General features: G+C 43.6%; 1 protein-coding gene across 1 annotated transcript; it reads right to left on the reverse strand.

Annotated features, from left to right (window-relative positions):
* Nucleotides 1–14,170: 14,170 nt before the first annotated feature.
* Nucleotides 14,171–57,427, reverse strand: GPR139 (G protein-coupled receptor 139). Its single transcript, XM_065920310.1, has 2 exons — nt 57,304–57,427; nt 14,171–15,105 (listed from the first exon to the last, which is right to left on the reverse strand). The coding sequence occupies exons 1-2, from the start codon at nt 57,425–57,427 to the stop codon at nt 14,171–14,173; spliced, it is 1,059 nt and encodes a 352-aa protein (XP_065776382.1).
* Nucleotides 57,428–72,089: the final 14,662 nt, after the last annotated feature.

A 72,089-nucleotide genomic window follows, 5' to 3' on the forward strand; every position in this document is an offset into this window, starting at 1 on the left:
AACAGTTTTATGGTTTTCTGCTAAACTCCTTGCTGTTTCTTTTCATGAATATTTTATTTCTATTAGCTTTTTACCACTGTGTAACAAGTTGTTGCAAATCTAGTAGTTTAGTAATTAGGTTTAAAACAACACAGCCTTAAGGTCGCTGTTTCTGTGGGTCAGGGGGGCAGGTACAGCTCTCCTGGGTCCTCTGCTTGGATCCCAGAATGCTGGAATCAAAAGACTGGCTGGGTGTGTTCTCATCTGGAGTCCTGACTGGGAAAAATTCAGACCTGCAGTCAGTCAAGCCACTGCCATTTCCCTGTGACTGTATCACTGAAGGCCCATGCCTCTTGCAGGGTACCAAGGTAGGCAGCTCTCAGGTCCTAGAGGGCCACTCACAGGTCCTTATCATGTGGCTTTCCCACAGCATGGCAGCTTATTTGTGAAAGTCAGCAAGAGCCTCTCACACTCATCTTCTAAGGCAGAGTCTTACATAATGTAAGGAAATCATAACAGTGACATCCTATCACCTTTGCCATAAGACATCATCCAACAATGAGAATGGCAATCCATCCTCTTTACTGTATTCTCTAGGTTATAATTGTCACAGGTTCTGCTTGAACTCATAGCGAGGGTATCAAAAAAGGACTTGACTCACTGAAGTTTACTTTAGGATGTATCTGCCACAATATTATAAAATATGATAAATGCACAGAAAATCAAAGGAAGTAACAGAAAGGATACTCGTCTATATATAGCTTGCCTTGTTTGTTTCAGAGTTTTTTAAAGTAATGAAACAGAGTTTCAGCCCCTGGAAATGTTTGTCCCCTTCTTAATTTCTTTCTCTTATCCAAGTAGTACTCAGTCTCAGAAATTGGTTATTTCCCTTCTCGGTTCATGATTTTTTATACAGTTTCTACAATAGTATGTATGCATGCAGAGAAACTTTATATAAATGAAATCATATGGTACATAGGTGTCAACTTTCAACATTCCCTTTTTGAGGCCTATCCTTATTAACACATGTAGCCTTAGTACATCCATTTGCTTTGTGGTATAGTATTCTGTTTATCTGTTCTCCTCTTCATGGGCATATAGAGTGCTTCTAGTTTGTTGCTAATGCAATAAGGGGAAATAAACATTGCTGTATCCATCTCTTCAAGCTTATATGAGGTTTTTTTCTTTCAGCATACACGTGGAAATAGAATCACTCAGTTGCAAGGTAATGCGTCATTTATTTTTCTAAATGGTGCCCAGTTTCTCTTCAAAGTGGCTGTATCCATTTTCACTCTCACCAAAAGCCCTTGTCTTTTCTATATCCACCCAATACTTAAGGTTGTCTGTTTCTTTTAATTATTATCAATCTGATAGGCGTGAACATTGTTGATGTCTTAACATTCATGTTTCTGATTTTTAGTGAACTAAGGCTTGTTTTTTTTATTAGCCATCTGAGTTTCTCTTTTATTAACTGCTTAGTCATAGTCAGAACTTTCATATATTTTTTTTCCCCAAATATGTGCCTATGTGACTTGACCAGTAAGAGGGACCATGTCCCACCTCTGCTTGGAAGGGGCCCTGTTCCAGCTCCTTGGCGGCCTTTTCACGTGGCCTCTGTCAGCAGTGGTCGCAATGAGGTCCCTGAAGTTCTTTATTATTGGGAGACATCAGTAAGGAGGACCTGAGGCAAGAGAAGAGGAATGGGTGTGTCGGAGGCTGGGTGGCGGTGGGTTGAGAAGTGAGGAGGAGGTGAGGAGCTAGAGAGAATTAGCCAGGACCCCACATGGACCTGATAACTGACAGATTGGGAATATGTGAAGTGACTACAGAGGCTCCCAGAATATTGAAGGAGGCATCTGTGTGAACACAGGCAAGATATAAACATTTTGGAACATTATGATTAATACAGCATCTCAGTAGTTCTCTCTGTGTGTGAAAGATGATGAAGCAGCAAGATATTTGGATTATTAAACATATTAGCCTTTTCTGGACTGTGGATAATATGGCACCCATTAAATCCTTTTATACCCCTAAGAGCATGTGTGTAAACCAAAGGGAGAAGTTAATCTCTCAAAAATACTGCTGCTTCCCCAGGCAGGGCATCTCTTATCATAAAGATCTGACTCTGCTCACTTTCTCTTTGGGAGAGATGGGGGAAGTCTATGGCTGTGTTGGCCTTGTTTGAGAGTGTATTCTTGTTTGACATTTCAGTTCAACTGAGACAAGATGGAATATTTAAACAGGGCTTTGATAAAATCCTGGGATTATAGCAGGAAACTAACCAAGAGAACCACAAGGAGCTGGTCAAGCTTTAAGTAGAGTTGCTGCTCCAAATATACTTTTTTCATCAATGGGGCCTCAGGATAAATGGCCCATCCCAGTCCTTTTCCTTCTGGCTTCACCCCTTATCTTTAACATCTCTGCCCCAGGAAAACTACTGCTGATATCTAAACCGTCCAAGTGAAGACAAAGAGATTCTAAGCTCTTTCTCCTACCTTCCCAGGCACATTTCCTTTCTCCCTGTGTGATGACCTGCTTCTTCCCCAGATGACTGATGCTATGATGACCCTGTCCTTTTCCCTCATGGTTGTGGCCTTTCCCTTGCAGACTTCACTGGCACAGCAATGTCAGAACACAACACCATGCCCCAGCAATCAGATACACTAAGAGGCACACACGTATGGCAGTAGGGAGTCATTTCCTTACAAATTTTTAGAAATCAGATATTTACAAGATTAATTTACAATAACAAGAAGCCCTTGTCTCCAGCTGAGGAATATCTGTATCCTCTCTCAGAGCCCTAGAAACGTACTTGACATAGTGGAGACATACAGGTCATCTGAACCAACATCCACCCACCAAGAGGAAGGACTATTTCCACTTTTCTCATCCTTAGAACCAAATGATAGCAATTCTAATAAGATGGGCAAGTGGCCTTTATGCAACTGCCATCATATTGTCCATAAAGGCTGAAGTTCTGCTCTAGAGATTAGCTGTGGATGCAAACTGTCTGAGAGAAGGAATTAAGGTAAAACTAGAGGCCACATTTCATTGAAAATTGGAACTGAGTATGGAGTGAGTATGGGCTTCCCTACTGGCTGATTTGGTAAAGAATCCGTCTGCAGTGCAGGAGAATGCCTGCAATGGACCCGGGTTCAATCCCTGGGTCGGGAAGTTCCCCTGGAGAAGGAAATAGTAACCCATTCTAGTATTCTTGCCTGGAAAATCCCATGGACAGAGGAACTTGGCAGGCGAAAGTCCATAGGGTCACAAAGAATCAGACATGATTCTAAACCACCATGGAATGACTGGGGGTTTCCCTGGTGGCTCAGTGGTAAAGAATCCACCTGCGATGCAGAAGACACAGGAGATGCAGGTTCAATCGCTGAGTCAGGAAGATCCCCTGGAGGAGGGCATGGCAACCCACTCCAGGATTCTTGCCTGAAGAATCCCTTGGACAGAGGAGCCTGGTGGGCTGCGGTCCACAGGGTCACAAAGAGTCGGACATGACTGAGTGAGGATGAGCGTGCATGGAGTGATTGATGGCCTGTCTCTAGTCTTCCATGTCTTTGATGATGTATCTTTTTCAGGAACTGTCACTGGATGACTGCAATGAATGATATGCTTTTTCTACATTGGAAAGGAGAGAGAGCTGGAAAATAACACAGTTAAACCCTTTTTTCCGGGGAGAATCCTCATCATTGTAAAGGTAACCAAGCTTCCCAGAGAAGTCCTGGAATATGCCATATTCTTCTTGTCCTTTTCAAAGGGAACTAAATAATAATGATAATGATACAGTTTAATAATAATACAAATATGTTCTAGACACTTAATAATATTATAAGTATTTCAATATTTCTCACTATTGTTATTTCATTTGACACACTGTCCAACAGTAGCTCAGAGACTGGGAGTAACTTGTCCGATGTCACTCATCTAGAAAGTGATGGAATCAGGATTTGAATCCAGATCTGCACAATCCATATCCTTGCAAACCAGAAATCTGGCTGTTTGGGGGTTGCAATGTTATGAAGATGTCTGGTATTGACACCATTTTTTCACTCCTAAAAGTGCTATTTGGCATCTTTATTTTAATTAAAGTCAATTAAAATTATTTTTTATTTCAGAGCTTTTAGGTACCTGTGTGCCAGCTCTGAAAGATGGATATACCAGGGTCTGGAATCTCAGACCCTGAAGATTGAATCATGCCTTTGGAAGCACCCAATAGCCCTAATTTGAAGACAGTGAAGCCCTAGGTAGATCAGAAGAATCTTTTCTTGCCTTTTCTCAAAGTATTTTAACAGTACAGCACACCTGATTGTCTGTCTCCTTGAGGGTTGTGAAATTCCCTGAGTCACAATTGTAAAATTCCCTAGGTCATGAGGAAGTGAGTATAGGGGGAACTGTTTTTTCTAATAGTTCTATTTTAGCCCATAATTTAGGAATTCTTAATCTTACAGTCAGAAGTATTTGGAATATAACTTCACTCAACCCTTCTCTTTCCTTCCATCCTTGATGGGGAAGGAAAGCATTGAGTGATTTGTAGGACTGGAAGAAGGAACACAACATACATGAGAAAACCTCCTTCCTTCTATTTCTCAGGTCTCTAGAATGGTGAAATTCTTTCTATGCCATCTCCCATATTGGAACCCTAACTGCATTGTGATCTAGGCTTGGCTTCTAGAGGAGGGTATGGATGTCCATCTCGAATTGTCCCCACTAGTAGGGTTCTACTTGGGGAACAGAAACTCTGCCTGCAATCATCTGGGTAACTGTCTTTTACACAATTCCAGATTCCTTCAGGGATGTTTGAACCAAGATCTAAACTGGTTGGGTAGGAAATTCATTGACCCTAAATTCAACTGAGGTTTTCCAACCTATGCTTCCAGTAATAGAGCCGATAATTGATCTTCACTAGTATATTTCTTAAGTCAGTTTCTCAGTTGGTTCCACAATGAGAGTGAGGAGGATAGATGGATATGACTTGTCAGTCCCCTCATTCTTCAACAGTAAGAAGTGCAAATGCCATGAAACCTCAACAAACTGTGGAGAGTTTGAATGAGGAACTGGCCTGATGACAGATTATTTGGGAATGCTATGCTGTAATTTCTCAGTTCTTATAGTTCTTCAAATGTTACCAAGTAGACAAGCAGGTTCTCAATTCTGGATGTACATCAGAAGCACTTGGAAGTGTTTTAGAACATTTTGATGCCTTGGGCCCATTCCCAGAGGTTCTGATTTAATGCATCTGGGAGTAGAGTCAGGACATAGGCATAAAAAACTCTAGGTGAGTCTAAAGTTCACCTGATATTGGGAATCACTAAAATAAAGAAGCTGCTGCAGACTCCTGTGTTTCTCAAAGTTTAGTGTTCATAACACAAAGGGTGTGTGAGTGGACTGAGATGGCCATCACACTGAAGCACACTGTGAGAAAAAATCTACCTTTTTATTTCGCTATTAATTCTTCTGCTTAGGTTAAAGAAAATTTTCAATATGGTGGTTGTAGGCCCTTAACATCTACCTTTTTTTTTTTTTTTTAAAGAGAGAGTAGATATAAGTTTCTGATAATTATGTAAGATAAGAATTACTGACAGTCTTTGATCTTTTTATTTAATGGTGGCTATCTATTTATGGCAGGTGATACTAGTTTTAATTTATGATAGTGGCATAAAGTTTTCTTTGGAAAGAATCTTCCACTGAGAAAAGGAAACCCTCATACACTGTTGGTGGGAATGTAAATTTGTGCAGCATCTGTTGAAAACAGCATAGAAATTTCTCAAAAAAAAAAAAAAAAAAAACCACCTAAAAATATAATGACCATATGATCCAGCAATTCTACTCCTGGGGATATATCAAAAAAACTAACTTAAAAAGATACACACACATTAATTTTCACAGCAGCATTATTTACAACTGCCAAGATATGGAAGTGTTCATGATGAATGGATAAAGAAGATGTGCCATATATGTATATGCACATACATACACATACTGGAACATTACTCAGTATTAAAAAGAATGAAAACATACCATTTGCAGCAATATGGATGACCTTGGAGGATATTGCGCTAAGTGAAATATGTCAGACAGAGAAAGACAAATAATTATGATATCACTCATATGAAAAATCTAAAATATAAAACAAACTAATAAATGTAACAAAAAAGAAATAGACTCACAGGTATAGAGAATAAACTAGTGGCTACCAGTGGAGAGAGGGAAGAGGGTAGGGGTAAGATAGGGGTAGGAGAATAAGAGGTATAAACTATTATGTATAAAATAAACTGCAAGAACACAATACCATATGAGTACAACACAGGGAATATAGCCGATACCTTATAAGTGGAGTGTAAACTCAAAAAATTGTGAATCACTATATTGTTTACCTGTAACTTACATAATAATTGTACATAAAATATACTTCAGTAAAAAAAAACAACAACTCTTTCTTGGCTGAACACTAGAATCATCTGAAGAACTTTAAAAAATACTGCTCTCTGGATTTCATGTTGGGATTGGGATTTTCAAAAGCTTCCCAATAGTGTGAAACCACTGTTTGAAAGTGCAACAGTACAGTGCTCCCCAAACTTTAATATGTGTGTGAATCACCTGGGGGTTGTATTGAAATTCAGATTCTGGCTCAGCAGGTCTGTTGAGGTCTGAGATTCTACATTTTTTTACATACTCTGCCCATGCAATGCTACTGTGAAGTAGAAGAGCAAGACCACAGTGGGTTTTGTTTCTATAAGAAATCTGATTTAAAATTGTTTCATAAAGTAAATAATGCTGTCCCAATACCTTTTTTATGAAGGGGGGGGGGACAAAATCTGAATCTTCATACATAAAATCCTCTTAACATATATTACCTTTAATGCTTAAAGCAAATTTGTGGCCCAATAGTGTCAGCACCTTGGACAGAAGCATCGGCTTTTTTTTTTTTTTTTGAAAGACCAGTACTTAAACTGAAGAAAGATTAAGAGTTGAAATCTGCACACAAAACCACTTACAAAACAATGACATCAAAAATATTACTGAGGGTGGTGCAAGAAAATTTTAAAAAGTATATACTTAATGCCTTGCCCGCTGGTAGTCTGTATCATTTTATCCATAATCTTGTTTGGCTGATACTCTGTCAGATTTCATGAGGCAAATGATTTGGATCATAAAATAGAACCACATGATAATATGTGGTTTCTGAATCCTCATTACTGGAATTAGAGGATGACTTTAGCTGAAATAGCAACCTTGGATGGTGAAAAGGCTAATGGGAACAAACTGCTAATTCAGGAGAGTGTTGGGATATCAAGAAAAATGTGTCACAGTGGCCTGATGAAGTGTTTCATGGAACCAGACAGGACTGGGCTTAAATAACAATTCATAAGTTGCTCACTGTGACCTTGTATTAAAACAAGCTTAATTTAATCTCCATGAGATTTAGCTTTCTCATCTGAAAAATGGAGGTAACAACATTTTCAGAGTTATACTGATTAAATGAAATAAGATCACATCAACTTCTTGATAAAAATTCTCCCTTGTCTTCCCACAAATTCCTCACCGGGGCCCACAAAGCTCTATGTGATTTTGCTCCTGCCCACCCCTCCTTGTCTTGTCCAATACCATTCTCTACTGGATCACTATGCTTCAGCAATACTAGTCTTCTGCTTATTCCTTGGGTATTCAAAGTTATTCCCATTTTAAGGACTCTGTCCTTTCCCCCTTAGCCTGGAATGCTCTTTATATGGCTGTTTCCTTTTAATTTGGATTCCAGTTCTGTTACCTTCTCAAAAAGATCTGCCCTGATTAACTTGTCTGCTGTTCTTTCTGTGTGACCCATCACTTACTTTTATTTATTTCTTAGACTATATCTCTATCTGAAATTACTTTATTGGCTTCATTGTGTATTGTCTCCCATGCTAGGGCAGGGACCCTATCTGTCTTGTTCACTGAATCTGTCTTGAATCACTATGCCTAGAATAGATCTTGGCGCACAGTGTATTTCAATAAATATTAGTCAAATAAATCAATGACCATGGGAGTGCCTGGGACACATGGATATTGAATAAATGCTCACTCTCTTGATACTCTTCATTTGCATTCCTAGACATATTCAAGTTGATAGTCTAGTCATTGGAGATGCTGAAGATTAATGAAAGAAATTTCTAATGATGAAGTTTAGAAAGCAAGCTTGTAAAGGTCTATAACATATGTTTCTGGGAATGTGCTAGGAAATCATTGGATACTGGGCCTGCCAAACATCTAGGTCATGTAATCTTGAACAAAGGGATATCTTAGCTTTTTTTGTTTTTGATATCTGAGTGAAGTAATCTCTAAGATCTCATCCAGCATCCAATGATAGTAAAATAAGAATTTAACCTTTGCTGGTTATTCTGTAATTGTTTCCTATCTCACTTTACCTTTGATTGTTCGCTGCCTTGTGCCTTGGGATCTGGCCACTATGGACCCTATCACCTGCACTTTTCCTGGATGACTTATCTTTGAGATCAGCCAGTGGAGTCATCTGTATGATATCAGTGGGAAGGAAGAAAGAGGTGGGGGTGTCACTTCCTCTCTGGCATTATATCTCTGGCAGGAGCATGGTACCTGCTTGCTGGAGGTGCCCCTTCTACAAAGCACAGCCTACTTTGAGCTGCAGTAACAACTATTTCCTCTCGTTACCCCATCAGACCTAGGAAGGTAAGGCTTCCTATTATCTCTAGTTCCTGGGTTCCACAATAGCTCTTTTTAGAATTCCCATGATCTTGCTCAGACCATTATTTAATAGTCTCTTTGTTAAAGTCTTTTTATTGAAATCATCTGAGTGAGATTTGCTTCTCTCCAAGACTCTAATTATTATACAATTCATTTGGAAATACATCCAGAGAAGCAGATTCTAAGAATCCCCATGGAAAATCATTTGTGGAGTTAATAGACATCACTGCAAAAATTTCTTCTTTGGTTTGATCTGGATCCCTTGTACTGCAGTTTAGGTCTCATTCCCTCTTGTTCTATCTCCAGTGGAGAAAAATATTACGTTTCTGCCATTCACTGGGTAAAAAAGCCCCATAGACATGGTAACGTCTCATGCAGAGTTCGTCAGGTGGCATCTTTCTTTCCTGTAGACTTGTTGTGCTCCTTTTGAATCAGAAAAGTTTTCTTTCTCTTTTTCTGGCATGATGGTGACATGTTCTCTCAATAAACCCAGGAAATTCACACTGTCTATTCATCCCATAGACATGAAACTCTTATCCCCCTTGTTGTGTCTGGCAAGTACTCAGATTAATTGCACACCCTCACAGAGGTTGAGCCATCACAGTTAGCCAAGTGTACCACTAAAAGGATTATTATTTAGCAGTTCAACCTCCTTCATCTCACTTTTATCCTGCTTCCCTGAGTTGGTGAACAAAGTTAATGAGAATAATGTGGCCATGCCTACCAGCTTCTGTTTGCAGCCTTCTTGGCCAAATCTTTGCTTTTCTGTACTTCCCTCTCAATTTGTAAGTTGCTTTCATTCTCCAAGTTGATGCAAAGGTAGGTTATGACAATAGTTTGTTGGTGGCTGTCAGAATTGATGGTGGTATGTGTGGGACATGCATAGCTAGTTTGAGAGCTGTGGTTAGGATTCCTGATAGAGTCAATGAAAAAAATCCTACCTCACAGGGAAAGGTCAAGTCAAGTGTTTTAATTATGATGCTGTTATAATATATCTCATGCTTGGATGACCTGTATCTGAAGAGTTGGAAAACTAGGCAATATACTCAACTCTAAAAAGGGTACAAAAATAATGTGAACTTTGGAAGGGATGAGTCAGAATCTTGCAGAGATGCAGTTAGGTAGAGTGGAAAGGATGAAGTGCTGGGTGACCGGGGTTCTACTCTGGACAAATCATTAACGTCTTTGGGCCTAGCATCCTCACCTGTAAGAGAATGTATAATGGAGGCTCTTTTTAACTGTACTATTAATAATCACCGCCCCATGAAGTATATACTAGAATTACTATTAGCCCTGTTTTATGGAGAGGAAACTGAGACTCCAAAAGATTGAAAACATTGCCCAAGGCTACACAGCTAGAAAGTGGTAGAGCCTGCAAAGTTATAGCCAACCATAACTCACTCCAAACCTTGGTTTCCTGACCTTGAGAGTGTTTGCTTACCTTGCAGTTACCTAGGAAAAGTTAACTTTTACACCACTTTCTACATGAGGATGATATTTCCGAGATCTTCAAGGACTTGTTCAAGGCCACCCAACTAGTACGTGGTGAAACTAGGACTTGAACTTGTGACCATCTGACTTCAAAGCCTAAATTCTTAGCTGTTATACTAGATTTACACTATGGTTACAGCCCTCACTATCTCAAAGATGCCTAGAGAATGTAGTCAGAGAGAATTCGGATTTATTCCCTGTAAGCTACGTAATTTAGAATTTTAAAAAAGCTTATTTATTTATTTGGCTGCATCTGGGCTTAGTTGCGACATGGAGAATCTTTCGTTGGGTCACACACTGGGTCAGTAGTTGCAGCTCAGTAGTTGCAGGGCTCAGGTTCTGGAGTGTGCAGGCTCAGTATTTGCAGCTTGTGGGCTTATTTGCTTCACGGCATGTGGGGTCTTAGTTCTCTGAACCTGTGTTCCCTGCATTACAGGTGGATTCTCAACTACCAGGGAAATCCCTAATTTAGGATTCGCGAAAGCAAAGTTCAATAGTCTTCAATTCTGGAATGTACCTGGATAACCAGGGGCAGGTGGGATGCAGGTTTCATTCTAGCACCAGCGCAAAGTAGAAGAAAGATACTTATTTAAAAATTTTAATTGGAGTTCTGCCATTTCTTGAGCATATATGCATATATGAAACCCCAATTGTGCACCATGTTAGAATTTATTATAATACAAACAAGTCCAAACACAATATAATATCTAATTAAGAAAATATGAACATTTACTATTTTTTTAAGGTAACATTTTCCCCATTCTTTGAACTGAAATAACCAACATTAGAGTCTCTCATTCACTTCAGATAGGCCCCTCAGGTGGGACCAGTAGGCACCAACTGTGCAAAGTGACATTTTCCACTTGCAGAGTGTTTGCAAAATGAAACTTCATGCCTTCTCATGGAATGTCTTTTATGGTTTGTTTGTCATCCTCTTTATTTCCTTCCCATTAGGCAGTTCAGTCCTTGAGTTGTTCAATAGAAAGACACAGTGTGTACGTGTGTAGCATCACTGCACATCCAACCAAGGACACAGATGATACAGGAGGGACGCTAGCTAACAGTCTTTGAAAGGGCATCACAAAAACCTGATATAAGGCAATTGCTAATGTGCCATCAACAGCAGCTGTTTATGTGACAGGCTTCAAAATTCAAAGCTATATTTCCAAAACTGGCCTGAAAGAAAAGGCTTAAAAGTTTGTTTTCTCTTTAAAAAGCTTTTAAATTTTGTCCACAATTATTACTATAAATAAGAATAAATTAAAAGTCCTTATATTATTTGACATAAATTTTAGGAGATATGTATCAACCTAAGCCAACAGGCATTTGTATGCATTATAACCAGAAGACAACACCTCATGGACTGCCTTCAAAAATCAGAACTCTTTTAAACTTTATTGTATCAAAATATAAAATACAGTCAGAAGGACGAGAGAACAAATACTAATTGGTATAGCCTCTATTATTAACAGAAGTAATAAACAAGTGTATGAGGAAAACATTCCAAATACACACTCAGCTTTTACTTTTTAAACATCAATAAGTAATTTTTACACACACCTAAAAATGTGGAGCAGAGAGCATTGAGATCCACATACATATTTTTCATCTTACATTCATTCTCAAATAGGAATTGCTTAACTGTTCTAGATATTGCACGGTGACTCATTCATGTATAGCTCAAACTAGCATTTTTCAGACCTATTGTTTAAAAATAAATAATCAAATAAATATTTATATATATTAGGTGTAGGTAGCCTTTGGTTCATTCACAAAGGGGTGTGATGGAGTCATATCATACACACAGTTAATGAACAGGTACCCGACTGCACATGCTTGACAAAAAAGAAACAGAAATGCAACTTAAGGGGAAATCTGCCCATCCTCCCACACAATGCACATTGCCCTGGGAAGAGTGTGACCTGGGAGATACGAATCTGCTCTTCTCTCATTCATACTCCCATGAACATCTTTTAGTGGGAGCACCTTGCTGCACCAGTGTGATCCTGATGTTCTAGACTACAATGGAGTCACACAATACAGTCTCTAAATGTAAGTCAATTCTGTCTTGTCTTCAGTGGAAGAAACAGCAAACTGTTCCAATGCTGGGAAAAAAACTTATCTGAGTTAGGAATTTTAAGGGATAGAATATGGTCTCCAACATGGATCCTTCCTGAGAACTTTGCAGAGGTAACTTTGGCTCTGCCAGATTTTTTCCATTTGCACTGACTTCAGAACTAATCTTTGGATGAGACGAGACTCTTCTGCAATCATTTAAACAGAGTAGGAATTAGGATCTTTAGGGTGAATGTAACCTAAAGTTGTACTGATTTAATGCTGAGGGCATTGACTGAAGTTTTGGGATTATGTGGCATTGGAGCCTTTTCTACCCTGCTCGTTTATTGCAAGTTCCCTTTAAAAGGGTAGATGCGTCTTCCAACTTAGGGACAAAAGTGCAGTAAAAATCCAGCCCGAGGAGCCAAGTGTTTCAACTGGACTCTGCTTTTTGTTGGGTCACCAAATATATCAAACAATTCCAAAATCATGTTGTAATACTTCTTTCAGAACAGGGATAACTTCAAATACTGGGAATCTGGGAGAAGGTTAAAAAAAAAAAACTGAGAAAAATTCCAGCATAGATTTTTCTTTCAATACACATCATGGGGTACACAGGAGCCTAATGTATTCAAGTCTGTGTGTATGCACACATGAGTGGTAATTCCCAGGGAAACCTCCATTAATTGTACCCTAGAACTGTTCTTGCCTTGTCCAGGCAAGGGCAGAATAAATAAATTCATATTTTATTATTTTGCAAAGGATCTGGGTTAGATAGCATCATTGAAAACTGGAAGCACCCTTTGAGCCATATGCATCAAAGGGCAGACATGCAGACAACATGGGCACCTTCCCATCACCATTTGTGGCCAAATGGCAAAGTCAGCTGGACTGTGGGGTGGAGCTGAGACTGCCTCCCTTCACACCTGGAGAGCTATAGTTCCTGACCCTCGAAAATTAAATCCAGTTCAAAAGTCACTTCAAATAAAACAGTTTGGTGAGGGCTTCAGCAAGCAGGGTGGCAGGGTTGGCAACTCTACACATAAAGGCTTCTCCAGGAAGCTTGAGTGCCACGGCAACAAGAAGCTATTTCAGTAAAGAGATCATACACATCATACACAGCTGACTCAAGGGTGGATTGAAACAATGGCAAGAGTGGGCTTATTTTTTGTTTTCTGGGCTCAAGAATTCCTCCTATGGCCCTGCACGCCAGGGTTGTTTTGGAGGTGTTAGATAAAACCTATACATCATGGCAAATAGAAAGACTGCATCTTAGACCCTTGAAGGTCTGAGGGTCATGGTTATGTTGGTTTGGAGCATTTTCACAGAAACTCTGGCCAGAGTTTGTGCAAGATTCAATCCTCCCCTGCCCCCTCAGTGTCATTCTGCAGATAGGTATGTCAGGGCCACTTCAAGACCAAAACCCTCCCTAGGACAAAGGGAGCCCTTGGAAAATTCCCAAATTGGTCTGCATTGTTAGCTGCTGGTAACAACACAGGGAAATGATGGATGACCTCAGTTCTTGGAAGAAGAGTGTGGGCTCAGCTATGTGCTACTGTGGCTTGATGTGTCACATAAATGAGCAGTTCCCAATGACTGTGGATGATACCAAGCATAAGTCCATAGACTATGTCTCTCTGGTGTGTCCTTACAGGCCACAGGAGAATGACACAACCTCCAATGACATCTTCAAACTGGTAGAGATTTTTGCCGTCTACATGACTTGGTGGAAACAAATGCATAAATGAAAACAAGATTCAAGCTTTTGTTGTTTTTCTCCTCCATCTTTTCTCATCTACCAGTCTGAAAGTTGCTCAGTCTGTGGAGATAGGAAATCAGGTTAGCACTCTTAAGGAGAGCTCTTCAGCCACAGGATGGGCCACATTCCCATCTGGAAATGGATTATGCAGAGGCACTAGGCGCCAAACCTATGGGGTCATGGGGATACTTTTATAGGTTTTCCATTTTTGTCATATTGGTACACCAGCATCTTGATACAGTGTGAGTTGGCCGGTGAGATCCAGGGGCTACTTGTTATGGAAAAGTTATGGTTGGTGTAGAACTGGACGGGTTGCTTCTGGCACTTGAAGAAGGCCTTGAGAGTAGCGGCCGCCATGGTGCGGAACCGCTTGCTGATGAAGCAGTAGAGGAAGAAGTTGATGGCCGTGTTCAGAAGGGCCAGCATGTTGGCCACATCGGACATGATGTGCACCAGCCAGGGGTTCTGGATGGGCGCCCCATAAAGGTGGTAGAGGATCATGATGATGCGTGGAGCCCAGAGCGTGGCAAAGATGGAGGTGATGGTAAACAAGATGGCCGTGGTCTTCCCCGTGGAGTAGCCGCGGAGGCGAAAATTGCTCTTCCTCCTGAGCTTGTACACAATGATTGAGTTCAGGATGAAGAAGATGGAACAGGGTACCAAGTACACAGTGAAGCAGTGAATCCAGATAAGGACGTGATGAACGGAGGTGCTGACGTAATCTTCAGTCCAGAGGTTGGGCCACCAGTAGTAGGGGATGCTGGTCAGGAAGCAGGTGACGTAAACACTCACGATGACTTTCCGGGTGCGGGCTGGGTAGGAGACCGTGTGGTACTTGAGCGGGTGGCATACTGCGATATACCGGTCAATAGTTAATGGAACAGTAATCCAAATGGAAGTGTGGATGGATGAGAATTCCAGCACTTCTATGATCTTGTCGGGTACCTGAGGCATCTGCATGTTCAGGATGAAATCTTCCAATAGGAAGTCCACGAACACAATGAAAAAGAGGACCAAGATGTCAGCAGCAGCAAGTGCCAAAAGATAGTTGTACGAAGACTTCTGTCTCCTAGCCACCAGCTGAGACAGGATGATCACGGTTAGGATATTTGCTGTGGAGAGAAGAGAATCTGGTTTACATCTGAAGCAAGATGACTTCATTGGTTACTAGGGGCCCCTTAGGAATAGGGTATTGGGCACTCCCATGGAAATCAAGGGGACTGAACCCATGTTCTTGAGGGAAACCTCTGTACTGCAGTTGCATCTCATACAAACATCTTGATACTATTTTGACCAAATTTCAAGTTCACATTGTGCTTTATCTGTCCTCACATAGTCATGACAGTGGTGCTGCTGTTGTCCTCACTTCAGAAATGAAACTGAGGCTCAGAGAACTTAAGGAACTTGCTTCGAGTCAAAAGTTAGTAATTCACGGTGACAGGAACCAAACTCAGATCCCCTAATCCTTAATTCTGTGCTCTTTCTTTTGTCTGACTGCAAGGAGGATATGGGGCTGGAATGGCGTTTTCTGTGCTCAGGCAGGAGATTGGACTATATGTCCTCTTAAGAATCTTTAGAACTTAGATTTTAAGACCTTTCCTTTGTAAGTGGGTTTAGAATGGAGAAGGTTATGACCTTTAGATTATTTTTAAAATAAATTATATATATTTTAGAATAAGTAGTCTACACACAGGGCACATAATTAAAGTTAAAAGCAGAGAAATGTAAAATTTCCTTCCACTCTTATTCTCCAACCCAATTACCCTTCCCTCAGGGTAATCATAGTTAAATAATTAGTGCTTTACATGTCTGTGTAATACATATGTATATAGTTTTGCAAAAAGAGTAGCAATATATTTTTCTGGGGATCAGAATTGTTTTGAAATGCATCCACATAATTTCTGATCAATTTTAAGAAGCAAATGTCTCTCTGAATAAGATACATCTGGCAAGTCATTACAGACTCATTCTAAAAGGATATCCCAATGGATAACATCTGAAAGTCATTCTACACTTTCATTAACTCATAACCAACTCTGAAATTTGAACATGGTTAATCATATTTTGCAAACAAGGGTCTCAGAGAATTTATGTCCCTTGTTTGAAGTGCAGTGGCAAGGCTGGTATCCAGGGCTGTCTTTCTTGCATGCATCTTTAAAGTTATTTCACAATAGTTCACAAGTGAAAATGTCTTTGATATACATAACCTGGTGTATTCATCACTCAGATTAAACAAATGTTAACATCCTGCCACATATGCTTTAGTTTTTTTTTTAAAAGAAGAAATGATGCTATAGATGTAGTTGAAGTCTTTGAAATTGTTCCAGCTCATCTTTTCCTTCTCCTATTCCCTCCCTAGAGACAGCCACAGTGCTGTCGTCTCTAGGGCCACGTTTGCATAATCTTAACTTTCTTTTATGCAGAACCTGCCACTCTACATGGGGATGTTTTTCACTCAACAAGATGCTTTTGAGATCTATTTTTATTGATACATGGAGATCTGTTTCACTCATCTTAATGACTATAGAGCAATTCCATTAATAAATTTGCCACAATTTATTCATTCACTTATACATAGACATATTTATGCATATACAAACTTATGTCTATACATGTCTCTATGTACATATACACATACTACATAGACATATACATCTACCTGTCTATAGTGTATATGTATACTGCCATATTATATAGACATTTATATATGTGTATATATATATACACACACACACATTTAAACTGGTTTCAGGATTTTGCTCTTTCAATCTGCTATAGTTAATACCTTGACACGACTCTCTGTGAGAGGTAGCTACGTGTGAGAGTTTCTCTCAGGTAGTATACACATATTAGAAGTGTGTTTACTATGTTTCAGAGTACTTGCACCATCGTCTTTACCAGATATTTCTACACTGCTCTGTAGAGTGGTTTTACTAATCTGCACTCCCAGCAGTAGCGTATGAGAGTTCCGGTGGCTCCATAACCTCTGTACTTGGAACTTTTGTCAGGCTTTTGATTGTTTGTTTAAGTCTGTGCTGTCCTTGTTCTTGTTCAAAACACCTTGAAATAACATTTGGAAGTGGTGGAGAGTTAAGGTGCCAGTTATATTAATTATCCGATATTCAAACCCAGGACTAATACCCAAGCTCGAAACCATGTGATAATATCGATACTTCTAAGCAGGGGTGGGAGTACCATGCAGGTATGCTACACCCTGTATAATAAAGAAAAATTATAAGTAAACTTTAAGTCAACACCTAAGAAAAGAAGCCCATTAAAGCAAAATCTTTGTACTGTTAATCCTGAAATTTCAAATATTTACTTATCCAGCTTTGTCTGACTTTATGGCGTATCAAGTTCCACTTTGTTTCCAGCCAGAGAAAAGTGATTCCTGTTCTCTAGGTTGCCTCTGACTTAGAAAAGTGCCATTGTTTCTCAGAACCTCTTTTTTCCATTCATTAAATAATGCCCACACTCTCTCTCATATCTCTGCTCTGCTCCCGACTTATAAGGGGAGACAGAATGAATAAATGCTGAGGTCTCCCCAGAAAAAAATGTTATACAGTCATCCTTTAGTATCCACAGGGTATTGGTTCCAGGACCCTCCTGTGACTCCAAAATCTGCCAGTGCTCAAGTCCTGTATATAAAATTGTAGAGTACAGATGGCTCTCTGACTCTGTGGGTTCCCATTTATAAATACAGAGAGCTGATTGTATATATTCTGCAGAGAGTGACTCTTCACCACCATCTCTTACTTCTTCATTGAAACCTATTTGTTGTGTAGTGCTAAAAATTTTCCATAACCAAACTCTTTAAAATTATTCAAGCTCCATCTAATTAATGCTTTAAGCCAGGCAAGTCATCAGCTCCAAATGAAATTGCCAGCTATTCATATTTGACATTTCCTTAAGTTCATAGCAACTGCGTCTCTCAAGAAACTAACCCACAGCCATTGAGTTTCCCATTTCTTTCATGCAGGTAGATTTGCCCCCAAGGCAACATCAAGAACACTTAAGACATCCTTGGGATGAGAGAGATGTGTGAGCCACAGAGACCCAGAGGGGAATGGAACAGTGCCTGTGTATTGATTTTCTGAAAAAGAAATGAGAAGGTAGAATTTTCAGCTCTTAAGGTTTGACATTTACTATAATTCCTCACATTGAAAAATCCTTTCATTTCCACTGTGACAGTTTTTTTTCCCCAAAGAAAAGGAGTGGTGTTGACAGGGCCTGTGTGTATTTATAAAGGTTGAATAAGCGAAGGAACCCGAGTCATCACCGCCTGAAATTCCATTTCTTAGTTTTTTTCTCAAACTAACTGGCCCAAGAATCTGTTGTGTGGAAACCCAACCAAATCCCACCCAAGCAAGTCCCCATGGACTTCATGATCAAAATGTCAATGCTTCTAAAAAACAAATCCTTTCTGTCAATGTTGTCTTTGGACAGGTTTAAACTCCTGCGTAATACAAAGCCCACGTCTTGTGATTGCAAAGCTTCTTGGTTATATTATTGGGGGAATTCATTTCCTATACTTCGCAGCTTACCATACTCAAATTTGAGAAGATTTGGGGAACAGCTAAAAGAACAACACAGGTCGGACTGTCAGATCCCACACTGGATGGTTGACTGGAGCAGAGGGGAAGGGTCAAGGTCTTCCTGAGGTATTTTCTATGTCTACGAGGACCAAGAGTACCTTCAGATTCCTCAGAAGAGCCCTGACTGGGAGTTCTGAGTTTACATCTCTTAATTCTGCTACATGTCTCTTTTTTTTTGGTCTTTGAAAATTATTTTTTTTTTCAGTTATAAAAGCAAAATATACTTGTAAAATTAAACAAATCAGTGTATAATAATATTATTATCTCACTTTTATTGAGCATTTATTTTTAAGCATCTTATACACAATACTTCAATTTAATCTTTACAACCACGCTATGAGGTCATAACAGTTATCTGAAAGCTTTGAGGCTCAGAGAGGCTATAAGTAACTTGTTTGAGGTCACAGAGAAAGTGAGTGGTGAGCCAGGACAGCCAGGCTTTTTGTCTCCTGTGTTTGTACATTTAACTATTACATCAGACACTGGAAAGTGAAAGTCTGTCCAAATCCCATTTTTTAGAAACATTACGATATCTAATTGCTTCGATGACCCTCAGTGAATCACCTCCTGGTATTCATGCCTTTATGTAGTCTCTTCCTTTTGATTCAGAGTTGGTCCCGTAACTCACTTTTAACCAGTAGACGATTGTGGGAGTGACACTGCACAACCAGACTGTAAGTTTTTCAAAAGAAAACTGGTTTGGGGACGCTCTATCTTGGAGTCCAACTGTGAGAAGTCCATGTCACTTGCAGAGGCTGTGTGTTGGGACTCTGAAAACCGCAGGTGAGTTCATAGCTGACATCCAACATCAGTTGTCATGTGAGTGAGCACTCTTGGATGTCCAGCTCAATGGAACCCCCGAAAACTGCAGTCCCAGCTGCCCCTCTGCTGCAACTGCTAGAGACCCCAAGCAAGAGCCATCCAGCTGAGCCCAGTCAGCCTAAGAACCAGGACAAATAATCCTAAACTGTTGTGTTAAGGATCTAAGTACTGGTTTACAATAGTTTACGATGCTGCAACCAGAACAGAGGTTAACCATTTGGCATTTGTTTCTCCAGGATATTTATATGCCTATAACTATAAATATAATTAGTAATATGATCATCACCACAAAATGAGATCATACACCAATACTGTTGTGCAAGCTGGTGTTTTTTTTTTTTTTTAAATTAGAAATTAGAATTTTCCTATGTCAACAATATTCATGAAATACTCACCTATGGCTGGACAGTCCTTATGTTATTATTTTGGCCACTACAGAGCTTCATTAAACATCTTTGCATATTTCTGTAGAATATGTTCTCCAAAGTAGAAATGCTGGTTTAAAGGATGACACATTTTTTTTTTCTTCCCCTCTCTCTCCTTCCCTTCCATTCTCCCTTTTCCCTTCCTTCCACCCTCCTTCCCTCCCTGTCTGTCTCCTCTTTTCCTAAAGACAGCTAATAGAATTTGTAAGAAGGAAAGGAGCTCAAGTTGAAGCTACAAAAACATTTAGGTTAGACATCAAAGAGCATTCTCTGACTGCAGTGGCAGTTATGTGAATGAGAGCAGGCCACTGATACCAAAGCTGTTTGGTCCATGCAGGTCTTCCAAAAAGAATAGAGAGTTGTGTATTTGGGCTGATTAAATTCCTGGGATTACCTTCTACAAATCCTCTCTCTCTCTGCATCCTAAATCATGTTCTTGTGAATTTCCAAAAAGAGAACCATTCAACCCTTTCAGCCACCATTCCCTGTGACTTAAATGAATCCCCCCCACTTCAGATGCCCATCTTTTGCACTAGAAGAGGCAGTCCTCATGTCTTCCAGATACAGCAGGACCTCCTGACATTCTGTGCAATTCCAGTGGTGTTATTTATGTGGCTGCTGGAAGGTACCTCAAGGACAGATTTTTAGGAAAAGCAATTTCCAAGTCCCGCAAGCAAGAAATCAGCACCGTTCTTGTTTAGATCAGCTGTGGGGGCTGAATTGTGTGAATGGACATCACCTCTTTTGGGCTGTCACTTCCCTTGCTGTTATCTTTTCAATTACATATCTTGGAGTGGAGAAAGGGGAAACAAAATGATGCTAGCTCTGGAAGCCTGAACCAAGTTGCTGCTACTGCCCCGGTTCCCCTGTGGTGGGGAGGGCACCAGCTTGCTGCGTCTAGAGGAGCCAGAAGTGGAAGGAGGCATTGTTTCCATTGCATCTGCCCCACCCACGGTGCAGAGCATCCGGTGTGTAGTGGTGGGTGATGGGGCTCAGAGCTACACAACTGATGCCTTCTCCAAGGAGTACAGCTCCGCAGTGTTTGATGATTACAGTGCTCTGAGGGCATGGTGGGCCCAAACCTGTGGGATGCAGGGCCAGGAGGAGTACGACCCTCTTGCACACTCTCCCACCCTTAGACCAATGTCTTTGTCATCTGTGCCCCCACTGCAGAGAATGTGTGGCATCAGTGGCATCCAGAAGTGTGTTACCACTACCCGGAGGTGCCCAGCCTCCTGGTGGATATCAGGGAAGACCCGAGAGCCCAGCCTGTTACCTGTGGCTCCTCAAGGAGCAGAGCAGACCCACACTGTGTGCTATGAGGACGGCTCAACTTGGTGGCAGGACAGCACTCAGTTTGGGACACCCCCCACCTCTAATGAGTTGTGCCTTGAGTGCCCCAGCTGAGCCTAAAGGGCAATTCTGAAACCCCTGGGGGGTGTTTCCTGAATGCCTTTAAAAGAGGCCCACAGGGCTTTGGGCTCTGCCCCACTCTGCTTGGGAACACCAGGTATTCTTGAGAGCTCAAGCCCAAGCAGAAGCAGCCCATGCCTCTCCCCATTTTCCTACACAGACATTGCTTCCTAGGTGCTGTGTCCTCTCAGATTAAGAGCTCTCAGCTGTCTCGTCCTTAACTGCTCCCTCAGTGCTCTTCAAACTCTTCCCTGCTCAAGATGCTCTCTCCTTTCCCCAAAGAAGGGGCCACAAAACCCAAGGAAAACAAATGCACCCTAACCTACCCCCACATGCCCAGGCTGCTTCTGCATATGCTGACTGACTCTGCCCCCACCCCTTCTGGACCTTTCCTACCCCATCAGCATCAAGAGAATCTCCTGTCTCCAGTGGAGGTGGGGTGGTGGGGAAGATGATGCTGACAAGACTTGGTATTCAGTTTTTTTGACCTCTGTGGATGGTGTCAGGAGGTCTTCAGGAGGTTGTGCCCTCCTGAGGGTTCCTAGGAGAGGAGCAGGGGAGGGTTTCCCAACCCCAGGCACTGCCTGCTGGCCAGTGGCCATCCTTGTTTCCTGTTGTTCCACTTGCTCCAGGGCAGAAGCCAGGGAATGTGGAATGTCCTTCCTGAAGTTGGTTGTTAGAGGCATGAACCTGACTGTGGCTGGTGGAGTGGAGATCAGGCAGTGGGGCCCCACCTCAGAGGAAGGTAATCCTTGAGAGATGCCTTCAAGGTTCCTGGAAGGGCCGTTTGTTCCTTTCGCTCTTTGCAGGCTAAACATTGCAAATCATAGTGGAAGAAGTTATGAAGTAGAGTGATTAATCTCCCTGAGCCTCAGTTCCTACATCTGTGAATTTGGCATCAATATAAATGGTACCATCATAGACTTGTTAGGTAGTTAGAATAGGAAACAGGAATTCAGAATGGCAGTGGCTAAAAGACAAGGAAGGGAAAAGCCCACAAAAATAGAACAAAGGAAGGTCTGAGGACTGGAGTGAGGACCTCAGGTAAAACAAAAAACACTCCTGGCTAGCCCAGTTTACGTAGATCAGGCCCGGGGCAGGGCAGGGGGAAAACATATAAAAAAAGAAGCCAAAGGGCTGGGGGGGTCTCTCCCTCTCTCTTCCTCTCTTTCCTGCACAATGGGGCACTCTTCTCTTGGCGTCTTTGGGTCAACATGCCCTCACGTGCCGAGGATGGATTTTCCTGCTATTATCTAAATAAAATAGAGCTGTAACATGGAGCTGTAACACTGATTTGTCTAAGAGCTGTAACACGGTCCGTTCGAGACCTGAGAGCTATAACATGGTCTGTCCAAGACCCGAGAGCTGTGACACGCTGAGGGCTTTAAGGCCCATCACTCCAAATCTTGGTTGTGATGAGACAGAACCGAGGAGCATACACTCGCCTGACAGACTGATAGAAAGATAGAGGAAATAAAGTGTGTAAAATGCTCCCAGAACATGGTGAGCACTCTGTAAATGTTAGTTGTTACTTTTCATACCTGGCCTGAACACACAGTTCAGTTCAGCAGACAATATTGAACTGGAGGCCAGACCTCGTGCTGGAAGTGGAGCTGAATAGGAGAGAGTCTGAGCTCTCAGCGAATCCATAGCAGAGTCCCATTTACCTCTATGGATCATTCCAGGCATTACAATCCTGTCACCTTATCTGAAAATTCTTCATTCCTAATCCCTCTAGCTGCATCTGTATTTCACCTTCAACCTCCTCTTTGTTTCTCTGTTTGGTGGAGAAAAAACATTGTGCTTTACTACTTGATGATTCAGTTGTCTCTTACATTCTCTGAAACAGCCTTTGTTCTTTTTAAATTCTTGTTATTATTTTGATAGCCCTTTAATTTTCTTTGTAACTTTACTATCATGCCCTTCACTGTTATACTATTTGTCGCCACATTTAGCATTTGGATATTCTTTTCAAAGTTGAATCAGTGTTTCCTGCTTTCTTTGAATCACTCTAGGATCTCATGCCTAGAGTGAGAGCACAGCTTGAGGCATGGATGACAGAAATATTAAATCTTCAATTGATTGGTCGGGGCTGCTGGGCACCATATTGAAATTTTTCCCAAAGCCACACCTGTTTTTGGTAGTGCTGTGATGGATTGGTGATGTCTGCCATCATGGGGGGAAGAAAAAAACCTGTTGTGGAGATTTGCCATGAGGAAGTCTTAGGACCTGGATCCATGGTGCAGCTTTCCTTTCCCTCAGAACTTAAGGAAATAGTCATTTCCGGTGTTGACCAGGACTAGTTGGGACCTAGCAAGACAACCCACTCCAATATTCTTGCCTGGAGAATCTCATGGACAGAGGAGCCTGGCGGGCTATAGTCCATGGGGTCACAAGAGTCGGACACGACTTAGCGACTAAGCCACCACCAACCAAGTCTGCCTTTGCAGTTGCCTAGCCAGCAAGAGCTAAGATGGCTGCCACCCCAGGCCAGTCTGATTCAGGGCAGTGGGGAGAAGGGAGTCAGCATCTAGGCCAAGGGCCAATCAGTTGGCCTTCTCTTGACAATAAAATTGATTCTGGCTTTTTGACCAGGGGCAGCTTCTTTGGATAGCCACGACAACTACTAGATTCTTAACTGGGAAACCACATTCAAGTTGGCAATCGACTCAAATGTTTTCAAGCCACACTTCTCAGTGCCAAGCTTCATTTTCTTATGACTGCCATATATTGAGCATCTACTATGTGCTGGGTGGCTTTGTATAGATGAGATGATTTTATGAGATATGCTGATGAACATTTTTACTTTCAAAGTTATGCATTTAATTTAAATGGTATTATAGGACTTCACTTTCACTTTTCACTTTTATGCATTAGAGAAGGAAATGGCAACCCACTCCAGTGTTCTTGCCTGGAGAATCCCAGGGATGGGATCGCACAGAGTCAGACACGACTGAAGTGACTTAGCAGGAGCAGCAGCAGAGGAATGTTATTTTTCCATTTAGGGCAGTGATAAAAGCCTGTGCATAAAATAACTTTATTTAAAAATTGAGTTGATTTAGAGAAGTATATAAAATGGCAGTGCGAGCATTCTCTGATCTCCATTTTACAAATGAGGAGAAACTAATATAAAGAAAGGGTGAGCCACCTGCCCAAGATGGCACAGCTGGGAAGTCTAAGAATCATTTCGAGAGCACTTGATGGTGCCATTCTGGGTCAAGTTTTGTACCAAGGGAAGGATGCAGCTGTGTTTTCTCAGCTTTGGGGCTTTTGTCACAGAGACACACGTGGGCAGGGCTTGAGGTGACTGGCCAGAAAACACAGAGCAGAAGAGTTATCAGAAAGGATGGGCTTGGGTTAAAGTGAGAGGCATGAATTTTGGAGTCTGGAGGAGCTGGGTTAGTGCTCCAGATCCTCACATTTCTCACTGGCACTCTTGGGCAAGTAAATTCAGGGGGAAATTGATAAATGAGGGTAACAGTGGTGTCTGGTTCAGAAGGCTATTTTGAGGATTGGAGGGAATCACACACAGATAAAGCTCTTGGCATGGTGCCTGGAACAGGGAGAGCGTGTGGTAAGTGGTCTCCGTTAGTGTCTTTGAGTGTGATGACCAGTCCTGTGATGGCGACAAACTGAACCAAGCAAAAGCCTGATGCAGAGGCAACCGCACAAACCTAGGTGGGGCTTCTCCCGGTAAAATTCTTGAAGTTTGGAGAACTGGCTCTGGAAGAGACCTCTGACTCACTTTTCACATTCGGTCACTGAAACTGTCCTTCAGGTTGCTGTATGTTACATATGAAAGTTAAGAGAGTAAACCCTAAGAGTTCTCATCACAAGGAAAACTATTTTTGTTTCTTTTTCTGCTTTCTTTTCTTCATGTATTGCATCTGTATGAGATGACGGATGTCAACTAAACTTATTGGAGTAATCATTTCATAATATATGTCAGTCAGTCATCATACTGTACACCTTATGCTTATGCAGTGATGTATGCCAATGATATCTTGATAAAACTGAAAAAAGAAAGCATCCTTAGCCTTTCCAATTTTGTTAGGAGCCCCCTTGGGATTAGACTGAGTTCTCACATAGACACTTGTGTGCTCCTGGACAAGTCACTTCCCTTCTCAGAGCCTCAATTTCCAGATCTGCAAAGTGAGCCAATTAGTAAAGCAATAATTTAAAAAATAGTATCATAGCTCTCATTTGGTAAAGATGGGCAGAGGTTTAATAGGTACACAGGGAAGGGCTGCCAGAGAGTGTGAACAGTATGTGCCAAGGCAAAGAGAAGGAAAAAGAAAGATCCCTCACCATCCTCTCAGGGCAGCTAACAGTTATTGAGTGTTTACTGTGTGTCAGGCCCCGAGCTCAGCTCTTCATATACATGAAGGATATTTCATGTCTATAATATCAAACATTATCTAATATTAAATATCCAAGAGGGCTTCCCGAGTGGGCTCAGATAGTAAAGAATCTGGCCACAATGTAGGAAACCTGGGTTCAATTCCTGAGTTGGGAAGATCCCCTGGAGAACAGAATGTCAACCCACTCCAGAATTCTTGCCTGGAAAATTATATGGACAGAGGATCCTGGCAGGCTACAGTCCATGGGATTGCAAAGAGTCAGACATGACTGAGTGACTAACACTTTCACTTTCAAATATCCAATATACAATATTTGCTAATAAAGTAGGTACTCTTTTCATCCCTTTTTATGGATGAGAGAGACTGAGGCTCAGAGGGTGAAGAAGTTGACTGAAGTTGGATGCAAAAGTGTCAAATGCCTCTTCCAGTTCTTCCACTCACACAGATCTGTAATACAAGGGCTGAGCATATGCAGTAATAATTGGGACATTTATTAATAAAGATTCCCTTTATCAGGCACTTGCTATTGTGGCTCACTTGTTAGAGTTTTTACTGGAATCAAATTTAATCCTCACACAACATTAGGAGATAGATACTATTTATTGATAGGCCCATTATAGAGTTGAGAACACGGAGGCTCAGTGGGTTAAGAGACTGGCCCAGATTAGATATCAAATGTGTGCTGGATCTAAGGCTCAAAAACAATTTATTAGACTTTAGAGTCCATTTAATGGACCTGCTCATTCAGTTTCTTCCATCATTAGCTCGAGGGAACTGACCATTAAGTAGAAATGGGTCAATTCTTTCTTCGTTTCTTTATGTTTTTTTTAACAGTGAGTATCAGCTGGCATGTATATGGCATGAGGTAGCTGAGGGAAAAATTCCCTACAGAGGATTTGTAAGTCCTTCAAGAATACTCACCAATTGGTATAGCCACTATGGGGAATGGTATGGAGGTTCCTTAAAAAACTAAAAATTGAGTAGTGCCACTTCTGGGCATATATCCAGAGAAAAACATGATCCAAAAGGGTACATGCACCCTAATGTTCATTGCAACACTGTTTACAGTAGCCAAGACATGGACGCAACCTAAATGTCCATCAACAGAGGGATGGATAAAGAAGATGTAGCACATATATACAATGAGATATTACTCTGCCATTAGAAAGAATGAAATAGAGTCAACATGAATGACCTAGAGATTAGAGATGGTCATACTAAGTGCTGAGTCACTTCAATCATGTCTGACTCTTTGTGACCCCATGGACTGTGGCCCATGAGGCTCCTCTGCCCATGGGATTTTTCAGGCAACAATACTGGAGTGAGTTGCCATTTCCTCCTCCAGAAGATCTTCCCAACCCAGAGATTGAACCCAGGTCTCTTACATCTCCTGCATTGGCAGGTGGATTCTTTACACTTAGCACACCTGGGAAGCCCTGAGATTGTCATACTGAGTGAAGTAAATCAGTCAGAGAAGGCAAAATATCATATGACATTCCTTATATGTGGAATCTAAAAAGGAATGATATTGGAAGAGTCAATATTGTCAAAATGGCTATTCTACCCAAAGCAATCTATAGATTCAATGCAATCCCTATCAAGCTACCAATGGTATTTTTCACAGAACTAGAACAAATAATTTCACAATTTGTATGGAAATACAAAAAACCTCAAATAGCCAAAGTAATCTTGAGAAAGAAGAATGGAACTGGAGGAATCAACCCGCCTGACTTCAGACTCTACTACAAAGCCACAGTCATCAAGACAGTGTGGTACTGGCACAAAGACAGAAATATAGACCAATGGAACAGAATAGAAAGCCCAGAGATAAATCCATGAACCTATGGACACCTTATCTTTGACAAAGGAGGCAAGGATATACAATGGAAAAAAGACAACCTCTTCAACAAGTGGTGCTGGGAAAACTGGTCAACCACTTGTAAAAGAATGAAACTAGAACACTTTCTAACACCATACACAAAAATAAACTCAAAATGGATTAAAGATCTAAATGTAAGACCAGAAACTATAAAACTCCTAGAGGAGAACATAGGCAAAACACTCTCCGACATGAATCACAGCAGGATCCTCTATGATCCACCTCCCAGAATATTGGAAATAAAAGCAGAAATAAACAAATGGGACTTAATGAAACTTAAAAGCTTTTTCACAACAAAAGAAACTATAAGTAAGGTGAAAAGACAGCCTTCAGATTGGGAGAAAATAATAGCAAATGAAGCAACAGACAAAGGATTAATCTCAAAAATATACAAGCAACTCCTGCAGCTCAATTCCAGAAAAATAAATGACCCAATCAAAAAATGGGCCAAAGAACTAAACAGACATTTATCCAAAGAGGACATACAGATGGCTGGCAAACACATGAAAAGATGCTCAACATCACTCATTATCAGAGAAATGCAAATCAAAACTACAACGAGGTACCATTACACGCCAGTCAGGATGGCTGCTATCCAAAAGTCTACAAGCAATAAATGCTGGAGAGGATGTGGAGAAAAGGGAACCTTCTTACACTGTTTGTGGGAATGCAAGCTAGTACAGCCACTATGGAGAACAGTGTGGAGATTTCTTAAAAAACTGGAAATAGAACTGCCATATGACCCAGCAATCCCACTCTTGGGCATACATACTGAGGAAACCAGATCTGAAAGAGACACGTGCACCCCAATGTTCATTGCAACACTATTTATAATAGCCAGGACATGGAAGCAACCTAGATGCCCATCAGCAGACGAATGGATAAGGAAGCTGTGGTACATATACACCATGGAATATTACTCAGCCATTAAAAAGAATTCATTTGAATCAGTTCTAATGAGATGGATGAAACTGGAGCCCATTATACGGAGTGAAGTAAGCCAGAAAGATAAAGATCATTACAGCATACTAACACAAATATATATGGAATTTAGAAAGATGGTAATGATAACCCTATATGCAAAACAGAAAAAGAGACACAGATGTACAGAACAGACTTTTGGACTCTGTGGGAGAAGGCGAGGGTGGGATATTTCGAGAGAAGAGCATGTATATTATCTATGGTGAAACAGATCACCAGCCCAGGTGGGATGCATGAGATAGGTGCTTGGGTCAGGTGCACTGGGAGGACCCAGGGGAATCGGGTGGGGAGGGGAGGTGGGAGGGGGGATCGGGATGGGGAATACATGTAACTCCATGGCTGATTCATGTCAATGTATGACAAAACCCACTGCAATGTTGCGAAGTAATTAGCCTCCAACTAATAAAAAAATCAATAAATTAAAAAAATGTAAAAAAAAAAAAAAAAAAAAGGAATGATACAAATGAACTTACAAAATAGAAAGGGACTCATAGACTTAAGGAAGAAACACGGTTGCCAGGGGGAAAGATGGGGAGGGAGGGATAGGGAGTTTGGGATGGACATGTACACACTGCTGTATTGAAAATGGATAACCAACGAGGACATACTGCATAGCACATGGAACTCTGCTCAATGATATGTAGTAGCCTGGATGGGAAGGGAGTTTGGGGGAGAATGGAAACAGGTATACATATAGCTGAATCCTTTCACTGTTCACTGAAACTATCACAACATTGTTAACTGGCTATACCCCAATACAAAGTAAGAAGTTTTTTTTTTTTTTTTTAAAGAACACCTACCACTCCCAACCCCTGGGAATAAGCAAGGATAAAGAGACAGGGGTTTCATCTCTGCCTCTGAGAGTTTAATTTGTTCCTTTAAGTATAAGGCATATGACTGGGGCCCTCTCCATGACTCCTCCAGATATGGAATGGTGCTCACATCAGCTAATCCTCCCTGGGATTCACCCTAGGTACTTGCCGCTGGTGGCTGCTGTGTGCACAGGATGCTCATTTAACTTGACAGTTTTGTGGACCCAGAGTGATGGTCACTGGGTGTCAGGGGACCAACAGGAAATCAGAGGCTTCTGGGCTCTTCATCTGGAGTTCACTCGGGTGTCAGAGGCTAATTGTGGCTCCGCTCAGGTTGTCACTGTTTGATTAAACATCTTGCACTAAGCACCATCCATCTGTCTCCCAGTGGCTGCTGGGGGTAGGTATTTGCAGCTATGGGCAAATTTCTTATCAATCATGCATATAAAACAGCCAGTATGAAAGCTTCATTCCTGTTGCCTGTCTTCTTCCATGCAGTCAAGGACAATGGGACAATTAAAGCAGGCTGGCACACATTTACTCATTTCACAAACACTTACCCTGTGCCAGGCAGTGGGCCACGCACTGCACATGCAGTGCTGTGCAAACACAGAGGTGGAATGAGTCCACAAGGGGCTTATGATCTATTTTAACCAAGTAGAGGTCTGTTCTGCTACCTACTAGCTCTGAGGCCTTAAGTGAATCACACGTTTCTCTGAACCTTTTCTCATTCAAAAAGCATGTGCTGGGCAGGTGTTATGTGGCATTCTGAGGCTGCTGGAATGGGGAGGCAAGTCTCTCTCCACTGGCAAGTGAGGCAGAAGGGGAATGAGGTTGCATGACTGAGAAGCGAGTGTGACCCAGGGAGCCCAGGCATTTTCTTGGGCCCACAGGGAGAAAATGGGAATGAATTCTGACTTTGGGGCCTGGGAAAGCTGCATGAACGTGTGAAGAGCACTGCCTGAGCAAAGGAAATGGGGCCACAGGTGACCCAGTCAAGAACGAGGAACATAATAGATAAATTAAACAAATAATTCTTCAGCTAATAACCCAAGCTGTCTTTCTAGCCTGAAGGCTCTCTTCCCAGGGGCCATTTCCTAGGGACAGCCGGTTGCCTTGCAGCCAAAGCCAAGTATAACCTGCAGCAATCAGCTGTCTACTTCGCACCTCCAGCTGCTTTCTAGTATAAGGTCTGCATCAAATGTCTCCAAGTTATGAGAAGGAAAAGCAATACCATACGATGCCAAGAAACAAATCCCACTCACTAGGATAACAAAAGTCCCAGGACATGGTGTAAAGGTTAATCTACTTACCCAGGGTTCCATTGCTATAGATACCACCAACACTGACCACAACTCCTACGACCACTTTGATGATTTGGGAGGCACTTCAGGGACTCTCAGTGTCATCCCAGAATGAAAAGAGGCAAAGAGTAAAGATTCTGGAGACTTGCTGCTAGGGTGCAAACCTGCTTCTACCACATTCTAGCTGTGTGACCTTGGACAATTTACTTAACCTCTCTGAGCTTCAGCTGGTACATCTATGTAAAAGATAATGATACAGTACAGGCTTTTGTGAGCATTAAATGAATTAATACATGGAGAGTGCATGGTACCATATAGGCCATATAATTTTAACACCGTAACTATTAGGTTAGAAGTCCAGAAGGGCAGGAAGTGTATTTGCTTATTACCATTAACACATTGCCAACCTCTTACACAGTCCCAGGTATATGGTTGTTGTTTAGTCACTAAGTTGTGTCTGGCTCTTTTGACCCCATGTACTGTAACTCGGGCTTCCCAGGTGGCTTAGTGGGTAAAGAACCTGCCTGCCAATGCAGGAGACACAAGAGACCTGGGTTCAGCCCCTCAGTAGGGAAGATCCCCTTGAGGAGGGCATGGCAACCCACTCCAGTATTCTTGCCTAGAGAATCCCCATGAACAGAGGAGCCTGGTGGGCTACAGGCCATTGGGTCACATAGAGTTGGACTCAACGGCAGTGACTTAGCATGCATGTACTGTAACCCACCAGGCTCCTCTGTCCATGGGATTTCCCAGGCAAGAATATGAGTGGGTTGCCATTTCCTTTTCCAGGGGATCTTCCCGACCCAGAGATCCAACCTGCATCTCCTGCATTGGCAGGTGGATTCTTTACCACTGACCCATGAAAGAAGCCCTAGGCATATGGTAGGTGCTCTAACCATCTGTTGAATGAATGCAGGAATGAATGATTATGAATGTAGATTAATATGGCATTGAAGACATGCAGGAAAGGGCTTTGTCATAGTTTTGAACAGATTGGAATGTTGCTAAGTGTTTACTGTGGAAAATAAGTCAGGTGATGTGATCAAGGGTAATTGGAAATTAATTTAGTGTTCAGTGGGAGAGAGATTTTTTTTTTTTTTTTGAGAGGGGTCTTTTAAAGACTATCAGCTTCTCCACGTTTTGTGCCAGAATCTTCCATGTGAATCCAATTTCAGTTCAATATAAATTTAGTGATGCCTAACCATGTGCCAAGCCTGGATTAGTCTCTAAGGAGTACAAGACCCTGGGCTCAGGGTGCTGAGATCTTACTGAATAAGTCATCCCAAGGCAGCATGAGGAGTCATTCAAACTCCTTGCTCCCTTCAATGACTATGCCATGGTGCATAAACTCAGATGGCACAAGACACCAGGCAGATGACATCAATGTGTGAGGTGAGCCTGCAGGGGCCTTTAGTCAGCTCCCTGGCTTATATCCCCTTTCAAGAAAGCAGCCGTTGTTCAGTTTCACCTAGTGGTTTTCCTGATGCTGGGAAAGATTGCAGGCAGGAGAGTGGGGAGACAGAAGACGAGAGGGTTGGATGGCATCATTGACTCAATGGACATTAGTTTGAATAAACTCCAGGAGATAGTAAAGGACAGGGAAGCATGGTGTGCTGCAGTCCATGGGGTTGCAAAGAGTCAGACATGACTGAGAAACTGAACACCAGCAAGTGGTTTCCCGAAGGGAATGCCAGCCAACTGTGGCTGTGCCAGTTGCTCAGTCATGTCCGACTCTTTGCAACCCCATGGACTGCAGCATGCCAGGCTCCTCTGTCCATGGGATTTTCTAGGCAAGAATACTGTAGTGGGCTGCCATTTCTGTTTCCAGGGGATCCTTCTGACCCAGGGGTCAAACTGCCGGTGGATTCTTTACCATTCCTTACCACAGGGAAGCCAACTGTGGCTGGGTCATCCAATATTTCAAGATAGACTTGCAAGCAATACACATATACACAAACACACAGAGTGACCCATGGGTCTCAGATTTGAGGCCTCTGCTCTATAGCAAAATCCCGTGTCTTTGCACAAACAACCAGATACCTTCTATATCATTAGCACCCTTCTGCATCCCATGCAAATGCTCTTCACTTTATGAGCTGTTGCCCCAGTGTGCAGTGCTTTTTCCTAGCTTTGTAGCACACGATGGGCTAATTCTTCTGCCTGGAATCCTTTCCCTGCCTATACCACTTTTGCCTGGCAGACTTTTTATTTTTAAAGCCTTTCTTGTCCTCAATGCACTGAGGTAAGCACCTTATTGGATAGAGTATTTAGAACCTTTTTATCATGATCTCCTTCAAAGTCTTTATCATCCATTAACCGGGAGTCTCTGGGAGGCAGAGACTATATTTTTTTTCTGTGAATCTCGGGGGTCTATCACTGGGCAGACAAAGAGTATGCACTCTGTCAATGTTAGAGAAATAAAAGGGTGACAGATGGATGGATGGATGGGTGGATGAATGGGTTCCCCAAGGCACTCTCTGTGGAGCATTCATCAGCTGGCTGTCACTCCTCAGGTACTCCATTCTGTCCATGATGACACGATCTTATCCCAGTCCTCTGTCTTCTCTCTAAACCCAGTCTCTCTAGGTAGCCTCTTGGCAAAGTTTTCCTGTTTCCTCCTAAGATGGTTGATGGATCTGGGTTCAAATTACCCATTTACTTGTCCAGGCATGATCTTAACTCAGTTTCTTCATCTGTGTGATGGGCACAATACTGTTTCCCAAAGGGCTTATTAAGAAGACTGAGTGGGACTTCCCTGGTGATCCAGTGGATAGGAATCTGGCTGCCAATGCATGCAACATGGATTTGATTTCTGTTCCAGGAAGATTTCACATGCCATGGGGCAACTGAGCCCATGAGCCACAATTACTAAGCCTGCACTCTAGAGCCCGTGCTCCTAACAAGAGAAGCTACCACAATGAGAAGCCTGTGCACTGCAACTAGAGAGTAGTCCCCACTTGCTGCAACTAGACAAAGCCCATGCGCAGCAACAAAGGCCCAATGCAACCAAAAATAAATAAATAAAATTAAAAAAAGAAGACTGAGTAACCTCATACAGTAGAGCATTGCTATTATGCCTAGTATTTAGTAGGTGCTGAAAAGTATTCATCCCAGGTGGCTCAGTGGTAAAGAATCTGCCTGTCAAGGCAGGAGATGCAACAGACGTAGGTTCGATCCCTGGGTGGTAAAGATACCCGGGAGGAGGAATGGCAACCCACAGCAGTATTCTTGCCTAGAAAATTCTGTGGACATAGTGGGATATAGTCTATGAGTCACAAAGAATTTACACGACTGAGCATGCACACACATTTGTACACTGGATGTGATAGCTTCTTTCTTAGATTATCAATTCTTTCCCTTGTTGGAAAGCGGGGAGCACCAACTCGGAAACCAGACTTTGTGGACTTAAATCCCAAGTTTGTCAATTCCTAGCTTTGTGGTCTTGGCTAAGTTATTTAAATACTCTGTGCTTTAAAGTTCCTCATTTGTAAAATGGGGATAATAATTCCTGTCTCCTGGGGTTCTTGTGGGGATTAAATCAAGGGCTGAGAAGTGTGTTTGGCACAGAGTGAGTGCTCAGTAAGGGGTCATTTTGTGGCTCGCCAGCTCAACCCAAGAGACTCAGGGGTGAAGAGGACTTTGTGTGTTCACCAGGACTCCTTACTCAGTCCAGCTTCCTGCCCCTTCCTACCTCCGGGTTGACCAAAAAGTTCCTGTAGTTTTTTATGTAAAAATAAAAGACATATTTTCCATTTTCACCAAGAACTTTACTAAACAATATATTTACCATTTTGTTCCACTACTTTCTGCCATTTTTCAGGCAACTTCATAATTCCATCTTCCCAATACTTTTATTTTTTTGAGCAAAGAACTGTTCTAAGTGCCTTTTACAGTCTTCTAGGGAATTGAAATTTTTTCCATTAAGAGAATTTTGTAAAGGCCAAAATAAATGAAAAGCTGAAGATGTAATGTCTGGTGAATACAGCAGATGAATCAGAACTTCCCAGCCAAGCTGTAACAGTTTTTGCCTGGTCATCAAAGAAACATGTGGTCTTGTGTTCTCCTGTTGGAAGATTATGTATTTTCTGTTGATTAATTCTGAATGGTGTTCATCAAGTGCTGCCTACAGTTGGCCTAATTGGGAGCAGTACTGTTGAAAGTAATTGTTTGGTTTTCAAGAAGGAGTCCATAATAGAGCACTCACTTCCAATCCCACCATATACACAACATCACCTTCTTTGAATAAAGACTAGTCTTTGGTGTGGTTGGTGGTGGTTCATTTCACTTGCCCCGTGTTCCATTCCACATTTTGCACAGTACAGTATCCACTTCTCATTGCCCATTACAATTTGTTTTAAAAATAGAACATTTTTGTTATGTTTAAGTAGAGAATTACATGTGGAAATACAGTCAAGGAGGTTTTTTTTTTTGTTTTTTTTTTTTGTTTTTTTTTTCATTTAACTTATGTGGAACCCAAACATCAAAGTGATTAATATAACCAAACTGGTGCAAATGGTTTTCAACACTTGAATTTCATATTTTGAGTATATAAGCTATCTCCTGTGTAGTATAATGCTGATCGTTCTCAATTAATATCTCAATTTGATCACTATCAACTTCAACTTTTCTATCAAGGTCTTCAGCAAGAAAATTCATATACCATTTTTGACACATTCAATCAGTCATAACCCCTTCTTCATACACTGCACAATTTTTTTTGTATTTCAGTTGTGTTTTTACCTTTCTTGAAATAATAAAGCATACTATGCCAAAAATGTTGCTTTTTTCCCTTCCATCTTCAGTATTAAAATGGCTACATAAAAATTCACCAATTTTGATACTTTTTAAAAAAAAATACATGCTGATATGACAGCCGTCATGATACTATCTAAGAAAATTGTTCTGAATGAAGTTGAAGACAACTAAGGAAATGGCAACCCACTCCAGTATTCTTGCCTGGAGAATCCCATGGATGGTGGAGCCTGCTGGGCTACAGTCCACGGGGTTGCAAAGAGTCGGACACAACTGAGCGACTTATTCTATTCTTCTATTCTAAGTTCTATTAGAGCTATCTTACAGAAGAAAGTGGGCTTTCATGGTGGCTCAGTGGAAAGAATCCGTCTGGAATGCAGGAGCCACAGGAGATGTGGGTTTGATTCCTGGGTGGGGAAGATCCCCTGGAGAAGGAAACAGCAACCCACTCCAGTATTCTTGCCTGGAGAATCCCACGAACAGAGGAGCCTGGTGGGCTACAGTCCATAACGTCGCAAAGAGTCGGACACGACTGAAGTGACTTTGCATGCGGGCACACATGGGAAAAAACCGAACGAACCTTTTGGACAACCCTTAGAGATGTTGACTTCCTGCTGGATACAGGCACCTTGCTACAGCCATGGACGTCCTAGTAAATCAGAGGAAATGGCTTCTTCCTTCCTGGAGCTCCTAGCCTGGCAGAAGCCAGATCGACCCCCAGGGACAAGGTCCACAACAGCGGGAGGAAGCATGCTTTGGCTGTGCTTAGGAAGGGGTGATGAGTCTGACCTAGAGAATCACAGATGGGGGCCCCGAGGGGCCGATTTCAGGCTGCAGGTATGTCTTTGATGTTTTTGAATCAGTTGCCATGTTTACAAACTGGAGTTTTTCATGTCCAATCAAGGATTCGAGCTCTTTTTGAAAACTGGAAGAGGAGGCCACACTGGGCCCACAATTCCGCTTGGGGCTAGCCTCCAGCTCAGCAAGTCCCCATGGGCCTCACTCATGTCTGCCATCTGCCTGCCCCAGCCCAGAGCTGGAGTGGGAGCTGGAGGGAGCCCTGGTGGGAGAAGAGGTGGAGAAGTAACAGCACTTGATTCTAATGATTTAAACTGGGTTTGAGTTGAATTTGAGGCAATGGAGATGCACTGAAGGGCTTTAAGCACTAAAGGGTTTTACTAAGGAAGATACCTGTTGTTTCTATACCTAACCACAGACATCCCTGAAGGTAGATGAGGGGGTGGTGGAGAACAGAGTTTCCTTTACATACCTTGTTGAAACTTTCAAACACGGGTTGGCACTGTAGCTTCCTCTTCTATACAAGTTCTTTTTTCTTCCCATGTCCCCCTCCCTCCTAAACCTCTCTTCCATCTCCCTCCCCACTCCACCCCTCTAGACTGTCACAGAGCCCCCGTTTGAGTTCCCTGAGTCATATAGCAAATTTCCACTGGCTATCCATTTTACATATGGTATTGTAAGTTTCCATGTTACTCTCTTCATATACGCAATAACTCTCCTCCTATGTACAATTTGACAGCAGCAGCAGAAATGCTTAGAGCTACCATCTTTCTGCATAACATGTCCCCTTCTACTCTTAGGCTGGCAGGGGAAACTTCCACAGGATCTGGATGTTCAAGAACATCGGAAATTCTCTGATGCACACCCCCCGCGCACTGCACGCTCTTCAAGGCCACCGTCCTGGTGGATGTTCTGTTCCATGATGGGACCTGCATCCCCCCAGCAGATGCGGGGTGGAAGCGGCAGCACCTGTGCCAGGGGACGTGGACGGACAGGGAACAGGCCATGCCCGGAAGACAATGTCTAATTACCCGGGGGCCTCAGGAAGCAATTTTCTCTGCTTGGAGAAATTGGTTTTTGTGCCTCCAGCCCATGCACACAGCTGAATGACATGTAGGTCAAGGAGCTATAATTATATGGAAATGGATTTATGTTTGGGAACTTCTAAAGACCCACCTCTGCACACTGGGAGGTGGCAGAGAGAGATTAGCTACCATTCTGCCCAAGCTGGGTTCAGCAGGTGAAGGACAGTTTGCTTCTTTGTGATTTTGAGGAGGCCTGTATCTTTTTTGGTTTGGGGACACCTGCCTGAACATCACAGGAGAAGAGAAACCAGCAGTGCCCTTACTAGTGCTGTGATGATGAGCATGGGCACAGGATCCAGATCTGACTCCTACTTGCTGTGTGACCCTGGGCAAGTTACTTAACTTCTCTGTGTCTCCATGTGCGCATCTTGAAATGGAGACAATTGTGAGGACTAAATAAGTTAATGCATCGAAAGTGCTTAGAAAATTTAGGATTGCATAGTAGACATCACTGGAATTATGACCTCAGCTCTCTTGTCCATCCCATTTCACTCACCACTCCTTCCATCCCGGTTTCTCAGTTTAGAGGAAACTTGGCACCTGCAGCAACCCAAACAAGCCCACTGTCTCCAGCTTTGAGCCTTGGCCTGTGGAGTTCTCCCATCCATTTCAATAGGATGACCCTTGTCCTTGACCCTTCGGAGCCAGCTGGTCTAGTCCACCCCTCCCCCCATTGATGCCCCTATGGTCTCCCTATGACAAAATAATCTGCCTCTGCCTCTCTTTCTTTTCTTAGCAGAAATACCATTACCAAGAGAGGATAGGGAAAATGTCAGTAAAAAAAAAAAGCAAGTGTTTTTTTCCCCTTTTAGAAATAAGAGAAAATGTAAGTAATAATAGCAGTAGTAGTAGTAATAGTGATGATGATGATGATGACGACAATGAGTGATTCTATACATTTTTCTGTCATGAAGGAAGTGGTCTTTTAAAAAAATAATATTACTTTATTTCTCCAGGTTTCCACACTGTTTCCATTTTCTTTTCTTTTTTTTGTGGGCCACATCACATGGCTTGTGGGATCTTAGTTCTCTGACCAGGGATTGAACCCAGGTCCTTGGTGGTGAAAGTGCAGAGTCTTAACCACTGGACTGCCAGGGAATGCCTGGAAGTGGTCTTAATAATAAAAAGGATAACTTCTACTTAGCAATCTTATGATAAGTGTTTTACACTCAATTTTCATTGCTGGTTCCCTCACTTTATAGGTGGGTGTTATCAGATCTATCCTATAGAGGAGGGTATTTGGACTGGATTTAGAGACTTGCCCAAGTTTACACAGCTAGTAAGTCACAAAGCGAGGATTTGAACTCAGGTCTGTCCAACTGCAAAGTGTTAACTGCTATACTTTTTAAGAAGTCAGAGGGCCTTGGGACCATAGCTTCTACTGACACCAAATTAGCTGCAGGACTGACTCTGTGCTCACTAGTCTGCTGGTCTGCCACTGACATGGGCACCATCCTGGGGTGCTCCCAACACCAAGGTACTGGACCTTCCTTGCTGCCGCAGGGTAAAAGGGCTTTCCCTACCTGCCCAGGGTTTCCCAGAGTGTAGAGAGCCCTCCTTGGTTGGACAGAGAAGGGATGGGCTTCTTTCTTGGCAGAGGGAACCACAAGTACAAAATCAAGCAAGTGTGAAACCATGCTGTGTTTGCAGAACTGTAAAATGACAGGCTTGGCTAGCATATGGACCATGGGGAAATGAGGTTTGAGAATTCAAGACTGCAGAGTGATAACCTCAGTGAAATTGCTTTGCAAACTCCCAAGGTTGTTGTGGGGATTGAAGGAGACAATGCATGGGAAGCGGCTTTGCAAACTGGGAAAGCACTAGGCAAATGTTAATTATCACAAGATATTTCAGAGGAGCCTCATTGGTATCAGGAATGAGATAGCAGAAAATTAAAATGCCTGTTAATTTCTTTTGAATCCACATTTTCAAAAGCATTCATAAATGAAAAATTCCCATTTCCTTGTTCTCTTCTTTTTTTTCAGATGAGTAGATTGTAATAGATTTTGGAAGCTAATAAAAATATCAGTTGATTTCCTAGTGATTATCAATTACACTACCAGGTTTTGAGACTTGAAATAATTTTTGTTGCTCACCCATAAGACCACATCCAGCTACTACTGTATCTAAATATTTCCTAGAAGCACCCTGTCTTTTCTCTTTCCTCAGGCAGCCTGACACTGGGAGCTCTGGGGTAGGGGACAAGTGTGTGTCTGCCTCATTTTGTGTCTCTAGCACAGTTTCTGGCAGGTAGTAGACACTTGACAAATATTTGTTTAGTGCAGCATCCACGTCTAGATGGCATCATATTATACCTGAGTTACTGCAGGACTTCTCAGTTCCACCCTGGCTCCTGCCCCTCTGTTCCTGAAGCCATTTGTCTACATTTGCTCAAAACCTCAATCCATTTTCCTCCGTCTAATGAAATTGGTAAAACTAACTTAACTAATGTTACATACTAATACTACTACTAATAGAATCCAAATCTACAGTTTAAACAAAATGCTAAGGTAGGAAACTAAACAAAGAGGTGAAACTAGTCAAGAAAGCATAACTGTTCTTATTCTTATTTGCAGATGATATAATAGTATACTTAGAGAACTCAACAAAGTAGTCAGAACATTATTGGAACCAGCAGCTGAGACCTCAAGAGGACCAAAGTCAAATGTAATAACAATAGTTGATTAGAAAATGGAATGGAAAGAAGATTCTATCCACAGCATTCTAAGTTCCCAAAGGTAGGGAGAATGGTCTCCTTTCCACCTCTGGTTTGTACTTTGTCTCCCGGGTCCCCAAGCAGCCCTGCTTGTGTTTGAATTCTCCTTAAATCTCTCACAAAATTGATGGAAAATACCATGGAAATCTCCATTCTTGCTGCAACTGGCAGATGGGCAAACAGGCTCTGGCTCGTGGTGTCTGGGTCAGAGGTCTGTCTTTGCAGTAGCAGTAACTGCGTGACCCTGAGCCACTTAATCACTTACCTTGGGCCTCAGTTTCCTTATCTGTACAATGAAGGGTAATAACAGTGCCTACTTTACTAGGATTAAATTAATTTATTCATGGAAAGTGCTGGAAACAGTGTACAAAGTTCATTATGATTCTACCATCAAGGTTTCAGCGGTCCTGCTTTCCAAGCTGTAGCTGTGGATTCTGCCACAGGGGGATGGTGGAGGAAGAAGTGTGCTGAGGGTTTGGGATATTCACATCACCCTGAGCTTTTCTTTAGTACAGCAGGTTATTACATTATTGGGTAATCGATTGAACCATACAGAATGGACTTTTTAAAAAGCAAGAAGTTGCCAAATATTGACAATTTCACATGATACAACCTAATCATTTTCAATTTACTTGTTTTGTGTACTGGACAGTGTAGTGTACATCTTGAAAGCATGGGAAAAGGGATGTCATTCTCCTTTCTTATCCCCAGTCCTTGGCAGTGGTTCTGATGCTGAAGGAGACGCTCAGTGTGTTTGTGATGAAGAAACAGACTTGTGATCAGAACACACATAGCGTGTCAGGTCCCAGAGGGAAAGAGGGGGTTTCCAGATAGTAGTGGTAAATTTCTGCCCTAACAGCCCCACCCCATCCCCACCATTGCCATCGCCCATCCCAGGACTGCAGTTGATACCTTCCTCTGTGTCCCGTGGTATACCACACCCCACAGATGTATACCACAGAGATGTACCGGCTTTTTCATCTCTTCAACTAGACTGTGCTCTCCCCAAGGACAGGAGCCCAGATCTATTTGTGGCACCAGCAGGGAGCACTCTGTTTTCAAATGAATGAATACTGGACAGTCCTAGCAAGATTCAGAGGGGTGGCTCCACCTTGGGTAGGTGTCATTCCTGTCTTTCATAGCTTTGTGCATTTAGTGGAACATGGAGCCCTGGGTTTGAGGTCCAGGATGTAGTTTTATTTTTTCAAATCTGCCTATTGGGAGTAACTTGGGAAAGCTGTTTGACTCCTCCTAACTCCAGTTTCATAATGGATGAGCAAGCCCTTTGTAAATTTTAATTCACTTTGTATATTGGCCAACACTATATTAACATTAATGGCTATTACTGATGACTTTTTTTAAGGATTAGGAACAGAGCCTGGCACATAATAGGTGGTCAATAAACATTCACCACATGAACTGGGTTTGGAATTCTGAGCACTTGACTGAAGTGAGTTTGCTTCTGGCTGATAAAGGACACCTTGGAAGTCTCTGGAAGGTGGCAGAATTTTTCAGGGAGTCGTTTCATCACAATATGCTACTTAAAAAAAAGCAGCTCAATTTCCATTTTGTAGGTTAGGTGTGGGGTGGAGAGGGAATTCACCTTCCCGTCCTTGCTTAAAAATAATTTCAAGTAATTAAAGCATCTGCTTGGGGAAAGGGCAATAGGGACACCAGGAAGTGTCCTCAATCAGAAAGGAAGACTTAGTCCCTCAAAATGCCTGCAAAGACCAGGCTGGGAGGGTGAACCAAGGCAGAGGTCTGTAGACACAGCATTTTTCCTCTTATTCTCTGAATACCAATATCCACGGCAGGCCCAGTGGCGGCTCAGGCACAAGCAGGGGTGCACAGGATTGTCACAGCTCAGATCTGCTGCTCAGTGGCTGAATTCTCTTGGGTGGCTCACTGTATTTCTCAGAGCCTCAGTTTCCCCACCTGCCACAGAAGTTCCAACCTCACAGCCATTGCTGTGAGGATTAAATGAGGCATTGTGGAGCAAAACGTTTGATCTGGTGTTTGTCTCAGAGTAAGTGCTCAGTAATGGTAGTGGTGGCGATGACGATGTTACGGTCAAGATGTATTTTCAGTCTCTTCAAGATTGTTAAGGAAGTTACACTTATGGAATTGAGAAGGCAGTCATCTGTTTATTCATCCATCCATCTGTCTATCCATCCACCCATCCAATACTTACCAAACCCATTGGCATGTGCCAATACCAGAGGGCACTGGAATCAATGAGAGGATTCAGACTCTATGCCTACTGTCAAGGGCACATTGCCTAACTCAGTATCTTTTTGCTGCTTCCAGGCAGAGGTAAGTTTGAGTTCCTACATGAATTTCAATGCCTCGCCCTCACTTCTGTTAAAGAATGTGTCATATTGTATTATGATTGTTGATTTGCTTTTTTACCTAACTAGAGGGTGAGTGCTTTAAGGGACCATTTCACTGTATCTTTTTCTTTCCCTCCATCATTATCCCCTATAACCTTCAGCTCAAATTAGGGCCTCATGAAATGGAGCAGGATACTTTATGTAGCCTAAGAGCCCAAGTGGGGATCAGATAGGAAATCCTTGTCAGCCTTATTTATTAAGCACCCACTACACCCTTGATGTACATGATGTCATGTATTCTCAGCAAGGTGGGTACTCTTAATCTTATGTAGTAGATCTGGAAATAGAGGCTCAGAGAAGTTAACTGCATACACCTAGAAAGTCCAGTGGGTCTCAAATCCAGGTCTTAGCAACTTCTTTTCTTGCAATAAAGCATTTAGAATGGTTGGAAAGTGGCTATGAGATAAAAAGTGTGAGGGCGTAAATGGACATGGAGTGTGTGTGTAGCATATACATAGCTACATTTGAGGAAAGGCATTGACACAGAAAATTCAAAATCCTAGAGGGGCCAGGCAGAGGACAGAAGTGAGGGACGCAGGCCAGGTAGAAGAAAAAAATCTTTGTATTGGGCGTGAGTAAGGAGAGGTGGGGCTGAGGTAAACTGACAGCACCAGCTCCCTGCAAAGGTGGTCGCGGCTTCCTGGTTCTGGCCGCTTGACGACAGTCAGCGAGAGCTCAGTTTGGGCAGACTTTAAAATTTCTCAAGAGTCCTGAGAAATGTGAATTGTTATGAGCTTCTCTCTGAAAGTTACTAGGGAAGGTGCTGCTTTTTAAGAAAACCTTGAATAGGCTTCTCTCATATTCTGAAAAGTCTGAGTTTCCAGTCGGCCGCCGGAAGCTGTGACCCCCGGTCTAGACCTCTTCCGGAAGTGAAACGAGGGCTTTGAGAAAGGTGGAGTTAATCAGCAAGCATCTGACCAGCATTCAGTGCCGGCAGTGATTAAGAAAAAAAAGTCATTTCATTTCTCAGAGTCCGCCTCTTCTGGCCAGAAGCTCTCCCCTGAGAAGATCCAAGAGCCCTTTCTTCCCTCATCCACACACCTCTCCATCCATGGTCAAGATGTCTTCAGCGTCTCCACCACAGTCTTGGGGACACTATTCCCTTCCTCCTACTGGACCCTAGTCCTCAGAGCTGAGTGCAGCCACGGTGACGACGTCCTGCTGCAGCGCCGGCCACAACTCGCTCCCGTTCCTTTTTGTCAAGTGACAGAGCTGAAGGTGACTTACTGCTCTCGCCCAGGCACTCGCCTCCTCTGATCAGAACTCTCCGCAACTGACAGCTGGGTCATCAGCGGGACTTGCCCGGGGCCACGACCCCGATCAGGGCTCTTCCAGCGCAGGGTCCCCCACCGCCCCGGAGCAGGCACATGTCCGAGGACATCCTCAGTTGGCTCACTTCTCTTGGCTGCCTGTTTTACTTGGAGACGGAGGACATGGTGGATGGGGCAGGAGTGGGAAGTGGGGTGGGCTGTACACGTGACCTTCGACCCACACTCCCACCGCGTGCCCTGCCCTGTGCCAGCCCCCGGAGGCCCTTCACACCCCTTTCCACGGCAGCCACCTCCTCAGCCTCTCCCCTCCCACCACCTTCCCTCGATTCTTCTCACGGCAGCCAGACAGGTCTTTGAAAAACTCAAATTAGGTCGTGTCACCTGCTTAATGTGTCTTGTAACACTTAAGAGTAAAACCCAAGCTCCTCATGGGCCCCAAACGCCCACACCTTCCAGCCTGCGACTCCCTGGTCCCCACCTCTCGGCGTCACATCCCAGCCCCCAGCCCTGCCTTCCTGCTACAGCAGCGCACCCCCTCCCCCGCTTTCACACTCTGCCCGCCCCTTCCTTCCCCGCCGCCATGCCCCTCCTTCTTGTCATTCCAGCCTCCGCCCAGACATCACACCGCTTCTCCAGGGAACCCTGTCCTGCACCCCTCCCTCCCCCACGTCTTCTTATCCTCTCAGACTGTATCAGCATCGAATGTGACTTTGCGGCTGCACTGTTTCCTCGCTCACTGCTGTCTGCCTCCTGGAGGGCCTGCTGCCTCCCTCAGTGCCCACAGGGGTGCCCCCGCACCTGATAGGGTGTTCACAGACATATGCGCAGTGGGAGACTGAGGCTTGAAGATGGGGAGAGATCTCATGGCTGGCAAAATGGCACTGAATTCCTAAACCGTTGTTACTTCTGTGATCCCTCCGGCCATGAGCAGTGCAGTTCTGGAAGGATCCTGGGTGTGGAGGGCGGACATGTGTGGGAACCGTGCTCTGTGAAGGTCAAGAGCTCGTGGGGCCTGTGATTCCTTTAAGGCACATCCATCCCGTCCTCGGAGAAGGCAATGGCAGCCCACTCCAGTACTCTTGCCTGGGAAATCCCATGAATGGAGGAGCCTGGTAGGCTGCAGTCCATGGGGTTGCGAAGAGTCAGACACGACTGAGCTTTCACTTTTCACTTTCATGCATTGGAGAAAGAAATGGCAACCCACTACAGTGTTCTTGCCTGGGGAATCCCGGTGACAGAGGAACCTGGTGGGCTGCCGTCTATGGGGTTGCACAGAGTCGGACACTACTGGAGCGACTTAGCAGCAGCAGCACCACCCCCTCCTCACAGCACTGGCCCCTGCAATCACCGCTCTGTTCTATCACCTTCCAGGGACGCCACTGCTTTTCTTCCAAGAGGCAGATGATGGCCCTTGTCAGCAGGTTCTGTGGAGCTGAACCGTGGGGTGAGGCCAGGAATGCTAACAGCAAGGGTTGCAGTCAGAAGAGAATCACAGGCCATTCTCTTCCTTTGACTATGGAGTATGTGTCTGTGTGGGGGTGTGTGTATGTGTGCATGTCTGTATGTGTGTGTCTGTGTGTCTGTTTGTGAGTGTCTGTGTGTGTGTGTAGAGGCCCTCAGTTGAAGAGATATGGCTGATAGCTTGCTCTGCATGTAGCTGAAAATGATAAGAAATGTCTGTGGCAGAAAAGCAACTCTCTGGGCTCTAGCAAGAGCAAATGATGGGGAAGGATAGAAGTTGCTGGTGGACACATTAGTCCTCACACTGCAGAGTGTGTTGTCCCAGCTCAGGATCAGTGTGCATGGTTTTAATGAAACTCTGGCTTTCCCTTCTGCTTGCATCTCATACTGTGCTCTCCCCCTGCCTCAGCCACCTTACTCCCAGACTTGGGTGTGTTTTCTGTTCAGCTGTGCAGGCACCGGGTTCCCTCCTGAAGGGTGGCTTCACAGCCTGCTCCTGTTGCCCTCATCCTTCCATCCTTTCTTTCCTCAGCATCAGGTTTCGGCTGTTCCCCTTGAGGCTCCCTATATGTGCAGGTCCCCACGTGCCCTTCTCTGCTTCATGATCTTTTCACAGGTGACTGCTTACATTTATTAGGGTTTCTGATCATGCTGGTTTCCCCCATCTCTCTGTGTGTGTGTGTGTGTGTGTGTGTGTGTGTGTGTGTGTGTGTGTGTGTGTGTGGTTGTGTGCACATGTGCACAAAGGCAAGGTGGGGAATCTCTTTTGGTTTACTGCATGCCAGTACAGTGCCTGGCACTTGGCACTGCCAGTTACATGGACAGGTGGATGGATGGAGGGATGGGTGGATTAGTGAATCAATGAATGCAGAATGCGGAACTGTACTCTCTGGTTTCTCATCTCATCCTTCTTTGTCATGGGGCAAAATGAATACATATCTATGGGATAAAAGCCTACCTTCCCCTAAATGTAGTTCAGCTGGTCATGCCTTTCCTCAAGAGAAGTCCCAGTTATTCTGCTTTCACTTGGTAGGAAGGCCAAATTCCTAAGTCATCCATACAGAGAGGTTCCTTCCCTTTGAATTCCACTGGGACCCAGGGTAGCCACCTCCTCCCCACATGGTGCTCCTAGTTTCCTTACATTTCCTTTGGTGGAGGTGGACATGGCAGGGTTATTCCCCTTGCTGTGACCAGAGCTTACTTAATTTGGAATCTGGAAGGTTTGGGGTCAAGTTCACCCCTAATTAGCTATGAAACTTTGGGGGAACTTGCCCTCTCTGGGTCTCAGTTTCTTCATCAAGAGCATTCTATTAGATCAGTGTTCCCCAGATTTTAGTAACTGACCCATTAATGTTGTGACTTTTGCCATATTCTGTGTCCTGTGTACTATTATTTATTTAACACCTTGTTTTAAAGTGATATGCCTTTTTTCTTGAATTTATACTTTATACAATACTACTCTCCAATATAAATGTAATGTGAACCACATGTGCACTCTCGTTTCTAGAAGTCACATTAGAAAAAAATAAGAAACAGGTGACATTAATTTTAACAATATATTTTATTTAACCTTGTTCATCCAAAATGTAATCAATAGAAATTATCCAGATATTTAACTTTTTTTCATATTAAATGTCCAAAGTCTGCTATATTTTTTTATACTTCCTGCACATGGAATGCTATGCATGCTAAATTTTCACTGAAAAACCTTGATCTGTTTAGATGTCATGAAATGTACAGTTGAAAGAACAGACTCACATACTCATGTTGTTCCAAACAAACAGTTATTTTCTAATAACTGAGTCGAGTATCAGATTTTAATTGTAAATTAATTGAAATGAAATGAAATAAAAAACTCAGTTCTGAAAGTTGTACTAGCTAAATGTCAAGTGCTCCATAGCCACATGTGGCTGGCGGTGACTATACTGGAGAGCATGGACATGTGACAATCATACATGTCACAAACAAACCCACCTCCCTGTTGTAAACAGAAGGTAGCCTTAAAAATAAATACAATGACAATACAAGAGTGACATTAAATTCTCACTAGATACCGCTTCCTGCCGAGGTGCTGAGCTCTAGATCTGCTGTGTGTCTGCTAGAAAGGGAGATTTTTAGCACATGTGAAAAGGTGTTAAAGACACACTGGCACCTAGCTGACACTCTCCACTCTCCCTTTGATGGAATTAGAAGGATTAAGAAAACTGAAAAGGGATTTTGATGCTGCAGCCTTGTATCACCTAAAATAATCCTACATAAAACAACAACAAGACCTCTCCCCCTCCCCCCCACCGCATCTAGATGATCACTCTTAGCTCTAAAAGTAGCCTTTTGCTCCTTTATTTTTACCACTTTGTTTCCTCTTCAGAGACCACTAGCATGCGATCTTGTAAAAAGTGAACTAAGCAAGACTTGGAAAAACTAAGTTCTGGTTCAGACTTGGCCATTTCCAGCTCTGTGATTTTGGGTGAGGTCTCAGCTTCCTCATTTTGGGAAATGGGAGTGTTTAAATTCACCAAAACCCAGCAACCGTGGAGTGGCAGGCTCTGGGCCCTGGCTAATCTCCAATTATCTCATTTTGTCCATACCATCAACCCTATGAGAAAGGAACTGTTCCCCTCTCTCTGCAGAGAGGAATGTGGAGGTTCAGAGGGCTTTGAGCAACCTGTTAGAGCCCCACCAATAGAAGCCACAGATTTAGAACCTGAATCCATGTCTGGGGACCACTGAATGATCACTGTCAGATTCGCAGGGCAATTCCCTTCCCCCTAAATGGTAGGCTTTCAAGACACTGTCAGCATAAAGTTTGTGGATTTCTTGGAACATTTCCTTCCAGTTTATGCCAAGTCCCTGGTTTTCTGAGTTGGTTTGCTTTTCTGTGGGTATGATTTACCCACACTTTCTTTTGGTCTCCTTCTCTATTATTTTTTGCTCCTCCCTTCAGCTTGTTTTTATTCTTGACTCACTGCAACCTGCTTGATGTTTCTTAGTCCTTCTTGAAGTTCTGCCCACTTTGGAGTTTGTGAATTGGCAGCCTGGTGGGCTGAATCAAACTTGCAGACATGTTTGATTTGGCTCAGGTGGGGCTGGCTCACATAGTGATTTTAAAATTTTTGAATTTCGGTGCCAACATTGAAACACTGGGCATTTCATGTAAATATCTGGATTTCTAGAGTTTTTAGAACAATTTATAACACTGGGCAATTGGCTGGAAAGCTGAGTGGTGGTAGCACTTTCTAATCCCCTAGATCCTCCTCCTCCCTATCGTCTATCAGCCCCACCTCTCAGTCCAGACTGAGTGTCAGTTGTCAGCTGTCATTGCACATGTGCTTCCATTTTCTGATAATAAAGCTGGACAGCAGTGCCAAATACTGCTCTGTCATTTTCTACTTGTGTGACCTTGGGTAAGTTACTCATTGTTCTTATCTGAAAATGGGCATAATAATTGTCCATGCCTCAAAAGGTTGTCATGAGAATTAAATAAGCTAGACTGGCTCCAAATCGGGAAAGGAGTACGTCAAGGCTGTATATCGTCACCCTGCTTATTTAACTTCTATGCAGAGTACATCATGAGAGATGCTGGACTGGATGAAGCACAGGCTGGAATCAAGATTGCCAGGAGAAATATCAATAACCTCAGATATGCAGATGACACCACCCTTATGGGAGAAAGTGAAGAAGAACTAAAGAGTCCCTTGATGAAAGTGAAAAAGGAGAGTGAAAAAATTGGCTTAAAACTCAACATTCAGAAAACTAAGATCATGGCATGTGGTCCCATCACTTCATGGCAAATAGATGGGGAAACAATGGAAACAGTGACAGACTTTATTTCTGGGGGGCTCCAAAATCACTGCAGATGGTGACTGCACCCATGAAATTAAAAGACGCTTGCTCCTTGGAAAAAAATTAAGACCAACCTAGACAGCATATTAAAAAGCAGAGACATTACTTTGACAACAAAGGTCCATCTAGTCAAAGCTTTAGTTTTTCCAGTAGTCATGTGTGAATGTGAGAGTTGGACTATAAAGAAAGCTGAGCACCAAAGAATTGATGCTTTTGAACTGTGTGTTGGAGAAGACTCTTGAAAGTCCCTTGGACAGCAAGGAGATCCAACTAGTCCATCCTAAAGGAAGTCAGTCCTGAATATTCATTGGAAGGACTGATGCTTAAGCTGAAACTCCAATACTTGGCCACCTGATGTGAAGAACTGACTCATTTGAAAAGATTCTGATGCTGGGAAAGATTTAAGGCAGGAAGAGAAGGGGATGACAGAGGATGAGATGGTTGGATGGCATCACCGACTCAATGGGCATGAGTTTGAGTAAGCTCTGGGAGCTGGTGATGAACAGGGAGGCCGGGCGTGCTGCAGTCCATGGAGTTGCAAAGAGTCGGATACGACTGAGCAACTGAACTGAACTGAATGTATGTAAAGTGCTTTGAAGAATCTCCAGCACATAGTAAGTGCTACATAAGTGTGAGCAATCATTAAGAGGAAAGGGCAATGTTTTTGGTACATGTGTCTCTATCATTGAGGAAAAATGAAATAGACTGAAAGAGTCACATGCTTTCAGCAAAACAGCAGGAAAGCACAATTCTTTGGATAAGTGAAACAGTTCTTAAAATGGGCCCATTTTGTTTATTTACACTGTCGGGCTGCCCCATGCAGGTATCTGAATTCAAGACTGCCCCACTCCTAGCACTGCAGAGCCGCATCTCCTATAAACATCATCCACGTATTTCAGATCCACATAGAGGCTCAGTGGCAGGATCTGTGTTCACCTCCCTTCCCTCTTCTGTTCACCATCCTAGCTGCAGCACGCAGTGTGAACTTGCTGGTGGCGCTTGTCATTCTCTTCACTAGTTTTAGCTGAAGACCATTTCATGACCTGGACTGATATTATTTCTGGAGGCTTCACTGAGCTACAGGCAACTCTCTTAGGGGTACAAATTCCCTATGCTTATGATGGCACTGATTGCTTAATCCATTGGATCATTCTCTCCTAGTTTGCCAGGACACGGAGCTTCATGTTTGGTGGGTACACTTGGAGTGGAATTGTGCATTTATGGAAAAGACCTATGTACAAAGCAGTCTGTGGCTTAGGGGATTTACAATGCCAAACACACTGACATGTTTGGCAATAAAAACAATGGGAGCTACTATTTATTGAGCTTCTACAATGTGTGAGGGACCATGCAAAGCCTTTTCATGTTTTACTTCAAATTGCTACAAAACATGCAGGGAATAGAAGGTTAATACCATTTATTGAACTCTTAGTCAGAGGCAAGGATCACAAAGCTACTGTTCTGGACTCCAGCCCAAGGCCAGTCCAGACAGCCTTCGGCATAGCTACCTCATTGGCCTGTACTAAAATCCCATCAATGGGCCGTGTCTCCAACTGGCAACACAAGTTGAGTTCAGCTCTCTTGGGCCTTTAACAAACTCATTAAGAATGACTTGTCCAAGGTCACACAGTGGGTTATTACCAGAACCAAGCCTGGAATTCAGGACTCCTCATGCAATGCTCTTTCTCCCACTGTTATAACAAGGATCCTAAGACCAAATGAGAATTAAGAGGGCCCAGACAGGTTACCGAGAATTAGGTGCACCACATAGGGACTCTCTCGAACTGGGGTGCATGTGTTCTTTTGAAGGGGTAACCATTAAATAGATTGGACAAATATACAATGGAATTGTATATACAAATATACAATCACTTCATTAAAGAAGGAAAAAGCATTATATATACTATTTTGGGTTATTGATATATGAAGTGAGAAAACAGCAAGATATAGGATGGTGTGTATTATGTGCTCAAGAGAATAAAAAAAAAGGGAGACTTGAAATCCCTGATTCATATTTTCTTGTATATATATATACACTAAAAAACCCTGAAATAAATTGGAAATTAGACACTTTTTAAAATTAAAAAAGCAGACACATCACTTTGCTGACAAAGATCCATATAGTCAAAGCTATGGTTTTTCCAGCAGTCATGTACAGATATAAGAGTTGGACCATAAAGTAGGCTGAGCACTGCAGAATTGATGCTTTTGAATCATGGTGCTAGAGAAGACTCTTGAGAGCTCCTTGGACAGCAAGATCAAACCAGTCACTCCTAAAGGAAATCAATCCTGAATATTCATTGGAAGGACTGAGGCTGAAGCTGAAGCTCCAATATTTTGGCCACCTGATGTGAAGAGCCGACTCACTGAAAAAAGACCCTGAGGCTGGAAAAGATTGAGGGCAGGAGGAGAAGGGACTGACAGAGGATGAGATGGTTGGATGGCATCGCGGACTCGGTGGACATGAGTTTGAGAAAGCCCTGGGAGACAGCAGAACACAGGGAGGCCTGGCGTGCTGCAGTTCATGGGGTCGCAGAGAGTCAGGACTTAGTGACTGAACGACAACAAAGAGACTAATACAGAGATTACTTTGTGTGGCGGTGATGATGGGATGGTTTTGGGTATTGATCAGCAGGGGAAAGGAAATGGGAGGGAGACTTTGCAATGTGTGCCTTTTCTATACTACTAGGTTTTCAAGTACTATGAATGTTATTACCTGTTAATGTGCGTATATACACACACACACACATACACACACACACACACACACAGTTACATAGGAAAGGCAAAGCAGCCTATTCCTCAGCTCTAGCTGACTGCTACTTTCTGGGAACGTGAGTCTAATATTTTCAGTTTTGTTTTTTTAAGATAAACTGGAAAATATATTTTTTTAATCCACCCTCCCCACTGCTTTTTTTTTTTTTACAACGTGAGAGTTGAAATTGAGTGGGCTTTTTTTTTTTTTTTCCAGTTTTATTTATTTATTTATTTTTGGCTGTACTAGGTCTCCGCTGCTGTGAGAGAGCTTTCCCCAGATGCGGTGAGCCGGGGCTCCTCTCTAGTTGTGGTGCTTGGGCTTCTCACTGCGGTGGCTTCTCTTGTTGCAGCGCACAGGCTCTAGGCGTGTGGGCTTCAGCAGTTGCAGCGGGGCTCAGTAGCTGCAGCTCCTACATTCCACAGCACAGGCTCCATAGTTGTGGTGCGCAGGCTGAGTTGCTCTGCCAGATGTGGAATTTTCCTGGACCAGGGATTGAACCTGTGTCTCCTGCACTGACCTGTGGATTCTTTACCACTGAGCCACCAAGGAATTCCGATTTTTAATTTAAAATTGTCCATTGCTAATATGTAGAAATGCAGTTGGGTTTTTGCATATTAACAGTGTGCAAACATTTTGAACTCATTAATTTTTGTCCTTAGGAGCTTCTATTGTGGAGTCTTTGTAATTTTCTATGAAGGCAATTATATCATCTGTGAATAGAAACAATTTAATTTCTTTCTCCATGTATATCTTTTTCTCCCTTTTTCTTGCCTTATTGCACTGGCTAGAATGTCCAGTATTATGCTGAATAGGAGTGATGAGAACATCCTTTCCTTGTTCTAGATCTTAAGGGGAAGGCATTTCATCTTTCATCATTAAATGTGATGCTAGTTGTAGGTAATAGATGCTCTTTATCAGATTAAAGAAGTTTTCTCTCTGTTCCTAGTTTGATAAGTTTTTTATCAAATGGATGGATACTGAATTTTGTCAAATATTTTCTGCATCTATTAAAATGATAATATAGAATTTCTTTTTTAGTTTGTCAGTATGGTGAATCACATTGTTAACATGGTGAATGGTTTTCAATTATTGAACCATATTATAACTATATTATATTCCTGGGATAAGTCCAATTTAGTCTTGTGTATTATGTTGGCTAATATGTTCATTTGGGTTTTCTATAAGGCATTATGGAAAAACTTGGACAAACTTTTTGGCCAGCTCAATATTATATTATATATGTAATAATATATATTACATTATTATATATTTCTGGATTAGAGTTGCTAATATTTTGTTAAGGATTTTTACGTCTATGTTCATGAGGACTATTGCTTGCTAGTTTTCTTATAATGTTTTTGTCTTGTTTTGGTATTAGGGTAAAGTTGATGTCATAAAACAAGTCAGGAATTTTCCCTTGATTTCTCTAATTTTTAAATGATGAAAAAATGACTTATAGAGTGCTTGCTGTGTGCCAGGCATTGTGTTAAGTGCTTAACTTATTTAATCCTTACAGGAACCCTATGACTCCATTATTGTCATCATCCTCACATTACAAACGGGGAAACTGAGGCACAGAGGAGTTAAAGTCACTTGCCTAAAGGCACACAGCTTCTAAGTACCAAAACCAAGACTCAAACTCCAGAAGTCCAGCTTCAGGTTGGGTACTCTTTAATCTGTTCACTACACTTTCTCCAAAGATGTTTACAGGCAAAAGAGAACACATCTAGAGGGCTCAGACCAGTTTAGCAGCCACCATTCTTCCACCTATGGTTTAACAACAGTAACTAGCACATGTCAAAGCACTTACTACCTGATAAGCTACAGCCTCATCTCCTCCTTTTCATCCTGCACCAACCCTCAGAGGCAGACAGACAACTGGGCAAATGCTCCCTTCTGCTGGGTGGCACGTGGTTTCAGGCTTCATCTCCCTCACGTTGTCTCCCTTAACATTCATTGTGCCTTTTAGAAGGAAAAGTTTTAATAACATCTCTTTCAAATCTCAGTATAATTTTGTGCTGCTCCTTCCTTATCAGGCAGGCTCACTGGTCCTCTCTCCTGCTCTCTTTCCTCAAGCATTCAGGCTCATCTTTTCCTCCTGCACTGCCTTCTGCTTTGCACTGTCTTGTCCCAGCTGGCCCAACCAGGGTACCCAACTAGATTTTGTTGGCTTATTGTATGTGTTTTGAAAAGTTGGAAACATCTTGCTTATTTTAAAAGGAGGAGGAAAGAGACGGAGTTTTAAGAACAGCTGGGACACCAATCTTCTCCACTGAGCACACAGCAAAAAGGACTGAAGTTACTTAAATAACGTCTCAACAGTAATGAAGGTATTGGATGCAATGGAAAGGACAGGTGTTTGCATGCCGGTCGGACTGCTCAACTATAGACAAGATGCTCCATTTCTCAGAATCTCAGTTTGCTCCTCTGTAAAATGTGTTCAGGATATGCATACATCATGGGGGCATTCAGTGCCACAATATAAGTATGTAATACAGGGAAAAAAATCCAGTGTGGAGAAAGCATTGAGTGACAGTGCTTTCCACAGTCTGGGCACTGTGGTAAGTCATTTTAACATAGGTTATCTTACTTAACCTAAACTGCCTGGGTGCTCCACCCATTTTATGGGTGGGGAAAATTGTGGTGCAGAGAGTAAGAATTCTCAAGTGACAGAGCTTTGCCTATATACCATGTTAGAAACCCCTGTATTTCCCACCAGACCAGTTAAATTAGACTGTCTGGGGCAATTCCTAGAGGCAGGGGATTGGACCAAATGGCCTTTCCCAAGCTCTTCCTCTCAATCTAGAGGCTGAAGGGGCTAAGAAACAGCCTTGCTTTTCCCTAGTTACTGGCTCCCCTGTTGCCAACACTCAGCCACTCCCTAGCCCTCTACCACCACAGTGAGAATTTGAAATTGGGGTGAGTCCACTGCCAGAAAAAGTGATTCAATTAAAATCTCAGTTTTCAACAATATTACCAAGCTCTTCGGTCTGTTACTTCACACCCAGCATAGCTGAGCCTCGGAAGCAGGGTAGTGAGGGTTTGCTAATTGTTGGGGGCGGGGGGCAGCGCGGGGAATACTGAACTGAGCTCTGCCCGAGAAGCCGGCACTGAGCCCAATGCTCTTCTCAGCATGCCTCCAAGTCCTTCCCCTGGCTCAGGCAGGGCTAAGCAGCCCCTGTCCTTCCTACAACTGAATCAGCTTCATGATAACCACAACTGCAGCAGCACACACAGTAATCAATGTGTGGTGTCTTGGGCACTGAGCTGAGCGCTCGACTTGCACCCTCATCTCCATCAACATCTTTACTTCTCATTACAATTTCAAGGGTAGCTACTCTCATTATGCCCATTTCACAGAAGGGGAAACTGAGGCACGGAGACATTAAAAAGTTCATAGATTAACAGCCAACTCTGCTTCATTCTACAGTTTGCCCTCTTAGTCACTAGGACGTATTTTTCGTCCTTGTGGTTTTAAGAGAACGACTTAAGGATGTCACCCTTGAACTACCTTGCAAGCTATTAACCAAGCTGTTACCAGCCCATGACCTTCCCGCAAGCCTGGCCTCTCCAGTGGTTCTTCTCCAGGATGTTTGGTCCCTCTGCATCCATCTCTTAGCTCCCTGATCTCAGAGACTGTGTCTTAGGGGTCTCTGAGTCATCTCTTCATACCTCCTCAGCTCTTGGCACAACAGTAGGTGGTCATAACTCTGAATGTATGAACACATCAATGTCCTCCAAGTTCGAATCAAAATTCCTCACTCTTAAATCTCCAAGCCCTGGGCTCAGCCCTAAAGAGTCTGTACCTGGCATAAGACAGGTGCCGATGCCAATGGGCCAGGAAGGTCTTAGCAGGCATGGGGGTTAATCTGTAAATGTGTGTAGTACCTTTACTCCCACCCTGAGGGGTGTGAAGATATGAGCTGTCCCTCCTTCTCCCCATCCTCATTTCCCTGCTCTGGACCCTTAGAGCCTTTCCTTGTCTCTATGGTTCTGCGCCTCAAGGGGTTTTCAGAAGAAAAGCCTGAGAGAGTGGTAACTTCAGTCTAAAGAGGAGATGGAAGGGTGACTGGTGGGAGTCAGATACACTCTGGTGTGAGGGCTAAAAGGAAAGGGGGCTCTGCCATTTCTGTGGTTCAGCAAATAAGCAACCGTCTCAAAAATACTCCCCAAAGGAGAGTTCTGGAGAGGTTCAGGAGGGCCACGGGGTGGGGGCGGGGAGGTGGGAGCTGGGCCCAAATCGATCCCAGCTTGGGGTAATTATAGGACGAGTGCCCGCCACCCCAGCAGGCGAATAAGGCTAGCTCTCTGCCAGGGCGGCCAGAACAATTAGTTAGTAATAAAAGCCTCATCACTCATCGGCAGAGAGGCTCTGTCTTAGCAAACTTGACGCTTTCTCCTACCTGCCAGATTTGGAAGAGGAGGGATTTATTTAAATAAGGCAGAGGCCGTGGCTACCAAGTTGAATGTTTTGGAAAGGAAATCTCAGCCAGGCTCTCAGAAATCTAGCTCCCAAGTTCCCAGGATCCTGAAGGCAGCAGGGTAGATGATGCTATGATTCTAGGCTTTAGGTAGGACTGGATTTTTTTTTTTTTTTTTTCTATTTCTTTCTGTCCCTCTCTCCCATCTGCCTGCAAGTGATCTTCAGGAATATATCTGCTACAGAGATTCAGGGGACTGTCTCAGGGACTATCTGGAAGAAATGTCCATCTCCAGTTGGAGCCCCCCCAAACCCTTTCTCGTCTCAAGGGCCCTGGCAAACACCAACTCCCCACTTTCTCGCGTCGGCAACGCCCCCTGCCCCCCCCCCCCTCCCCCAAGCTCTCTTCAGGAATTCAGTATAAGTCTCAGCTGCACTTCGGACAGCAAGCTAAGATGTGGGACCAGACTGACATCTGCAGCGGCAGTGAGCTGCCCAGGGTGGGTGAACTGGGAGGCAAAGCCAAGGGGTGAGGCAGGTCCTCAAGGAGACCGTGACCCCCTGCGGTGGCGGCCTCGGTAGCCCGCATGTCCCTCCGCACCCTTGCCCTGTCCAGGGCATGGTCCTGGAGCCACCCTGACACTTTCCTCAGGGTGGCAGCGGGGGGCTCATCCCTTGCTCCATCCCAGCAACCCCCGGAACAAGAGAGTGCCCAGGATCAGGGTTTCCAGCGTCCTCTGGGGTCAGGCGGCGCGGGGCAGAGGTGCCCCTAATCTGGGTGGACGTGGGGGGCGACGGGAGAGAGGAGGCCCCCATGACACCATCTGTCCGGACTTGCAGTCGAGTCACACGCACACACACAGCCCTCCCTGGAGCCCCTCGCGGACGCCAGGCCGAGCCCTTCAGTCGCGCACACAAATACACACCGAGGAGCTCGAACCCCGCTCGCTTGCACCGACCCCACACACACCCTGGCCCATCGCCCGCCGCGCACACTCTTGAGACGCACACACACACACGCACCGTCCCCGCCAGGCCACCGCAACTTCCTCTCAGCCCCCAGAGTCTGGAAATGTCCGCAGTTGCCCGGAAAGGCGTAAACTTTTTGCAGAGGGGGCGCCAGGGATCTCACTCAGAAGGTGGCCAGGCCCGGCGGCCCTGGGCAGGGCTCGCCCCGCACTCTCCGGGCTCCCGGCTTCCCTCCCTCTCCCCCACGCCCCTCACCTGGTAAACCGAGGCACAGCAAGAGGCTGTAGTAGACCACGGGCACGAAGCCCAAGCCGCAGGCCGAGCCGGGGGACCAGGACTGCGAGCTGTTGGCTGCGAGGTGGGCGTGCGTGTGCTCCATGAGCGCGCCCCTCGCTCCCCGCAGCTCGGCGCCCGGCCTGCCAGCCCCGCTCCGGACGCCGGCTCGGTGGTGGCGACCGCCTAGGCAGCAGCCGGAGCAGCAGCGCCTCTCTCCCCGCAGGACTTGCTTCTACCCTTGGCCGCGGTCCCCTCCGCTCCCTCCGCACCTGCCCGCCTGGAATCCCGGCTCAGCCCTCCCGCAGGGCGCAGGGCGCTGGGCGCTGGGACTCGGGAGGGGCTCCCGGAGCCCATTAGTGCGCCTCCCACCTCGGGCTCGCTCGGCTCCCGCCTCGGAGCCGGGGGGCTGGGACGCCGGTCCCCGCAGCCAATCAGCAACTGTCTGGACCCGGTGGAAGGAAGGGGTGGAGGGGTGGGGTGAGAGGCTCTGGAGGAAGGGGGTCCCAGCTGCTCCTCTCTGCTCCAGATTCTGGAGACGTGAACTTAGACCTGAGAACCCCAAAGGAAGACTGGGTGGAAACAGGCTACCTTCATCTCCAACCCTCCGCCCCCCGCCCTGAGTGGGAGGGGCGTGGTGTGGGTGGGACCTGCTTCTCCAGCAAAGGTTCTGTACTCGGCGGTGTGTCCTCGGTTAGCCTTTCTCGACCTTCCCCGCATCCAGCTCTCTTCTCCCCCTTTACCTCCCGCTCCCCTCCCTCTTCCGCCAGTGCTTCAAGTCCATCTCCCACAGAAGACTCTTCACTCAGGGCAGGGGGTGAGAAGAGGAGGCTGTAAGAGCAAGGATGCTCTCAGTTCAGTTTAGTTCAGTCGCTCAGTCGTGTCCGACTCTTTGCGACCCCATGAACTGCAGCATACCAGGCTTCCCTGTCCATCACCAACTCCGGGAGTTTGCTCCAACTCATGTCCATTGATTCGGTGATGCCATCCAACCATATCCTCTGTCATCCACTTCTCCTCCTGCCTTCAATCTTTCCCAGCATCAGGGTCTTTTCCAATGAGTCAGTTCTTCCCATTAGGTGGCCAAAGCGTTGGAGCTTCAGCTCCAGCATCAGTCCTTCCAATGAATACTCAGGACTGATTTCCTTTAGGATGGATTGGTTTGATCTCCTTGCAGTCCAAAGGATTCTCAAGAGTCTTCTCCAACACCGCAGTTCAAAAGCATCAATTGTTTGGTGCTCAACTTTCTTTATAGTCCAACTCTCACATCCATACATGAGGATGCTCTAGGGTTCTCTGTTTTCCTGGTCCAGAGGGACTGAGTTTAAAAGGAAGCATGTGTGCAGTTGAGTGTGTGTGCTGACTCTGGGGGAGGCGGGAGGCGGGCTGTACCTTAGCTGAGTGCCTTTGAATGGGATGCGGGCAGGGTAGAAGAAGCCCTTCACACAGGAGCCCTCCTGCCAGTGATAGGATGGCAGCCACACAGGCAGAATCATCTACACTCACAAACATAGTACCCCATCATGGGGGTGCACTCATACACTCAGGCCAGCATGTGGAAGCCCTTTCATCCCACATCTAGACACGTGAAAGCATCAACATGCACACTCACAGGTCACACACACAGATGCACGTGGGAACTATCTGGTGGGTGGACTAATGTTTGAAGGTTGAGTGAAGGATAAAAGAAATGAAGCTGATGGGGATATCTGCAATCTTGGAGAGTTGGGGTGAACGGGCACTCCTTTCTCACAGTAGGCAGAGGGAGAATTCTCCATGTGGCTCTTCCATGGGCCACAACAGAGTTGATAGAGGAGATATGCCGGACAGTGTGTGTGAGAGTTAGAGAGTTAGAGATTCTGTAGAAATCCTGAGGAGATGGGGAGGGAGGTGTGAGGGGGGGTTCAGGATGGGAACATATGTACACCCATGACTGATTGATGTCAATGTATGGCAAAAACCACTACAATATTGTAAAGTAATTAGCCTCCAATTAAAAAAAAAAAAATCCCAAGAAGAGGTGGGGATGAGCAGCTGCCATGGCGGGAGCATATGATGAGCTGAGAGAAGTCTTAGTCTCCCCTCTGTGTCCTACCCTCCTTCAACATTCATTGTAAGGGGGAAGGGAATTGGGTGGGCTCCAGGTCGCCCAAGATAGAGAGGCTCCTGGCCCCTCTATCTTGCCCCTCTCCTGCCCAACAAGGGATCTGTGTCCAGTTCCCATCATTAGAACTGTTAGATCATTACATGTCATTGTTAGATTATTACAGAGTCATGTGGGCCTGGTGAGGCCGGGTCTGATAACTCAAGCCAACTTGGATATTGAAACTTTTCTGTGAACTCTCCCATGTAAATATGATTACCCCAAATAAAAACAAAACACCCCCCCCCAGGTTGTTAATAAATAAAACAGTGCCATCAGAGAGGTTTGGCAAATAATTGTTCAAGAATCTATAGATTAGATTTGTCTGCAGGCGACCAGACTGAGATGTGAAGCTGGGGTTGGGGAAGGGCAGGTGTGCGTGGTTTGACAAAGCTTCCAGGCTACTTAGAGATTTCCTTACCTTGTGACCCGTAGATAATGCCTCAAGGCTTTTGCATTGGCTCTTTCCTCAGCTTGTAGTGCTCTTTCTCCAGAAAACAGCGTTAACCTGCTTCTTTACCTTCTTTAGGTCTGCTTATATGTGTCCTTCTCACTGAAGCCTTCCCTAACAATCCTATTTAAAATCGAGATCTTCACCCAACTCCTGGCCAAAATGCTTACTTCCTCTGCCGCTCCCCTGCTTGATTTTCTCTATAAGCTTGGCACCATGGACATACTGGATACAATTTGTTTTTTAGTTTGCTTCTTATCTGTTCTTCTACACCGTGCTTGCATTTTGTAGGTTCTCAACAAACACTGAAAGAATGGAGGGCGGGGGCAGCACTGACCTGGGACTTGCAGGGTATAGGGAAATGGGTTTGTCTTTGTGGAATAGAGGGTCAGAAAACTGGATGTCGGTAGGGTTGGGGGAGGGCACAAGCTCAGGTTTAGCATGTGATTATCATATATGATTGCTACTTTAAAAATAACTTATGTGGTTTGATTCTGGGGCTCTAGTTCAGTTCATTTCAGTCGCTCATTTGTGTCCAACTCTTTGCGACCCCATGAACCGCGGCAGGCCAGGCCTCCCTGTCCATCACCAACTCCCGGAGTCCACCCAAACCCGTATCCATTGAGTCGGTGATGCCGTCCAGCCATCTCATCCTCTGTCATCCCCTTCTCCTACTACCCTCAATCTTTGCCAGCATCAGGGTCTTTTCAAATGAGTCAGCTCTTCGCATTAGGTGGCCCAAGTATTGGAGTTTCAGCTTCAACATCAGTTCTTCCAATGAACACCCAGGACTGATCTTCTTTAGGATGGACTGGTTGGATCTCCTTGCAGTTCAAGGGACCCTCAAGAGTCTTCTTCAACACCACAGTTCAAAAGCATCAGTTCTTTGGTGCTCAGCTTTCTTTATAGTTCAACTCTCACTTCCATATATGACCACTGGGAAAACTGTAGACTTGACTAGAAGGATTAGGATTCTAGTTCGAGACTCTGTATAAAACTAGGAACTTGACTGGGCAGAGGAACTGGGCTACGTGGGGAATTTTAATGGGCCTTGTTTCTGAGCCTGCATCTCTCATCTATAAAATGGGGATGAAGGAACCCAGGTAAGCCTCACTCTAAGGATGCTGAGGAGGGAGAGAGGGTGTGGAACAGCAGAGACAGTGCAGGCCACAATTTAGGAGAACAGAGAATTGGACTGGGTTCTCTGCGCCTCTATCAAGAGCCTTGGCAGCTTGTCAAGGTCCAAATTTCCTGGGAGATGGGTGGGTTGGATGAAAAAACCTTTCAGTCCTAGGTCAAGCCTTGGGTATTCTTGGTTCTGGGAGAGGGATGTGATGAGTCAACAACAAAGTCTGACCCACTTGACTGGTTCTCTAAGACAGTGGTGTATGTGAGCTGACAACTGTGGTTGGTGAAAATCATATACTTATTCACTTTTCAACAGACTTTTGCTGGACATTTGATGTATGTCGACCAGGACTGGCCACATAATTGCACAGCCTGATGCAAAAATGAATATGTAGAGCCCTTGTTCAAAAATTAAGAAGTTTAGGGTTACTAAAAGGCTTTAATTTTAATTGAAGACTGCAGAACATTAAACCAAATAAGGAGCTCTTCTAAGCAAGGGGCCTATGTGATGACACGCCTGTGAGGCTGATGCTGCTTAGGATACAGAGGTGAGTAATGAAAATTAACATTGACTGGGGGTTTATGAAACAGCTATGTCAATTCATTTTATCCTCATGATGACACTGGAAGGAAGGTACAGTTATTAGCCCCATTTCACAGGTGAGAAAACCAAGGCACAGAGAAGTTAGTAATTTGCCAAGGCCACCTGGCTGGGATTAGGTTTAAGGTAGTCTGGCTTCAGAGCCTGTGCCATAACCACTGGGAGGAGCTTAGTTTAGTGGAAGGAAAAGTATCTAACAGAAAACTGTCACACGATGTAATGTGGGCTCCACGTGACACCAGGGCAGTGATTTCATCTGTCTTTTCCTCTGCTGTATCACAGTGCACAGGGCCAGGGAGGTGTCCAGCAGCAAATCTTAAATGATAGAACAGAAATATATGGAGACTGTTAGGGGAGAGAGTTGCAAACTCAAATGCCTATAAGCCTGGGCAGGTAATAAACATGAGTGGTGCAGAACTATGGTTTATTCTTCACTTCCATAAGGAAATGTGTTATTTCCTATTTTCCTGGTGACACCTGGCCCTCTTGGTGTAGCTTTCATTTCTCCTACCTTTTACAGGGACAAGAGTATGAAGTAATGATAAATTACTCTGAGAAAAACAGTTGGAAAAATATAATGCAAATTGTAGCTAACACTTTTTCAGTGTTGGGAATGCAATAGGAAGAGGTGGGCACTGTAAAAAACTAAAGGTATGATGCTGGGAGGGATTGGGGGCAGGAGGAGAAGGGGATGACAGAGGATGAGATGGATGGATGGCATCATTGACTCAATGGACATGAGTTTGAGTAAACTCCAGGAATTGGTGATGGATAGGAAGGCCTGGTGTGCTGTGATTCATGGGGTCGCAAAGAGTCGGACACGACTGAGCGACTGAACTGAATGGAACAGATGGGCCAGCCACTGTACTGAGTTCAGGGTATACAATTGCTTTAAAAAGTTGGTCTCTGCTTTCCTGCATCTTAAGTGCAAAAGATAGGCATGAATTAATCTATCTGGTACCATAAAGAAACAGACACATGCACACTCACACATATAATAATAAACTTGGATAAATGCTTTAAAGAAAAAGTCAGAGGAATGAGAGAACATATAACAGTGGTATCTGATGTGGCTTGGCAATCAGGGAAGGCTTCTCTGAGGAAGTGATGTTTGAACCTGAAAGAAGATGTAAAGGATGAATAATAGCTAATTAGGGAAGAGATGGTGGGTTGGGAGTGAGGAGAGCATTTCAAGGGAGAAAGAAGAACAAGAGCAAACATCCTGGGGTGGGAGTGAGACAGACCCTTTGAGAAGAGGTGGGAAACTGGGGTGCAGTGAGCCAGGGTGCATGGACCTGGCTGTGCGTGGAGAGTGGGAAGGGCCTGTAGCCTGTGCTGAGAAGTTCCAGTCTTTATCCCTGATTGTAAGCAGGGGAGTGCCAGAGTTAGCTTTGCACTTTAAAACATTTGCTTTGTCAGGGAGGTGGAGGATTGATGGAAGGGAGGCAAGAATGAGGGTGGGAAGACAAGTTATGAGGCTGTCGAGTTGGACACGTGAGAAATGATGCTCGGTTGGACTCCAGTGGTGTTAGTGATGGAGCCGACTGCCTCCCAGAAGTGAGGAGAGAGAGGGTGAAGGAGAGGGAGGAGGAGGAAGGGGAGGGAGAGGGGCCACACCAGACAGTGAGGGAGAGGGAGCGAGAGGCTGCAAGGAAAAGAAGGAAGAGACAGCGAGGGAGAGACAAAGATGCAGAGATACTGAGAGACAAGGAATGGATGTATAGAAAGACAGACAGACAGAGAGAGAGACCCACAGTGATTATGACAGAGATTGTTCAGGCTGGGAGTGTAGGTGAAAGAGGGCTTGGGGCGCCTGAGACCCCACCTGCTCTCCCCCACTGCCCATAAGAGTGTAACTTGTCTGCTGGTCCCTCCTCACTTTTCTAGACTCTTCATCCCCAAAGCCTTTCCTGCTCATCACACCTCCTGCAGCTCCCTGACCAACACACCTCTGCAACACCTGCCATGTCATGCTGCTGCTCAGGCATTACCTGTCACCTGCACTTCTGGACTTGGATTGCCTCACGGGCAGGGTCAGTTTTCTTCCTCATAGAGGAAGAGGAAGGAAGTCTTAATCTTTCATTAAGACCTCATTGCAGGGTGTGTGGTGGATCCTTGAACCCAGACCTGGATGCATATTGCAGATGAGCTCACTGCTGTGTGTTCATCAGGAAGCTTTTTATTGAAATCAACATAACAAAGCTTGAACTAGCTTAATTTTTAAAATTTTATTTATTTTTAATTACATGATAATTGCTTTTCAATATTATGTTGGTTAAATAATTGCTTTTCAATATTATGTTGGTTTCGGCAATATGTCAACATGAATCAATCATTGGCACACAGATGTCCCCTCAGTCTTGAGCCTCCCTCCCACCTTCCACCCCTTCCTACCCCTCTAAGTTGTTACAGAGCCCTGTCAAACCAGCTTAATTTTTTTTGAAGGAATGTATTGAGTCATAAGTGGAAAGTATGGAAGTTTGCTGAACTTTAGGCCTGGCTGGATCCAGGAGCAAAAAGTACCCGTCCCTTTCCACCAATGGACTCTGCTTTTCTTTGGATTAGTTGCATTCTCTTACAGGATTTTACAGCATCATAAAAAGATGGGCATCTTTGGATATATCCTAACAGGTTATTAACTTGAGCTAAAAAAGAAGTTTGGCTCTTGTTGGACCAGCCCTTCTTGTGTACCCATCTCAACCAAACTCACCAGTTTACACTGGATTTTTGAAGTCAGCCAAAAATGTACCCATTGGTCAACAGGGACTCAGGGTCCAGCGATGGAGCCAAGAGAAGGAGTCAATTCCTCCGTAACCACTTGGACTGTGAAATAAGGTAGACCATTTACCTAAAGGAAAGTTGAGATTCTGTAGCAGGAGGAATGGGAATAGATGCTGGGCAGGTGAAGCCAGCACATCTGGAAGCTGAATTCAGCCCGTGGGATGCCAGTCTGTTAGTCCTCTCTTATAGCTAAGTCATATGTTTTGTTTCATTTTAAAATTATTTATGTAATTTAAAAACTAGACTTAATTTTTTTTAGAGCAGTTTTTCGTTCACAGCATAAGTGTGCATAAAGTAGGGAGATTTCCCATATCTCTTCTGCCCTTACACGAGTGGATCCTCCCTCATTCCTCACCAGAATGGGACATTCGTTACAACTGATGAACACACACACACATTATCATCATCCAAAGTTCATATTTTTCATTAGCCTTCGCTCTTGGTGGTGCACATTCTATGGGTTTATACAAACATTTAAGGACATTATCCATCACTACAACATCATAAAGAGTATTTTCCTTGCCCTAAAAATTCTCTGTGCTTCACCTATTCATCCTTTCCTTTTCCTAGACCCTCCTTTTAAAAATTTTTATTTATTTTTAATTGGAGGATAATTGCTTTACAGTATTTTGTTGGTTTCTGCCATAAAGCAGCATGAATCAGCCATAGGTACATGCATGTCCCCTTCCTCTTGAACCTTCCTCCCACCTGCCACCCTGTCCCACCCCTGTAGGTTATCACAGAGCACTGGATTGGAGGTCCCTGTGTCACGCAACAAATTTCCACCAGCTATCAAGTTTTAAATATGGTTATGTATATGTTTTAATGCGACTCTCGCAATTCATCCCTCCTCTCCTTCCCCTCATGCCCACAAGTCCGTTCTCTGTTGCTGCTCTGTAGACAGGTTTGTCAGTATTCTCTTTCTAGAGTCCATGTATGTAAATGTGTTAATACAAAATATTTATCTTTCTCTAACTTACCTCACTCTGTAGAATAGGTTCTTGGCTCAACCACCTCATTAGAACTGAGTCAAATGAGTTCTTTTTTATGGCTGAGTAATATTCCTTTGTATTATAATGTAGCACAACTTCTTTATCCATTCATCTGGCAATGGACATCTAGGTTGCTTCCATGTCCCAGATATTGTAAACAGTGATGCAATGAACATGGGACCATACGTGTCTTTTTCAATTTTGCTTAACCACCCCCCTTTTATTGTCAAAAGTACTTTGTGTATGAACTATGAACAAACACTGAACTCTAGTTAGCGACATCCCTGCTGAAGTTCTGGAGTGAGTGACACTCAAGAGTGTCACTGTGACATGCATCAAAAGTTGAAATGCATTGATGACTAGGGAGAAGGATGGATAGATATGTGTTTAAGCAAGGAAATATAAATAGTGGAGTCTAGGTCATGGGTATATGAGTTTTCACTGTGCAAATCTTTCAATTTTATGTATCCTTGAAAATTCTTGTAGTAATCCATAGGAAAAAATACCTTATGTAAAGTCTCTTGGCCAAGCAGGTTATTACAAGCTATTGTTGAAATCAGCACCTCCTGGTGGTGTTGCAGCACTTTAGACATCCAGCCTTCAGACAAGGTGCAGAAGACCATTCCTTCCTTGCTATTAGGCTGTCAGAGTGGTACCTGAGTTTCCCCCTGGTTATCCTGGTTCTCTGCTGCCCCTGGCCAGCTCTGATAGGTCCCTTACCAGTCTGTCTTTGTCTGAAGCCTCTTGTTTGCTTCCCTTGAGGTTCTAAGCAGTGGTGGTTTTACTCCACAGGCCCGGCTTACGGTTGAGGACATCTTGGTGAGCTGCTGAGGATTCATTACATCACTGCTTACAATAGCCATGCGCTCAGTTCCTTGAGGGGCATGTCAATTCTCATGGAATTTAGATAAAGTCTTTTATTTCTTGCCATTGACCTGTCAAGTGGTCAGGGGCTGCCCAACAGCAGGGAGAGAAGATTTCCACAGTTGTGTGCTTTTCTCTCCCCTATGGATCTGTGGGGGAAAAAGGTAAATTTCATCAACAGGAGACAAGTGGCTGTGGATGAGGGAAAGGAAATGGGCCTTTGTCTGAGAGGAAGTGAGGTGAGAGTTAGGGGTATGTGTGCGTGTGTGTGTATTTGTCCTTGTGTGCATGAACATGTATATATAAGCACAAGCATTTGTATGTGTGTGCATGCCTATGTGATGTACCTGCACATGTGTATTTGTGTATGTCTTCATATATGTGTGTGTTCACGGGTATATGTGTGCACACATAGGTGTGCATTAGATTGTGCTTGTTAGATTGAGGGAGGGCATGTGCATGTGTGTTTGTGGTAGAATGAGGGAGGTTGTAATTGATCAGGATGTTGAAACAGGAGAACAGTCTTCTCTCTTGCTCAGAGAGACCCGCATGACTGCTAGACAGCCTTTAGGCTCCGTTTGCTTCTGTCACCTTACCTGACGGAAGTGAGGTGAGGGAGAGAGAGAAGAGAGGAGGGGAGGACAGGAAGCGAGGGGAGGAGCGAGGAGAGGAGAAAAGGGAGAGGAGATGGAGGTAAGAAGCAACCCATCTGTCTCATCAAATGACCTCTTTCTTCTCAGGTGGGGAAACACGCGACAGCAAAAGGTAAAATAAGAAGTCGTATCGGAGGGTGACATGTTGTGATTGTCAACACTTAAGCATTTAGGTGATCTCTGGGAAGTGGCTGTTTCGCTGCACAGGATCTTATTCCCCTTCCTAACAGATCCTGATTTCCTTTCGAAGAGCGATCTTCCCCACCCGATGTGTTCTCAGAGGGAGCGTGAATTCAGGAACTTGTCACCCCTTTACAGAAGCAGAAGGGGCCAAATTATTTTAATTTGAACAGTGGGGGCCGATCAGCTCCCCTAAATTTGGTCAGTTAGATTCTGTCTGCTGCGGCTTAGAATCTTGAATGAGTGGAACATGGGCAGGAGAGATGGATTTTACTCATCTCTGTGGGGCCAGCCCAACAGGACTCATCTGCTCTGGGGACATTTCTGTGATTCATGTTTCCTGCCCGTTCCAGATCTATGACTTCTTGCTTCCCCGTGAACACTCTAGTATCTCCTGACTCCCATCTTGTGGCAGCATTATTTACAATCTCCAAGATGTGGTCACAACCTAATGTTCATTGATGGATAAATGGACAAGGAAAATGTTATATATATGTGTGTGTGTGTGTGTGTGTGTGTGTACATACATATATAATAATGGAATGTTATTCAGCTTTTAAAAAAGAAGAAATTCCTGTCATTGTGATAACATGGATGAATCTGGAGGACATTAGGTTGAATGAAATAAGCCAGTCACGGAGAGACAAACACTGCACGATTTTCCTTGCATAAACAGAGCAAACTTATTAAAGCAGAAGTAGAATGGTGGTTGCCAGGGGATGGGGAGTGGATGGGAAGGGAGAGTTGCTACTGAAAGGGCATAAACTTTTAGTAATGCCAGACAAATAAATCCTAGAGATCTTATCTTTAACATCGTGCCTATAGTTAACAATATTGTATTATACACTTAAAATTTGTTAAAGGGCAGATCTTATGTTAAATGTTCTTATGTGCGAAGTCACTTCTGTTTCCGACTCTTTGAGACTCTATGAGCTGTCGCTTGCCAGGTTGCTCTGTCCACGGGATTCTCCAGGCAAAAATATTGGAGTGAGTTGCACTGCCCTCCTCCAAGGGATCTTCCCAACCCAGGGATCAAACCCGTGTCTCTTATGTCTCCTGCATTGGTAGATGGGTTCTTTACCACTAGTGCCACCTGGGAAGCCCAAATGTTCTTCCTACAATTTAAAAATAATCTCCTAGAGATAAAGATGGTCTAGATGAAGCTCTATAATGATGTGAGGAGTACTTCTCAAAAACATCCCTAAGACTCTCCCTTTCATTTAAAAGATACACATTGATCAGCCAAAGATCTTTGTTCTCATTACAGTAACACTTCACAATTGATAGGACTTCTAACAAAGTACAAGCATATCTTGTTTTATCTGCTTTGCAGATACTGCATTTTTAACAAATTGAAAATTCGTGGCAACTCTGCATTAAGCAAGTCCATCAGGGCACTATCTTTCCAACTGCATTTTGTCACTTTATGTCTCTGTGTCGCATTGTGGTAATTCTCAAAATATTTCAAATTCTCCACCAAGCAAAAAGATTATGACTAGTTGAAGGCTCAGGCAATGGTTGGCATCTTTTAGCTAACGTATCTTTTACTTAATGTGTTTCTTTAGACGTAATGCTATTGCACACCTGATAGATTGCAGTATATTGTAAACATAACTTTCATGTACACTGGGAAATAAAAACATTCGACTGACTCACTTTATTGTGATATTTACTTTATTGCTATAGTCTGGAACCAAATCCACAATATCTTCAAGGTATGCCTGTATAGCCACATAAATCATTCTATTTTAATCATCATTATTCTGTGAAGTGACCAGGGCTTAATTAGCTCATTTTGCATATGGGAAATCTGTGGCTCAGAGAGAGGAAGCAATGTGCCCACAATGACCTAGTGTTTGAGAGCTGTGGGGCCCACAGAGAGAATTCTATCCAATTACCCCACTTTACAGATGAAAGAATTGAGATCCAGAGAAGTTAAGTGATATGTCCATGACCACACTCTGCATTAGTGTCAGAGCTGGAATGTAAACACAGCTTGTACAACTCAAAGCTGAAGCCATCCTCAGCACAATTGAGAATTGGCTCCAAAAGAGACAGTAACAGTAGTTACCATCATGTCTGTGTGTTGTATGAATAAAAAGTTACCAGATGTCATTTTCCTTTGATCTGTGAAGTTCCAGAGACAAAGAATTCTCACACACTGTGTAACACCTAGAACATTCTAGGTACTTAAGCTGTGAAACTAAAAGAGGAGAGATGGTTTGAATATTCTTTCCAGCCAGCTAATCATGAGACCACCGCCCCCCTACCCACCAATCCTTGAGCTTTTTCCATTCCCAATCATTGCCAAAAAGTTCAGTTTTCTTTAAGAGCCTTAGAAATAGTCCTAAGAGGGAGACATGGGGTATTAAGAGCAGTGAGAGTGAAGATACTTACCAGAATCTTCCCCGCAGGGATAAAACATTGAAATGTACAGAAGCATGACTCATCAATGTCTAGATAAGGCCAGTACCGCTAGGCAGCAATGGGGACAGAAGAAGAACAGCTAGAAAGGACAGCAGGCGGGCCATCTAATGGCTGGACCAGGCTAGGTGGGGCAGAAGAATGATCTGTCCTGTTTAGGAAAATTTCATAGTGTCCTGAATACCTGAGCACTGAAGGCTGCTTTCTCCGGAACAAGGTTGTCATCCCAGGGACTCTGCATTACTGACCTAAGCGATCAATTCATAATGTAACATCTGGTTCTAGTGTTGCTCTGCCTTTCTCTTTAGTGGTGCTATGGGAGGAGAAGCTGCTAGAGAGTTGAAGAGAGAATCAAGTGCTTTGCCCAGGCTTCCCAGGTGAGAGTTACCCAGACACCTGGCTGCTAATTTCTAAAGATAGCAGCTCCCTTAGCCTGCTTAAAAGATACATATGAGGTTTTCCCAAATTGATAACTTCTGATTCTGGAAACAAATACCATAATCTTTCTGTGTGGTGAGATTTCAAACTCTGGAGCCAGACGGAAATGGGTTGCAGAGGCTTATGTGACCTTGGCTGAATCATTTCCCCTTTTTGTGTCCCAGTTTCCTATAGGTAAAGCAGAGATCAATACGGCGTCTGCCTCATGAGGATGCCATTGAGATAAAGGAAAGAATCTAGTATTTCCTGTGCGTGTATACCATGTGCATGATTCTTGCTGCTTGTACTATTATTAACATAGAATTTCTTTTTAAGCCGATTCAATTAGAAATACTTCTATTTAAAAATTAGATATTTTAAATTAATTTTAAAATTGATTTTTATCACATGTAGTCATACTAGTCTCTCTTGCTTTGTAAAGAATGAAATCATTTAAGAAATCAAGGGGAAACACCAACAGCATTAGAATTCTAGCTAGTATTTTAGCCTGCCGAGGCTCTGAGTCTTCTTTGTTGAAAGGGGAGGTTAGCGTTAGAGAGACATTGAAGGAATGCTAGTGCCCACTTGGGACTTTTTCTTGCTGCAGTTGGAATGATGGGAAAGGGATTGATTCTCCCTTCAGGTGATTCAATGTTGTTTAATATTGGGTCTAGTGATCTCTAAGATTATCTTTTCCATAGTGCCTTGGTTTATCAGGCTGCTATAATAGACTACAACAGAGTGGGTGGCTTATAAACCACAGAAATTTATTTCTCATAGTTCTGGAGGCTGAGAAGCCTAAGATCATGGTGCCAGCAGATTTGGTGTGGTGGCTGGTGAGACCTCACTTCTGGTTCATGACAGAGCCCTCTCATTGTGTCTTTATCCAATGGAAAGGGGCTACGAAGCTCTGTGGGGCCTTTTTTATAAGGGCACTAATTTCATTCATGAGGTTTCCACCCTTGACCTAATCAATGTCAAAGCTCCTACCTTCTAACTCCTTCATCTTTTAAGGTTAGTATTTCAGCACAAGGTTTGAAGTATGGGTACAATGGTCAGACCATAGCATCTTTTGTGACTGTATTTGGGGAAACATTGTGATGATGGACATCTTACACAGTGCTTGACCTCACCTATAACATACACGCAACAAATGTCTATTCTCTTTCCCTTGCCCTTTTGTTCTCAATACTTAAAAAAAAAAACTATTTATTTTAATTGGAGGCTAATTACTTTACAATATTGTGGTGGTTTTTGCCATACACTGACATGAATCAGTCACGGGGGCACATGTGTCCCCCATCCTGAAATCCCCCTCCCACCTCCCTCCCCATCCCATCCCTCTGGGTTGTCCCAATGCACTGGCTTTGAGTGCCCTGTTTCATGCATCGAACTTGGACTGGTCATCTATTTCACATATGGTAATATACATGTCTCAATGCTATTCTCTCAAATCATCCCACCCTCTTTTTAAGTGACTGTCAGAGGTTCGAATATGGTGGCAATATCTAATAACGAATACATTAAAAAATCATATGTAAGGGTTGATTTGGTATGTGGAAGGTGAAACTTTGTTATCAGTTTAAAATGCAGGTCAGAACCCATCTGCTATAGGGTATTTTCTGGTCTAAATACATCACTAGAGATCAAAATGTGTTGTAGCAGGAAAGGGAAAGAAACAAAAATTTTGAGTGCTTCCAATGTTTTAGGTTCTTTGCATACATTGTGTAATAATTGCTCACAATTTTTCAAAATGGGAGGCTTTGTCCTCATCTCTATTAGATAATACCAATGGATATCAATTATGAAAAACTTGTTATAAGATAGTGTATTGGCTATATCTTCCTTATTTTCTGTATTCTTGATGTTCTGACATCTAGGGCCTTGATGCTAGAGAGATGGCCCTTTTCAGGGCTAGCTCATTCCTAGAAATGACCAACAGCTCTCTTTGAGTGTGCTTTTGATATACAAACCAACTAGTAAAGATCCCATACTCTCCAATCATTTCCTTTATCAAACTCCCACACACGGAACCAATGTTTCCTCTGCCTTAAATCACCCCAGGGCCAGGAACTAGACAGCTAGGGACTGCTACTAGAGTCCAGAGCCCATCAAAACTATTCAAACCATCCAG

Source organism: Muntiacus reevesi, chromosome 2 (assembly GCF_963930625.1).
Source record: "Muntiacus reevesi chromosome 2, mMunRee1.1, whole genome shotgun sequence".
NCBI classification, from domain to species: domain Eukaryota; kingdom Metazoa; phylum Chordata; class Mammalia; order Artiodactyla; family Cervidae; genus Muntiacus; species Muntiacus reevesi.

What these genes read in the sequence shown, in the direction of transcription:
- GPR139 (XM_065920310.1), bottom strand. Translation starts at nt 57,427, where the DNA reads ATGGAGCACACGCACGCCCACCTCGCAGCCAACAGCTCGCAGTCCTGG. An exon ending in GCTGTGCCTCGGTTTACCAG is followed by an intron (nt 15,106 to 57,303) that starts GTGAGGGGCGTG and finishes TTCTCTCCACAG; the next exon opens with CAAATATCCTAACCGTGATC.